Source organism: Carcharodon carcharias, chromosome 19 (assembly GCF_017639515.1).
Source record: "Carcharodon carcharias isolate sCarCar2 chromosome 19, sCarCar2.pri, whole genome shotgun sequence".
Classification (NCBI taxonomy): Eukaryota; Metazoa; Chordata; class Chondrichthyes; order Lamniformes; family Lamnidae; genus Carcharodon; species Carcharodon carcharias.
In genome coordinates, this window is record NC_054485.1 from 5621087 (window position 1) to 5693175 (window position 72089).

Below are 72089 nucleotides of genomic sequence, written 5' to 3' on the forward strand. Positions count from 1 at the left end.
CATAGCAAAGGATGGTGGTGAACTGCCCCCTTCACTTGGAGGTTTGTGGCCTCCAGGCCCCTTGCAGCTTTAAATCAGATGCTTGAACTTGGACTTCTTTAAGCCAGTCTGGAAGCCAGTCCAATCTCCCCCGATAAAGCAGAGACTCCTGCACCGGTGTTGAGTTTAAATTCCATCCGGTAGCCTTAAACTTCCAACTACATGGACCAAAGCTGTTTCTCGGCTTCTTTGATTTCTCCTAGGAAATCATCATGCTGGAAATGTGTATCTCTGATTTCCTGGCGGGGAATACATTCTAATTTGCTTCCCTTCAATGCTGCTTTTGATTTAGAGAACTATTTAAAAAGACCAGTCCTGCCACAGAGGAAGGATTTGGCTCTTATTACTGGGCAGTCTTTGCACTGGTGTTGTCCGTTGGTGCTGCATCTGACAGAAGAGTTCTTCCCCCAGCCCTTTCATGGTTTTATCAGACTTTTTCACAGGCTCTTCAGTGGGTGGTGCTCCCGGCCTATCGGCGGGCTTTTTTATCTGCTTTTCTTTGGGGTTTCTCGTGGGCTTTTTGGTGGGCGGGCCTCCCAAATTTGTGCCTATGTACTGGACTGACTCCTCCTGAGCCTTGGAATCACCCTGGATTACACCCCGATTTCAGTGTCACAATTCGGCCTGCCTCAAGATCCTTCTCTGAGGTCAAATTCCGAGGTGGTGCCTTGCCGTTCCAGGACGTGGTCACCCATGGCCCACACTGCATATAAAAGTGTACAGACCTGGTGTTTACGAGGTATCCCTTGTAACCCCGAAACAGTTTGCAACCTTTCAAACTGTCTCTCCCAGAGCTCCCTTCGCTGTTCTTACTGTGGATCTTCGATGTTTTGAAAAAGCCGGGGAAGGGGTAGTAGCTGCTCTGTTGCTAGTGTGTCTCTCACTGTCCCTCACCACAGTACTTTTCAGGTCTGAACTTCGTTGCTGCAAAGTCAATTTTTTTCTTTCACCAGCCATCACATGTTGGTCATCATCTGTGGCCGCGGGTTGCTCAATACTGGCCTCCAGCACTGCCACCATGCTTTGATGTTGTTTCCAAGCGCTAGTGATGTTTTACCAACACAATGCACTCTAATCCTACTGCACATTGATGAGGCTTTGCTTCCCTTTGACAGACATGAGATAGTCGGTATATTTTAACTTCAAACCTTTCATTAACAACTATTTACAAAGGCCTCAGGGTAAATACATGGTATTCAGAACACAGACTGCTCTGCATCTCACTCACTCTTGGTCATCTCAATGTCGCAGTTACATCACGAATATCACCATGGTCTCATTAACATATCCATTAACCCATTACTCTACAGTAATGCGATAATGACTGGCTATTACTTTAGTGACGTTGACGAATAAGCATTGACCAGGATATATAACTCCCCTGCTCAGCTTCGAAAGAGTGGCAGGTGATCCTTTATGTCCACCTGAGAGGGTGAATAGGGCCATGGTTTGACATGTCATCTGAAAAATGATTCCTTCAGTACGGAACTGGAATGTCAGTCTGGGTTTTTTTTCTGTGACTTCTTTTCCCCTGTATTCATTACAATGGAAAATGACTAACCACGTGGCTATACTGTGACAACTTACTGTTGTTACTAACAGGGACAATACTTGTCTCTCAATTATGGTGTTCAACTAAGTTTCTCAAAACTGAATTTGCAGGTGATTAAAATGTTTCTCGAATTATTTTATTTCAGTTCATCTTAAAACATGTTGCAAAATTTCTTTCCTCCTCTTTTTGGAGATTTGTGCATTTCTGCTTGGCTAAAATTACATAGAAGCACGGACAGAATTTATGTGTTTTCTTACTGCCTGTGATCAATGTGTTTTGTATGTGAGGTGTGTGAATTTTCTTACCCTCAGAGAGATTGTACTGATTTAAATTATTCCAGCAGCAAGCTTTTTTGTGAGTTTTAAAATAAAGAAGATTATCCCACACTTGCCCCAGGGATTTAACAATGTAACACCTCAATCACTCACCTCACACACACAATCACTCAACAAAGATTAGATACAGATGAAGAGAGAAAGCAATAAGATTAAAGTGTATAATTGTCGCAGTCTCTCTTTTGTGGCAGGTCTGTGCTTTCTTAGATGAGTTGATGCTTTTTATTAAAATGAAGGTCTTGTTAACAGAGGTTTCTCAGTAAGCTGTGAGGGTTCCTGTAGTTGAATTTCCAGGAGGTTGGTTCTCAGGTGAACTTGAAGTTGGAACAGGTTGGAGCGAGTCCTGCAACATTCAAGGTTTTGCTGTTTATTATCTTGGCTGTTTAGTTGAAATGTAGCTGGTTTGATGGCTGTTCTGGTGGACTCTAATGGAACTCTCCATCTCTATAAGCAGCTTTTGCCATTTTAAAAGCAGACAAGCTCATCCTGTGACTTGAACAAGTTCAAAATCCTTTCTCCAAAGTGAGTTGGTGTGTTGGTAACACATCCTTTCTTGTCATTTGAGAATATAAAATTCACCCGGTCTGGTTTGGATGAAGATCCCTCATAATAAAATGGAGGGCCAATGGAATCCCTTTCACATTCGTCCAACACACATTGAGATTCGATCGTTCTTTTGTCTATGGCGAAACAGAAAGATGAGCCGGCTGGAATGCTATAGTTCCATTGCTGATGGTCCATCCTTAAACAAAGGCATGTGTGAATTTCCTGGTTGACTGTGAATGTCCATACTCAATTAAGTATTTGCTTGAGACTCAGGAAAGTCTGGCTCAGAATGCAAAAGGTCACGTGATTTGCAGTGGCCCATTTTTACAGACTGCTTGTGTTCAAAATTTCAAAAAGTATTGTCTGAAAGTTCCCAATATACTGGAGCATGACAACAGACAGGCAGTCAGCTTTCAAAACATTGCTGATGTGTTCTATAACAAATTTAGAAATGCCTTTTGATATTTCCCTCACTTCTTCCAGTTTTTACTTCAATTTGCAACCATCCTCCAATGTTATACTCCTTAATCTTCACCAACAATCTCCTGTATGGTCTCTATACAAAAGCTGCTTCACCACGGGCAAAAGAAAGATCAAAACCCAATTCTGAAAGTCCACGTACACCACATTCACTGCATTTGGCCACACCTACCATATCTGTCAACTCCTTAAAGTACTCCTCCAGAAACAAGAATGAGATGAAGAGCAATGGTCCCTTAAGTGCCATGTTGAAAATCTTTTTAAATTAATCTTCAGTCATTATTTGACAAAATGCAGGCATCTAATATTTTAACTATAATCTTATGTATTATGAGAAGGAGATTCAATGACCTTGGTGGAGGATCTGTTATTTGTCTTATATACATGCTCCCTGGGGCAGAGTGAGTATTCAGATGGGGAAATTTCAAGCTATTGTGCATTATTATGTAGTACACTGTGACCTAGATGCAGGTTTAAATATACTGTGGCTATAGATTTATCATCTTTTATCTGGCCTCCAAGTTTGTCCCTTTGTGAAGCTGTTTATCTATATTGGAAAACAGGTTTCATAGATGTTTATAACCTTCTCGCTTCTCCCAAAGTCCAAGCATGTGCAGCAGTGAATAGATAGAAAATAAAAATTGAGCTACTGGTTGAATAAAAGTTAAACACAAATCTGAAATCAAAACTGAAAATGCTGTAAACACCGAGCAGACCTGACAGCATCTGCAGAGTGAAGAACAGAATTCATGGCTGGAATTCTCCCACCCCGCAGGAGAAAAGTCACAGATCCACCATCGGAAAAGCAAGCCACAATTATCCCGACAGTGGGTCGGTTACCCCGCTGGCGAGTGGCGCAAATGCCATTTGCATTCATTTGCATGTCATGAATGCTCGTTAAAACAGCTGCTCACCGGAATCTTGCCAGACCACCCAATCTTGCGTCACGCCAGCGAGAAATTACGTCGGCCCCAAGCCTGTTTGAAAAGGGATGGCGGGCAAAAGTCGGACCTCAGTGCGCTGGTAACTTCAAGGTGAGTGGTACGTGCCTGCCATAGCGCTGCACCGGTCTTATTACAAGGAACACCACCCTGGTGGGGCTGTAGGGTTGGTCTCCTCCTTCTCTTTGCTGTCATTGTCCCGAGGAAAACCATTGTGCTGTGGTACACATGCAGCACTTCAACCGGGGCTGGGCTGTGAGGTGAGGGTGGGGTTGACGAACGTAATGGGGGCAATGGGGAGGGAAGGCTGTGGAATGGCAGTGAGAGGGCTTCAATGCTGCCTTTGTCAGGGTCCTAATGCAAAGGAGGAGGTGAAGGAGGGCGAGGCGACTCTGCGCACAGCACCAGCAGGAGGGACGTGGTCAAGCGGAGCCACAGCACGAACAGGAGGGTCAGGAGGAGAGACCCAAACAACGTGGGCAACTCGCAGACCTAGGGTTTATCATCCAAGAGCCTCCTATTTACAAATGAGTGACAGGCAATGCCATGCACATCTGTGCTTGTCCCAAGATCTGGTACATCACATATGCCGCATTCTTTGTTAAGACCTGACACCATGTGGAGTTGGAGGGTATTCCCTGCCAGTGGCTTTGAAGGTGGCCACAGCGCTCAATTTCTTGGCCTCTGGTTCTTTCCAAGGATCAAAAGGGACCTGTGCAGCATCTCTCAGTCTGCAACACATCGATGCATGAAGGAGGTCACAGATGCCTTTTACAGGAGGGCCCATCATTATGTCAGGTTTGCTCTGGATGAAGATAGCCCAGCTGTGAGATTCACCGGCTTCACCACCATCTCACCCTTCCCTAGAGTGCAGGGTGCAATAGGCTGTACCCATGTGGCTATATGGGCTCCATGGCAACAGCCCCTAATGTTTATAAACCACAAGGGCTATCATTCCATCAACCGGTGTGTGATCACTGGAAGCACATACTGCACATTTGTGCCCAGTACCCTGGGAGTTGCCATGACTCCTACACCCTGAGTCACTCTCAGGTGCCTGAGATTTTGGAGGGGCCATTATAGCTGCAGGGATGGCTGCTTAGGGGATAAGGGGTATCCACTGGAACGCTGGCTGATGACACCAGTGCGTTGCCCCCAGAGTCACTCTGAGTGATACAACACTGCTCACAGCTCCACACGCTCCCTTATACAGCAGGCCATAGGGATTCTGAAGATTGGTTTCAGATGCTTTGACCACTCAGGTGGCTCACTCCAATACACACCCGACAGGGTTTCCAGCATCATCGCAGTGTGTTGCACCCCTCACAACCTGATAATGCAAAGTCGTGACCCCCTGCCAGAGGACGACTGGGAGGAGGATGAGAGCTCATCGGAGGATGAAGATCCGGAGGTCCAGGAACTTCAGGAGGCTGCTGAGGGTCAGTATGGGTGTGATCACAACATGAGAAAGGAAGACATGGGAGACATGCCCGTGATATGTTAATAGCTGACAGGTTCCAGGGAGAGTAAAGTCAAGTGAAGGAATGTGGCCATATCTCTCCTAGCTCTCAATGCCATTTTCTTTCAACTCAGGGGATGTCCACCCACTTGTCACGAGAACAAGTCCCGGATTCACACTTGCCTCATGAATCACCAGGCCATGATCTTTGCTTTAGACCATGGGGCCCTGTGAGTGAGCTCACTCTGGGAACTGAGAGTCCACTCAGGAACAAGATCAATGCGAGAGAAGACTTGAAGCCTTCACCTCCATCTAATGATGTAAACACTGCTGTGACTGAGATGTGGACATGCCTAGGGATCCCCTCCCCCCATGGATGTGTTTTCTTCTGCCACTACCACTGAGGAGACAGAAATTCCACTAGTTTATCAACATTGATGAGCTGCCTTCGCTCGGTGGTGTTTCTTGAGGAAGAAGGGTTAGAAATACTTACATCACACACTTCCAATAAAGATTTCAACACATCTCCCAGACCTCAAAGGTGCTGAGATTAGTTCAACTGAGGTTAACATCACAGGAATGTCAATCTCACAGTAGGATGCTATCACTGAGTGGGAGGAAGGATAAACCTCGAAATAAGAGGGTTCCAAAATCACATCTGAAATAAAAACAGAAAATGCTTGAGAAACTCAGCAGGTCTGACAGCATCCGTGGAGAGAGAAACAGAGTTAATGTTTTGAGCCCATATGACTCTTCTTCAGACCTAAGAAGAAGTAGAAATGAGATGGAATTTATACAAAAACAGAATTACCTGGAAAAACTCAGCAGGTCTGGCAGCATCGGCGGAGAAGAAAAGAGTTGACGTTTCGAGTCCTCATGACCCTTCGACAGAACTTGCGTTCGAGTCCAAGAAAGAGTTGAAATATAAGCTGGTTTAAGGTGTGTGTGTGGGGGGCGGAGAGATAGAGAGACAAAGAGGTGGGGGGGGTGGGGGTGTGTGGTTGTAGGGACAAACAAGCAGTGATAGAAGCAGATCATCAAAAGATGTCAACGACAATAGTACAATAGAACACATAGGTGTTAAAATTAAAGTTGGTGATATTATCTAAACGAATGTGCTAATTAAGAATGGATGGTAGGGCACTCAAGGTATAGCTCTAGTGGGGTTTTTTTATTATATATGATGGAAATAGGTGGGAAAAGGAAAATCTTTATAATTTATTGGAAAAAAAAAGGGAAGGGGGAAACAGAAAGGGGGTGGGGATGGGGGAGGGAGCTTACGACCTAAAGTTGTTGAATTCAATATTCAGTCCAGAAGGCTGTAAAGTCCCTAGTCGGAAGATGAGGTGTTGTTCCTCCAGTTTGCGTTGGGCTTTACTGGAACAATGCAGCAAGCCAAGGACAGACATGTGGGCAAGAGAGCAGGGTGGAGTGTTGAAATGGCAAGCGACAGGGAGGTTTGGGTCATTCTTGCGGACAGACCACAGGTGTTCTGCAAAGCGGTCGCCCAGTTTACGTTTGGTCACTCCAATGTAGAGGAGACCACATTGGGAGCAACGGATGCAGTAGACTAAGTTGGGGGAAATGCAAGTGAAATGCTGCTTCACTTGAAAGGAGTGTTTGGGTCCTTGGACGGTGAGGAGAGAGGAAGTGAAGGGGCAGGTGTTGCATTTTTTGCGTGGGCATGGGGTGGTGCCATAGGAGGGGGTTGAGGAGTAGGGGGTGATGGAGGAGTGGACCAGGGTGTCCCGGAGGGAGCGATCCCTACGGAATGCCGATAAGGGGGGTGAAGGGAAGATGTGTTGGAGGGGGCTGGAGCAGGTAAAGCAGGGTAGAAGGTCAGTGATAGGTGGGGGCTAAGGGGAGATTGACAAAGATGTCATGGACACAAGACAAAGGGAATGTTAATGGTAGTGGTGAAGACTAAGGAAGGTGCTGATGGTGCTGATAGTGGCATAAAGGTGAGAAAGCTGAATGTGTTAATGGCAGAAGAAGGGTCAGCCCTCTGTGAAAGAATAACATGGACGTGTCAGTGAGATGTTCCTCAGAAAATGAGCTCGTGCCTAATCTGTGCTCCACCGACGTGTGTGTCTCTGAGCTGACGGAGGGTGTGTGTGAGCGCCGGGATGGATCCTCCAGAACTTCCTCCTCGGATGATGTCTGGGGATTCACACAGGTGCTGGACTGGCTTGGGGGCCTCGATCTGCTGGTGCCCAGAAAATAGAAAATAGAGTTTCAGCTAATGAGCATGAGCTAGGTAAGACTGCATGTGACTCACTGTGAATGTCAGGATTTGATGGAGCTGTGATCCATACTGAGTTGGTGGGAGAGGCCGATCTCCACTTCCCCACAGGAGCGATCCCTGTCCTCCCCAGGCAGCTCGGCTGCAGTCCCCTCAAACTCAGTGAGGGTGATGATGTCTGTCGCCCCTCCCCTGGTCTGCACTGTCTCTCGTGCCTGCTGTGTGCCAGCTTGGCCTGTAAGAAGAGGAAAAGAAGGCAGGTGATGAGAAGGGATGGAGCAGAGGTTGGGTGAGATGCATGTCTCCTGTGTGTGATGACCCCTTCCCTGAAGGGCCAGGGGATGGAGTGCGAGTAACAATAGATGGGATGGTGGTGTTGTGAAAGTCTCGGTGAGAGAGGGAGTGTTGATATGTGTCTCCAGCTAATGGTGTGTGGGGTCACTGAAGAGAGCAGCCATTTGAGTGCGTGATACCAAGATGAGAGTTTGATATTGGAGGGAGTTGAAGGATGACTTACCCTGGTGGAGCAGATGAGATCACTCATCCTCTTCCTGCACTGGGTGGCACTTTGGACGCGGGTGCCAGCAGCGCTGACCTGCTCCGCGACGGGTATCCCAGACCAGAGAGGTGAGGCTATTGTGCTCCCTGCAGCCATCCCTGGGATAGAGCACTTGCCTGTGCGCCTGCACCCTCCTGACCAAGACCTGGTGGGCCTGGTGTGTAAAGCAGGTGCTGCCTTGTTTTTCAGGCCCTTGGGCTTCCTCTTCTGGCTGTCAGACATCTCTGCTGGGCTGGAGCCCGTAGGATTGTGCGTTGGACTGACCTTTAAAAATGGCGCCCGGACCTGTGAACCGACGGCGGCCGCATGAACCAACTCCCCATCTGCCAGGTGATTCGGACCATTACCTGTCTTTGCATAATTAATGAGGCTCCAAGCACAGAATCGGGCGTGAGTTCCTGTCATTCCAGTCGGTGGGGTGGGTGCGGCTGATACCACCCACCACCGCACTTAGTCTCACTGATGGAAAATTCTACCCAACATTTCGAGTTAAATATGACTCCTCTTCAGAACTGAAGAAAGATAGAAATGTGATGGGTTTTATGCCATTGAGAGGAGAAGGGGGGAGGAGGGGAGTGGGGGGGGAGAGGCAGGGGGAGGGGGAGAGGAAGAACAACAGGGAAGGTTTGGGTTAGGGTAGATGGTGGGAGAGGGTAAATGACAAAGATATCATGGAACAAACAGCAAAGGGAGATGTAATGGTTGTAGTAAAGAAACAAAGAATTGGTCCAGAGTGAGTGTGAATGGCAGACTAATGAACAGCTCTGTCTAAACACAAAAACATGAAAAATAAGATTCAAACCGGAAAATGGCAAAAAAAAAAATCAAAATTGGGGACAGAGTTCACGGTCTGAAATTGTTGAAACTCAATGTTGAGTCAAACGTCTGTAGAGTGCCTAATTGGAAGATAAGATTCTGTTCCTTAAGCTACTGGTTGAATGCCTTTCCTTTTCCTAGCCCCAGAATCTTATTGAAAATTGTAGCATTCCTACCACAAGCTGAGTTGAGATCACCTAACTCATCACAGGCATGGCATTAACTTGCACATTTTTATTCTACCTCATTTATTATCCCCTCTAATAACTGAGCCATTGAGGTGCACTTTAACTATCTTTAAAAAGTCGCTATGTATGATAGCATTCTTATGGTATTGGACCAGTAATCCAGAGGCTGGGCTAATAAATTGGAGATATGAGTTCAAATCCCACCACGGCAGTTGGACAATTTAATTTCCATTAATTACATCTGGAATAAAAATTAGGATCAATTATTGTGGCCATGAAACTACCAGCTTGTCATAAAAACCCATCTGCTTAATTGACGATGGAAGGAAATCCATCTGCCATCCTTACCCAGCCTGTCTTGTGTGTGGCTCCAGACTGACAGCAATGTGGTTTCCTCTTAACTGCCCTCTGAAAGGGGCTAGCAAGCACTCAGTTATATTCAAGGTGACAGCTCACCAGTTTCCTGGTAAATAAGTAAAAATATTGCCTTCTTATGTGACTGTGAGCTGCCAATTTGTTTCTGACACATAGCCATGTGGAGAAACTGGGATGGAATTTCTCAAAGCTGGTCTCAGAGTGCTTTGCACAACTTCAGTAAAACTCTTGGGAAATTTATTGAGCTTAGTACTTGTAGAATTATTCATAGACTCATAGACTCACGGACATTTACAGCACAGAAGGAGGCCATTCGGCTCATCATGTTCACACCAGTTAACAAAGAACTGACTACACTAATCCCATTTTTCCAGCGCTTGGCCCATTACCCTGGCGGCTATGGCAACGCAAGTGAATATCTAAATACTTCTTAAATGTTACGAGAGTTTCTGACTCAACCACCCTTTCAGGCAGTGAGTTCCAGATACCCTCTGGGTGAAAAAATTTCTCCTCAACTCCCCTCTTAGCCTTCTACCTCTTACCTTAAATCTATGCCCCCTGGTTATTGACCCATCTACTAATTGAAAAAGTGCCTTCCGCTCCACCCTATCTATGCCCCTCATAATGTTGTGCATTTCTTTCAGGTCCCTTCTCAACCTTTGTTGCTCCAAGGAAAACAACCCCAGCCAATTTTTCCTTATAACTCAGACCCTCCAGACCAGGCAGCATCCTGGCAAATCTCTCTGCACCCTCTCCAGTGCAATCACATCTTCCTATAATGTGTTGACCAAAGCTGCATGCAGTACTCCAGTTGTGGCCTAACCAGTATTGTATACAGTTCCAGCATAACATCCTTGCTCTTGATTCTATGCCTCAGCTAATAAAAGCAAGTATCCCAAATGCCTTCTTAACCACCTTAACTACCTGCCTGCTACCTTCAGGGATCTATGGATATGCACACCAAGGTCCCTTTGATCTTCAGTACATTCCAGGGTCCTACCATTGATAGTGTAATCAAGTATGACTGTCTCTTTAAGTATTCTGAGGCAGATTTTATGAAAGTTTGTGTATACATCACATTGTTGTGGCCTGTTTTATCAATGTTCAAAACAACTCAATGAAAAAAGCGAATAAGGCAGGACAAGCAGAAAAAGCTGTAACAACAATTCTCATTGATGTGTCCAATTGCACTTTGTCCCACTTGACATCTATATGATAACTTTGAGGGTATCTGCTTCACCCTGATGTCAGATCCAGATGTCATGGTTATTATGTCATAAACCAAAAAAAAGGGATCGAAGAAGACAAAAGCTTGGAAACCAGTGTCATAAATTATGAGACTGCACTCAGTAAGAACCCCAGAGCTGTTGAGACCTTTGCAGTGTGCTATCCCGACAGATGTGACATTCTGGTATAAACCTTCCACTTCCCACTTGGGTTAATTGCATCGGCTCCAATGCGTGTTTGCGCTGCTGGCATTTGGCAGTCAGATTAATTCATCGCCCTAGCCTTGGTGCTATAAACTGAATGGCACTGCATCAATCATGTCTCCACATGACAAAGGGGGAGAGGGTTTATTTTTCGAGCAGTTAGCAAGCATACATGTTGTGCTGCATATTTCATACAGGTTATTACTATTTCCACCTCTTCCCCTTCCAGCCTGACACCGGATTACGTGTCCAAAAAAAAAAAAAATCGCACGCACGCACAGTCTCTGGGGGTTTTGGTTGTTAGGTAAACACACTGGCATCACTTGCGAAATGTGATCAGCGCTGCGGTCATGTGACAGTCCCCCTTTAATAACTTGTTACAAGCGCTTGGATACATTTCGCTCACGTGGGCTCCGGGTTAATTTCCACGCAGGTTCGCAACCTGACAGCTTCGCTGCTGGGATTTGCCAAAACTTCAGCGGATTTTCCTGGTCCTTCTTAATTTTCGCTAACTTTTTTTTAATCCCCCCACCACCCGACTCTCTCTTTTTTGCTCTGTAATTGCAGGCGCGGTTCCCAAGAGAGGTTTGAGAAGATGAGGTGGGCAGAGATTGCGATGGGAGTTTCTCTGTTGGTGTTACTCTCTCGAGTTTGTGAGGGACAGGAAGAAGGTACAGAATTTCTGGATGGAGGTGACTCTGCAGCCCGCAATGCATTGGGATTGAGGGGGTGGGGGGAGACAAGTGCTTGCACTGGTCCTCGTTCTGTGTTCATGTTGATTTTTAAGCTAAATCTGGGGGATGGACAGAATTCTTAGCTCGAGGTCTGTTCACGCCGGCTTGGACTGTGTGTGTTTCTCCGGTCTCTTAACTAGGACAGTTTGGGATGCATAAAAGTAACGCACGCATCATTTAATGTGACCATACTTTGGCAAATAACGTGGTTTCTTTAAAAAATTATTCCTTGTAACCTAGTCACAGATGGTTTGGTATTTAGTGGCTGTTTCATTAACACCTGTGCAGTTTTGACTGGCATTGAATGACCCCGGGGGAGGTTTGAAATGCATCACGGAGAAGGTGGAATTTTCCATTGTTTTGCTCGTGCTGCCTCCAGTGTTAAGGTAATGCCACTATGCACTGGGGAATTTAGACAACATAACTCCCTTCTTCTTTCCGTGTTGGTTGTCGTCTGGCAGTTTTGAATGTTTTGATGTTTATTCCAAATAAATGGTCGGGCAGTCTCTGAGCTTTGACGGGCAAGGTTGATACACAGAAGTGTACAAGTAGCCATGAGAAACGATATATTTCTTTGCAGTAGGGTGATTGGTGTTGTATTTGGCCTTTCATGCCAACCGGAATTAAAGTTTAATGTTAGAAGTAGCCAGTCCATATCGCAACATTAAAACTTGATGCAAATTAAGACTCCCAAATGCTGCTTCAAATTCATTAAATATTATAAGTGTTTCGATTACAGCAAGATAGGTGTTCAGCATTGAGCTGAATTTTCACTGAGCTGAAGATCATCCCCTAAATTTATGGTAATGAGGAATCTTTTGACCATTTACTCAGCTACTATCTGGGTTGTCTCTGTAAAAGCCCAGAATCTGACATTTTAGGCAGCATACTATTTCTGACACCAGGAACTGCCGTGGTTCAAACCTCTCTGATGTTTTGGATTAAAGAACATCAGAAATATGAGTAGGTCACTTGAACCTAATACGCCATTCACAAAGACGATAGCTTAAGTACCTCCGATTCTACCTTCCTGCCCTGTCTCTTCCCATCTTTTCCCCCATCCCTCAACTTCTTTAGTATCCAAAATCCTATCAACCTCTGACTTAAATACGTACAATGACTGAGCATCCACACACCTCAGGTTAGAGAATTCCAAAGGTGAAACTGAATTTGACAGGATTCAGATACTGGATGCAGTAGCACGATATTGCTTCACCTTTTTACACAGGAAGATGTACACACGGAGAGGATTCTGTGTATGGCTGACGTGCTGCTGAAGCTCATTTTGGTCAACCCTGTTTGATTGAGATCTTTTAAACATGGTTTGACCAAGAAATGACATTGTACTTAAGAGGGAGTCAATTCCTTTGTCTATACAGTACATCCTGGCATCTGGTAGTTTGCATTGAAGATTATATGTATTTAATTCTCTGCTGGATTGGATTTCCTGCTGGTGCAGATGGAGCTACTTCCAATTCAGTTTGGAGAATTAGAGGACCTGAACTTTGGACCCAAAATTGACAAAACTCTCTCTCTCTCACTCTCCCATATATTAATGGAACTCCTTAATCTCAGCTCCAGTCTGTGGTGGGTTAACTTTTAAGTTCTTCTGTGACAGGTGGGCACCATAGGTATAGTGTGTCCTGCAGACGGTAACAGCATACTGACTTTTGCTTGGTTCCTTTTTGATTTTGTTCTTCTAAAGAAATACTTGTGTTTATGATGGTGCTTTTCATAACCACAGGATACTCCTAAAGCGATCCACTGCCAAGAAATACTTTTTGAAGTGTAGACGCTGTTGTAATGTAGGAAAAAGAAAATTTGCACACAGCGAGCACTTGCAAATACCAGTGTGATTATGACCACACAACCTGTTTCAATGATGCTGATTTGAGGGATTAAATATTGGCCAAGACACCAGGGAGAATTCCCCTGGGATTTTTACTTCCAGCTGTAGACACCGTTTAATGTTTCAGCCAAAGTATAGCACCTCTGACACTGTGGTGCTCCCTTAGTACTGCAGTGGAGTTCAGCCTAGATTCTGTACTTGGGTGTTGTGGTGCTTGAACTGATAGCATTCTGACCCGGACAAAGGTGCTACCCCCGGGCCGCAGCTTTTATTTTTATTCTTTCTTGGGATGTGGCTGTCAGTAATTGCCCTCGAGTTGCTTGCTAGGCTATTTTGGAGGGCAGTCAACCATGTTACTATGGGTCACATGTAGACCAGAGCAGGTAAGAATAGGAGATTTCCTTCTCCAAAGGGCATTAGTGAACCAGCTGGACTTTTACTATCTATGACTAGCCTTCAATGCCAGATTTATTAATTGAATTTAAATTAAATTCCATGGTGGGAATTGAACCCATGTCCCCAGAGCAACAGCCTGGGTTTCTGGATTATTAGTCCAGCGACATTACTATGCCATCATCTCCCCTGGTTTTAAGTTTCTTGAGGTTAATTGGACCATTTATTTGATTAAGCGAATGATACCATTAGAGGGGTACTGTTGGCACTGACTTCTGTAAGGTGACAAGTCCTTGTCACTTCTGTTTTATCCATTGAAAACTGACCCAAGTCCATAAAGAGTACCCAGCTGCTAAATTCAGTAGATTGGAGTGGAATCATCTTGAGCTCTTCATACCTGAGACTCTCCTGCTGACTGTAAAGAAGTAAAGACTTTCTCTGCATATTTGATACCCCAAGTATACTTCTTGCATTACAAGTTAGTCCTGAGGTTCTGTCCAGGCAGTGTGGCTGTCGTTTGTTTTTAAACAATAATGTGAGAGTGATCAGGTCATTTTGCTTTTGAGGTGACAGAGGAATGACTTGTTCAGTAAACCAGGAGAACTCACTACTCTTTAGCAGCATGACATCTTTGGCATCCAGTTTAACAGATGGACGAGGCTTTGGTTAATATCTAATCTGAAGGACAGTATCTCTAGCAATGCACTGCTCCATGTGTGTTCCTGGGGTGGGTTTTGAACCCACGATCTACCATTTGTTACCTCTAGATTTGTTTATTCCAACACTCGAAACCAAAACCTCTCCTCTTTCACCCTCCATAAACTTGAGGTCTTCCAGAATTCTGTTGCCCTTATCCTAACTTGCGCCAAAGTCCCAGTCACCCACCACTCCTAGGTGCTATATGAATGTTGGGGGGAGGGGGGGAATGGAGGCAGTTAGCCCAGTTGGCTAGACAGCTGTTTGGTTAACAGAATGGACCAACAGCGTAGGTCAGATCCCTGTTCTGGCTGAGTTAGACCAGGGGCCTGTCTCCTCGCTCTACCCCATGGTAACCCATGAAATAAGCTGTGGTTTGGTAATCCTCATAATTGCAGATGCTATCTAGAGAAGGGAGAGATATGTGTAAGTCGTGTGCTACCAGTTGCACCAAGCTGACACTTTGGGCTGAATTTTTAGGCCCCACTGAGGTGAGCACAGAAGGGGTTGGGCATAGAATTTCACACTGGCAGCCAGCATGCCCCTTGGGCCATGTTCCCAGAGGTCTTATGAGGTTGGCAGTGGCAGGGTTACCCACTCGAGTGACAAATAACCAATTAAGACTGGTTAAACGCCTACTGCCAAAGGGTGAGGTGTTGAAACAGTCTAATTGTCTGGTGGCAGAGCCAGGGAGATGGTGGTGTAGTGGTAATGTCACTAGACTAATAATCTAGAGGCCTTGGCTAATGCTTTGGGAACATTTGGGTTCAAATCTCACCATATTCAATTAATTAATAAATCTGGCATGTAAAGCCAGTCTCAGAAATGGTGACCATGAAACTATCATTGATTGTTTTAAAAACCCATCTGGTTCACTACATGTCCTTTTTAGGGGAGGAAATCTGCCATCTTTACCTGGTCTGGCCTACATGTGATTCCAAACCCACGTCCCATGAAGGAATAAGAGTGACCAGAGGCCCACTGCTCCAGGTTTTGAGTCTCCTCCTTGCCTGTCTGGTTTTGGTTGTGGGGCTCCTCCTCCACAATGGTGGCCTGGCTGCTAAGGCTGGTTTTAATCTTCAAACTTTTTTTTTAAAAAGTTTGCCTCCATCTTGGGTCACCCTCTCTCACTCGCCTGGAAAGGCAGCCTGTTGTTTCTGTGCTTGGGTGGGGGGGTTTGCTCCTATTGGCCCTCCGGCTTTGAGAGCCTGTCCACCGGCTTCAATTAGACAGTGAGCCTGCGCTCTGGCTGTTAATTATTCAACTTGGAGAAGGTAACAGCAATGTGACCCTGCCCATACCTAGGCTATAACATGCAGAGATTCTGTGACAGTCCCTCTTTGTACTGAGATTTTCAGACTGCTGGATGTTTGTTGTTTAGGAAATAGCATCATAAGCTTACCACCCCCAGCTGGGGAACTGCATGGTCCAGACGTAGCAGCTTAGTTTGTTATTGACAGAATTTAAATTTAGATTGGGTGATGCTGAAATTACTCAAATCTGCTAGTTCACAACGGAAGCAAAGTCCCATACTGATGTGTAATCTTGTTCTCAAGCTGTGCTAAGAGACAGAAGATTGAAAACAAAGCTGGACTGTAACAATGGGCAGTTTTGTGACAGTATGGTTTATTTTTTTCCCCCTGCTATGAAGGGTAAAACTGCTTTTTTTTTAATGGCACCAAAGCTTCTGGGAGATGGGTAAAAGACTTGGATCATAACGGTGCATGAAGTCATTGGTTTTTCCAGTTCTGCAGGATTGCTGTGACCTCAAGGCAGCAAATAACATTAACAGTGAAAATAAAAACTGCAAAATGCTAGAAATACTCAGGTCAGGCACTTTCTAGGGAGAGAAACTGATCAACGCATCAGGTTGGTGCCCTTGCACCTCAATTTTTTTCCCAGTTCTGATAACACCGGTTTGAAGCAAGTAGAGGCAGGGGAGAGGAGAGTCTGTGATAGGGTAGAAGGCAGGAGAGATTAAATTAGTGGAGGGATAATGGTGCAAGGCAGAAAGATTTGGCAACTCATCACCACCTTCTTGAGGGCAATTAGGGATGGGCAATAAATGCTGACCTGGCCAGCGACGCCTACATCCTGTCAATGAACTTTTTTTTTTAAAAGGGACAAATAAGAAACAAAAGATGGGTCTAGACCTGTAAATGGTCATGAGTCTGATGTTGCCAGCAGCTGCTGCCAGAAAAAATATACAGGGGCAGGGTTAAGATCTGAATTGAGTGTGGAAGGCAGTAAAGTATCTAACCCAAAAGATGAGGCTCAGTCCTTTGAATTTGTGTTGAGCTTCACTGGAACAATGTCTGAGGTCTGAGGAGTACCGTAGGAACCCTTTTTATTGACTTTAGTCTCGTGGAAGCTGGTCCTTAAGGGCTGTGTGGTTGCTGTAGGCTGAGGTTTTACTGAATGGGACTTGCGTGGAGTATTTTTTATTGGATCCGTCTTATTACTGCGTTAAGCTAACCTCATAAATTGACAAATGATTATTATTCTCAGATTTTATTTCCATATGGCATTAAGAAGGTATAACTACCAATAGGCTGAATATTCATTGTTTTAAACACTAGCACAACCCATTAGATTTAAAGTCATGCTTACTGTATGTTTTGCTTTTTTTAGAATGTGCAGAATTGGAGACATGTGAACACTGTATTGCTGGCGATGCGTCGCTGAATTTAACAGACTGTGTGTGGGCACGTTGTGAGTCAGGTAAGCGCTTTATATGTAATTCAACATGTGTGCAGTAACCTGGAGACCTCAACTTTATGGGAAGTCAATATTTCACCAACTTGGCCAGTTTTACTACACATCCAGAACAGTAAATATTTTTGGAACTCTCACGGGTTGGGTAGTTTGTTAGGACACCGCACCAATTTTATGGGTGTTACCAAGTAAATATGACCCAAGATAAATACTCTTAATGTTCAGGTATTATAATTTCAGATTTCTGTGGCCTCCTGACTACCAGTGTTCATTTATTAATGCTTCAAACTTGATCATGTCGATAAAACAAATCGTGTTAAAGCAATATTATGCCATACCATTTGTTATTGCTGTGTTTTGATGGGGTGGATTCTCAATAGGAAAATACTTCCCCCTCTGCTCGTGTCGCCAAAATATAAGACAAACACCACTCACCTGCTGAGAGCGAACTCTAATTATAGTGCTGCCTTTTCCCTGGAGAGATTCAACACCTTGGGCTCAGATGGATGACATCAGCTGTTGGCTCCTGCTCTCGCAGAATAGGGATTAGCAATCTTTGTTCCCAGTTACTGATCTGGAACCATTGATCATCCTTTAACTCTCTCTTGACCAAGTATTTGATAGAATTAGCTGGCAATAGCATTGGAGAATTATTGTTATCTCTGGATTGACATTTGGGAACAATGGGCTGATGTTGTTGCATCAGTATCCAATGTAAAATTGTCCTTTTTACTAGGTTAGACTGTTTTTTGTTTTGCTAATTTGAATGATTGCAGACAATACTTTGCATAGAACTCAAGAATAAAAGATTATTTCCCTGATTGCCTTTCCAATTTATAACCCACACATTTTCATTGTGCAACTGACCTCAGGTGGAAAGATTTAAATGTCTGACCTTTTTTCAATTATCTTTAAATAGCGACAGATTTTTTCCTTGTCTTCGGTTCCAAATATTGTCCTCTTCCCGTCGCCATTATGATGACATTTTTGACTTACATTTATATAATGCCCTTCACAACCACCACACATCCCAAAAAGCTTTATAGCCAATGACGTCCTTTTGAAGTGTTAAATGAAAACAGAAAATGCTGGGAAAACTCAGCAGGTCTGGCAACATCTGAAGAAGGGTCATATGGACTCTTGTTTCTCTCTCCACACTTGCTGCCAGAGCTGAGTTTTTCCAGCATTTTGTTTTTGTTTCAGATTTCCAGCATCCATAGTATTTTGATTTCGTTTTGCTATTGAAGTGTTGTGATGTAAGAAACACAGCAGCTAATTTATGCACAGCAAATGCAAACTCCCACAAACAACAATGTGATAATGACCTGATAATCTGTGCTGTTGGTTGAGGGATAAATATTGGTCCAGGACACTGGGGAGAACTTCCCAGCCTCAGTTTAATATCTCAGCCAAAAGACAGCATCTCCGACAGTGCAGCACTCCCTCAGTATTGCACTGGAATGTCAGCTTTTTGTTTTGTGCTCAAGTCCTGGATTGGGATTTGAACCTGGAATCTTGTGATTGAGGTGAGGGTGCTACCAACTGAACTATAGTTGCTGCAACACAGTTAGGTGTTTCGTCAGACTCCAGTTATGGGCTCTGTACCTTGGGAGATATATATTGGCCTGGGAGGGAGCACAGTGTTGATTAACCAGGATGAAACCTGGACTCCCAGGGTTAAACTAAGATGAGAGGTTTAACAACCTATGTTTATAATCTCTGGAATTTGGGTTCAGGGCTGATTTAGCTAAAGTTTTCAGATATTAAGGGGAACAGAACTGTAGATGGAGAGAAACTATTTCCAGTGGGTGGGAAGTCTAGGACTGGTGAGTATATTCTAAAAATTAGAACCAGACCCTTTTCAGGAGTGAACTAGGAAATGATCCCCACGTCTTGTGGGGTGATGGAGATCAAAGTTTGGAACTCTCTTCTGCAAGTGGCAATTGATACTAAATCTTCATTTTTAAATCTAAGACTAATCAGTTTCTGTTAAACCAGTGGTATTAAGGGATGGGGGCAAAGGCAGGTATGAATGAAGTTAGGTTGCAGCTCAGCCATGATCTAATTTGAATGAAGGAATAGGCTGTGGTTGGGGTCAGGTGGGGTGGGCGTGGAGGGGGGGAGGTGGGGGGGATGCTGGGGTGCGCAGTGCTTAAAAAGCTGCTTCCTGTTATATTCCAGTGAGTGAGTATCTCAAACCAGTTCTGGCTGGTGGATCTTCATTGTGGTTCTTGGAGTATATCATCTATTAGCTGAGGAGAGCTCTTTGCAACTCATGTTGCATGTTGCCTAGGTAAGTGAGTAACTTTAAATATTTAATAGAACTTGGCGTGAGTAATGGAGTACATCAGGTTCATATTTTAGTTTGGTACAGTGCTTGAGTTTGCAAAACAGCTGGGTACAGTAAGGTACTACATTTGCTAACAGGTTTCTAACACTGTAGTATAGAGCATGCCAGCTGTGCTGTCTGATCAATTCATTAGCTCCTAGCTTCCCTGGTCACCAGTGCACTTGTCAGCCATAAGAGACCAGGTGCCAATATGCTGCTGCTCATCTTTGTGTCATTGGGATACAAATAGGAAAATTGGCCATTGTTCAGTGACCCAACAAAAACTTGGTTCATTAAGAGGGAGGGAAAGCTGCTTTTTCATTTTTCTGTTTCTAAAACTCAAATTGTGATGACCGTTAAAAGTACATGTTTAGTTGACTTGATGAGCAATGTTTGTCTTAAAGCCATAAAACCTTCATTTGCAATCACTGAAATGGACTGTTCTGCGTCTTTCTGGTGGTTGCTGTGATACATAAATTTAGCGTTGCTACAGTTTCCCAGCACCTGCTCACTTTACTAAAATTAAGTGGAATCTATGATCACTTTGCAGCATTATCAAATACCTTGATATATAGTCCTTTTATTTTCATCCTGTTGGGCTATTGAAGATGAGACTGTATGGATTTAGTTGTAAAATTTGATTTTAACACATCTTTGGTTTAGTTTTAGTTATGAAACTATCAAATCCACATATCGTAGATTAAGAAGGTAAATCTTGTTTTTTTTACCTAGTCAGCTCCCATGACAGAACACAGTCTTAATTTATTTTGAAGTGGCCTTCCAAAAATGGAGAGCTGCTGAATTATTAAGTGGTCTAGTACCTCTGTCAGTAGCAACAAAGAGTTTCTGTTTATTATGTAAGGGGAAAATCCATTTAGTTCCAACAGTGTTTTTGATCATGACAGAGAATGATCTGATTGGCTGGAATTCTGGAACAGGAAATGCTGATAACACGCAAGAGGTCATTCAAAGGAAAAGACCATTTAATGCCTCATCTGTTAACTTGAGAATTTAATAAGCCCGTGTCTTTTTTTTAATACAGTTAGGGAAAGGCAGGAAAAATGTATTCTAAAACATAAATGAGCAGCCAAACACGAGTAGAATTGTGTGCCAAATTGTTATGGATTGTTTCTGTGCAGAAAAGGACATTAAGATGTTAAAGGAACAAAGGTGTGGAAAAGAGCCTGGGCAGTGGAGACATTCAAGAAATTGGAACAAATGAAAAATGTGGGGATTGGGTACGACTGACTGATTTGGAAATTGAGGATATACTGAAAGTCTGAAGTTACCAGCACCACTGCTCACGTGAGGACAGGCCTGAGAAAAGTGATCTAGAAGCTTGTTGAGTTTTTGTTTGGAATGGTGTAGGAGGAGGACAATGGAAGTCGGAGTGGCATTCAGGAGGCTGGTAGCTGAGGCTTGCACTGAAGACCAAGAACAGAGGGTGTTCAGCAAAGTTGTCACCTAATCCCCACTACAGAGGAGACCAATCAGCTTTAGGTTAGAGAAATTACATGGAAGGAGTGTTTAGAGCTCAGGACAATGTGAGAGGAGGAGAATGAACAGATGTGTTTCCTGTTTGCAGAGACTACATTGGAAATGGCCTTTTTGTAGGCCTATACTGAGCAAATTCTTTTCCAGCTCATTCTCTATTGGGACAAGAGTGTGAATGGTGCTTGTGGAATGGATAATATAGCTTATTAGTTGTATTTCTGTAAAGGAGTTTAAAATAAGGTCACTTAAATTCCTGGTAGTTATTCCATCTATTTGTATTTGCAAAATCTGGAATATTAGTGCACCTTGTTGTGACTCATAACTTCTATAGGGTGATGGTCACAGGTTGCCACTCTGCTCCTGGTTACCTTATCCTGAAATACTGCTGCATCTTTCTCGCCTGACCAGCTGAGAAAGGTGTAGTGCAGTGGGTTCCTGAAGCCTTGTCGAGGGCAGCTGAGTCAAAGGGAAGGAAGATGTGCACCCTTCTTTAATGGCACCAGGGCGAAGGGTGGGGGGGCGGGGGGGGTCAGGGGTTGCTGTGGGGGGTCGGGGATGGGGGAGCGTCCCGTCTGAGGGTGGTTTGATTAGGGGGTAGTCGACAGGTGAGGGTGTAGTTGGGGGTTCCCATGGGGTTGGGAGAACAGTTGGAACCATCCAAAGTTTGTGATTTGAATCGGAGTTTCTGATGGTTCCCAGTGCAGGGTAATTGCCCAACGGAAGTTTGAACATCTTGTACAGTTGCTGTGCAATCCTTACGTGGGGATTTCCTGGGGATGTTGGGGTCCTCCAAGTGCATCTTTGGGGGCCTGGGTACATTCCCTGGAGATCAGAAGTTATGGGCCCAAATCTGTATGTTCTGATGGCTGTAATATAAAATAATTTTGAAGCAAATGTTGAACAGAAGGCTCACCTACTGATAAACCAAACCATGGGCTCAGATTGGTATCACCAGTGGCAGCTATATTCTTGGTATCTCACATCTACAGATGTCCGTTCAGTATGAATGAGGACCATTGACTGCTTGAATCAGTACTTGAGCTAGACAATTAAGTGATTCAATTATCTGACTGACCTCAATTCCATGTCTTCTGATTTCATCCTGTAAGTTGCTTTTCAGTTTGCAGGCTGTAGTGACAGACCAGCGTTTAGAACAGGTGTGGTTGTCTTGTTAGATAACAGCAGGGTGGGCTGAAATGTATCTGCCTTTTATAATTTGCAAGTGTACTTTGGCAGCATTGCAGATTATTTCATTTGCCTTTTGCTATTGTTGGGATTTTGGGCTCTTGTTCTTTGTGTAGGACAGTGCCTTCCAAACCTTTCCGATGTGAACGTATTTTAATGCTTCACACTTGGTGTGACCCCCAGAGTGAAAGTTGGGGGGAGGGGTGTGGAGACTTGTTGAGTGGGGTGTTGCTCAAACACCAGGGATATAGGCACAGAACATCTAAGACAGCCTCCATTTTGGAGGCTGTGTTTTTGGGCCACCTCCACTGGCACAAAGCCCACACATTTCAGGGGGCCTGTAGTTGACCCACAAACTGTCAAATCATGAGCCTTCGCTGCACAGCTGCCATTGGTGTCTCAGAGCTCACGACCCATTTGCTCCTCCTGTGACCCCACTGGGGGTGTGACCACAGCTTGGGAACCCTTGGTATAGAACAAGACTGAGTCCATGTTGTATTGGTGGGGTTTGAGCAACTGTCTTGAACTGCTGAAATCCATATGATGTAGGTGAACCCACCATTCAGGAGGGAGTTCCAGGACTTTGACCCAGCTGTAATGATTCTAACCATCTCCTCTTGACATTGAATGGCATGACCATCATTGAATCTCCCACTACCATTGAGCAGAAACTGAACTGGGCTAGACATAAAGTACTGTGGCTACAGGAGCAAGTCAAAAGCTGGGAACTCTGCAGAGAGTAACTCACCTCTGTCCACCATCTACAAGGCACAAGTCAAGAAGTGAAGGAATGGTAATGTGATTCCAGTTCAGGATGGTGTGTGACTTGGAGGGGAGCTTGTAGATGGGGGTGTTCTCATGTGCCTGCTGCTGTTGCCCTTCTAGGTGGTTGAGGCAGGTTTGGAAGGTGTGTTGATAAGTTGCGTATCAGTGGCAGAGTGAATGAATGTTTAAGGTGATGGATGAGTTGCTGATCAAGTGGCCTGCTTTGTCCTGGATTGTGTTGAGCTGTCTGTGTTGTTGGAGCTGTACTCATCCAGACAAATGGAGAGTATTCCATCACATTTGACTTGTGCCTTGTAGATGGTTGACAGGCTTTGGGGAGTCTGGAGGTGAGTTACTCTCTGCAGAGTTCTCAGCTTCTGACCTCTTGTAGCTACAGTAATAATATGGCTGGTTCAGTTCAGTTTCTGCTTAATGGTAGTGGGTGATTTGGTGATGGTCATGCCACTGAATATCAAGGTGAGATGTGATGATCATTGCCTGGCACTTGTGTGGTACAAGCTTCTGTACAAATCTTGCTGTGTGGGCACTGACTGCTTCAGCTCAGTATTTTGAGGAGTCTCAAATGGTACTGAATGCTTGCAATCATCAGTGAACATCCCAACTTGTGATCTTATGATGGAGGGAATAGAGAGAAGGTCATTGAAGCAACTGAAGATGGTTGGGCCGAGGACACTACCCTGAGGAACTCCTGCAGTGATGCCCTGGAACTGAGATGATTGACCTCCAACAGCCACAACCACCTTCCTTTGAGCTAGGTATGACTCCAACCCGTGGACAGTTTCTCCACTGGTGCCCCCACCCCAAACACCCTTTGACTTCACTTTTGCCATGTTAGATTCTAATGTTTTGTTTTAACTTGTAAAACTGTTTAATACAGTCTGTGCTTAGGAGAAACCAAATGGCTCAAACATTGTGGTTTTATGCCATTTTGTGATTATTTCTGGGTAGCTAATTGATGTTTTCACTTCATCTTTATTTATCAAGCTAGTTCCTAATGTGCTTTATTCATGGTCTCAGCTTTCATGAGCTGGCCTGTAGTTGAAATGAATTAAAACTTAATATGCAAGATTTACAAGATAATCTGGGGTAATAGGATGAACATTTGAACCTCTTTGAACCATTTGTATGTAAACTCAACAAGGATATCATTGTCTACTCCAGATCTCTAAACCAGCAGAAGAATGACATGGGTCAGGCTAAATTATTTAGATTTATTGCAATAAGTACACTTTTTGTGGATAAATTGGAAAATAATTTATGGTACCTTCAATCAAACAAGCCAAAAAGGCTGCAAGTTATGATATAGCTGTATAAAGATGTTTAGACCATATCTGGAGTATTTAGTTCTGGGTACTATACCTCAGGAAAAATATATTAACTTAGGAGTAGGTGGAATGCAGGTTCATCAAGATAATACTGGGGCTTGGAACTAAAAGGGTTAAGTTATGATGCCAAATTGCATAGACTAGGTTTGTGTTCTCTTGAGCATAGAAGATTGAGGATCATAAGACATAGGAGCAGAAATTAGGCCATTCGGCTCATCGAGTCTGCTCCGCCAATCAATCATGGCTGATAAGTTTCTCAGACCCATTCTCCCGCCTTCTCCCCGTAATCTTTGATCCCCTTACCAGTCAAGAACCTATCTGTCTCGGTCTTAAATACACAGGAGTGATCTAATTGAGGTGTTTGACATGATTATAGGGTTTGATAGGTAGCGAGAGACTATTTCTCTGGAGAAGGCTAGAACAAGGGAGCATGACCTTAAATTTAGTGAGAATGTTTAGGGGTGATGGGCAGTAATTTCCCACAGGATATTGGAAGTCTAAAAAGATTCTCCTTCAAAATTAGAAGCCAGGGTCAATTGAAAACTCAAAATCAAGAATGTTTGTTTGGTAAAGGCATTAAAGGATATGCAGTTGAGCTACAGATCAATTATGATCTAGTTGAATGACAGATAAGACTTGTGGGGCTAATTGGCTGCCACCTCGTGTTAATCATTTCAAGACCCTTGGTTCTTTCCAGGATGCGTTAAACTGAATGTTAATGAGGCAAATTTATCTCGAAGCAGTGAAAGCCCCTCACCTCAATGACTCCGACATGCAGTTTCTAAAGGAACTTTTATGTCTAATCTAGGCAGCATGGTTTTACCTTGGAATAGGAGTTTGTCCCTAATTAAGTAAGCTCTTTTCCAAGACATGGATCTTCTCTCAAAGCATGCAAGTAAACAAGTTTGTAATTAATTGCCATTTCCAGGAAAATGGCGCATGCATTGTTGCCAGCCTTTGACACCTGATTGGATGATTCATCTTGTAACTGATTGACGTTACGTAATTAACCAGATCTACATTTTGATTTGCAATTGTATAAAGGACTACTGGGGATTCAAACCACCTCTGTATTCCAAGCTACAGAAGTAATAACCTATCTAGTCTAGTTTTTTTTTTTAAAAATCAGGTATTATCTTAAATATTTAAAGAGAAATTCAACTGTTTTCTCCCATTGTTTGGGTGGTAAAATGAGAAATAAGCTTACCAAAATCTGGCCATAAACCCTGTGCCAGATCTGCACTGAAATGCTGCCATGTTGTATCGGGTGACTTTTTATCGTCTCACTCAGCTGCCTGTTGTCTTTTTCCTCCAACCCTCACAATGTTCTTTCAATCCTCTGTTTTAAGACCCTTCTGAGATATTGATGTGTGGCAAGTGTTTTGATTTCATTTTATTTATGGATCTGTCCAGCAAATTGCAGCAAGAACAGGCAGCAGCGATGTAGTAAAATAACACGAATCCTTGTCTTAATTCTGGTTACTCTTTGTAGGTTGTGGTTTGCTCTTGACCGATTTTTCCGGCTTTTTTGCTTCCAAGTCTTGGATGGGCTTTAGCCTGATGGGATGAGCTGGAGTCAAATCTTGGATATGGTGCTTTGTCTGCCTTGGGCTGGGAAGAGGAAGAAACCAGTGAGGAAAATGGGCCTGTTCTCTGGGATTTAGAAGAATGAGAGGTTATCTCATTCAAATGTGGAGGAGGAACAAAAACTCTTAAAGGGCTGAACAAGGTAAATGTTGAGGCTACCTCCAAATGACCAACTGTATGACTCCTATAGGTTCTCCAGCCAAGAGAAAATAGCCTCAAAAGTTTCTCTTCATCTCTGATACCAGAAAATGGAACAAATCTTTTATGTTAGAAACTACTGAATTGCTTTTAAAACCTAACCTGCTTAGTGAATTTTCAGGGCCTTTTTATTAGGGAAGGAAGTGATTTTATCACCCCTGTGTATTGGTAAAATTCCTTTATACCTGAGTGTGCTGATAACTCAACTTTTCCACCACCTGTCCTGAACCAGTACCACCATCCCAAACAATGGATATGGTCCACTGAAATAAATGTCTGTCTTTTCTGTATTATGGATGGCGGCTGCATCTTTCTGGGTGAGGGTAATTACTGTAGTGAACTTTGAACAAAAATACATTGTTTTGATGCGACTCAGTAAGCCAGATTCTGATGCAAAATTAGTAACACCAGGCAGCTCAGATTGACATATCAAACTCTTTCTCATTTCACTGAATCCTCTTTTTTTTCTCTCTCTCTCTCTCTCCTGTCTTGAATCAATGGTTTGCACATCTTTACATGAAAAATAGACACACCGTGCACTTGCTGTCTTCCCCAAATCATTTTTGATTTTCTCCACCCCCACTCACTTCTCTGCCTGTGTTCAACTAATGTTGCATTCATTTACCTCATTCTCAAAGTGCGCAAATATTGAGTTGTTGTTGACTCCCTGCAACCAAGGTGGTGACGATGCTTAAACACAAAGTAAAATGCAGTTTGGTCGAACATAGAAATTGGCAAACACAATCAAATGCTAGCTTTGCCTTTAAGATATTTAGGAATATTCCGTCCTGAATTCAGTGTAAACAGCTGAATTATCTTATTTCAGTTAATTTTATGAAACTGTCTAGATCAGGGGAGAACCATAACTGACCACTTTGGTCTGCATTTATCTGTCATGTGTTAACTGTTTTTCCTGAAAGCTTTCTGCATTATGAAAGAGAGGAAGCAACATCCCACACATGTGCACCATTCCCTATGGTCTTTCAGCCAATGTGGATACAAAAGGGTTGCACTGTCGTTTCATCACTATGAAGAAAAGAGGGAAGAGAGTGCATGTTGTGGCATCCTCGGGTGTGGGAGATCAGTCCGTCTTGCAAACCTGCCAGTTGGTTTTGTCGCTGAAGTGACCATCAGATGTAGGAGGTTGGACAGACAACAATATAAAACAGCTAGGATAAAAGTGAAATACTGCAGATGCTGGAAATCTGGAATAAAAACAGAAAATGCTGGAAAAGCTCAGCAGGTCTGGCAGCATATGTGGAGAGAGAAACAGTTAACGTTTCGAGTCCGTATGACTCTTCAGGGCTAAATAGAAGTAGAAATGTGGTGAAACTTATACTGTTTGGGAGGTTGGGGGGGGTGGTGCCTGCCCCTTACACAGTATAAATTTCATCACATCACATTTCTATTATGCTCTGAAGAGGGGTCATACGGACTCGAAACGTTAACTGTTTCTCTCTCCACAGATGCTGTCGGACCTGCTGAGTTTTTCCAGCATTTTTCTGTTTTTAGTTAACATAAAACAGCTTATTTTCCTGGGCTTCCATATAATTTCAGATCGGTACAGAATACGAGGAGGCCATTTGACCTATTGAGTCTGTGCTGGCTCTTTTGAAGAGCAATCCAGTTAGTCTCATTCCCACGCTCTAAACCCCATACCCCTAGAATCTTATTTTCCAGTATTTAAAAGAATTCAAAAGGGAATTGGATAATTTTTGAAGCCAAGTATTGAACCATCTGTATCCACTGTCCTAACCGTGCATTCCAAATCCTAACCACTTGTGCATTTTTTTTTTAAAAGGTTTCTCCATATCACCCCTGCTTTACTTTCATGAGATGGCAAGGCCAGCATTTGTTGCCATCCCTAATTGCCCTTGAAGTGGGTGGCTTGCTGGGCCATTTTCAGAGGCCATTGAAAAGTCAACCAGGTTGCTGTGGGTCTGGAGTCGCATTTAGGTCAGACCAGGTCAGGATGGTAGATTTCCTTCCCTAAAGTAGAACCAGGTGGGTTTTTTTACTATCAGTTTCATGGTCACCGTCACAGACTAGCTTTATATTCCAGATTTATTAAATTTAAACTCCTCCAGCTGCCATGGTGGGATTTGTACCCATAATCTCCCGGATTACTAGTCCAGTGACATTATCGCTCTGCCACTATCAGATTGCCAATCTGTGACCTCTAGGTATCGGACGTTTGAATATCAAGCTAACCTCCTGAAGATTGTCCTTGTCAGAAGACGCTTTACAGCAAACTCTAGCGGTCTGGAAAATGTTCAAGCAAATGGTTTTTCATTGAACGCAAGGTCTTAGTTCTGATTGCACATAACTATATGTCCCAGGAAGCAGTTGGTTCCTTGTTAACAGACTGATAGAACATGCTAATAAAACCGGTTCTGCCATAATCATCACATAATCTAATGGTTGCAGTTTTAATGGTGATGTTAATGCTTGATTAAATTTGCTTGATTAATTTGAGCTTTTAGAAGTTTATCTATTTGCAAAATGTGCTGGATGAGTCTTAAATTTTTGCTCAGCATAGATCTTTGTTTTTGTTTCCTGTCTCTGTTCTTTTAAATTAGAGTTGATTCCGATTGCTGTGAAATGTCTTTATAAACCTAAGGAATTGTAATTTTTAGAAAGCGACCTATTTTCTGAAAGAGTTTTGACAGTTTCACATTTTCCAATTATCACCTGTTTCTAGTAACTGAGTGGTTACAATGTGTAAAATGATGCCTTGTGTGTTCAAATAGTTTATAACATCAGCAGTGCAGACCTAATACAGTTGCAGTAACATCACCTTACACGTAACACAATCTTCAGATTGGTTAGTTATCCAACTGTATCAGATGACAGTTGCCAGGTAACCCAGTGTATGGAAGTAATGCACTGTAAAATTTAGTAGATTCTTTGTGGGACATTTACCTGACTTAAAAATAAGTCTGTATACTTGAACTGACGTTTGTCTGTGGGGGATAAACACTAAATAACCTTTTGTGTGTGCACATGGTTGAAGTGCCATAGTTGAAGCAAAAACAGATCTTGCATTTTTATAGAGCCTTTCACAACCTCTTGAGTGCCTTATAGCCAAGGGCTACTTTTGAAATGTTGTCACTGCTTTAAAGTAGGAAATACTGCCAATTTCTGCACAAATTCCTATGATCAGCAATGTGATAATGACTAGATAATCTCTTTGTGATGTTGTGTGAAGGATATTTTGGCCAGGACATCAGGGATAAGTGCCCTACTCTTCAAAACAGTATCAAAGAAGGTTTGATGTCCACCTGAGGGCAGATGGAACCTCACTTTAACATTATATCCTAAAGATGGCTGGTCTAACAGCACACCACTTCCTCTCTCGCACTGGAGTGTCAGCCTAGATTTATGTGCTCTAGTCCTGGAATGGGAGTTGAACCCACAAACTACTTAACTGTGTGGCAAATGTGCTACCAACTGAGGCCTGCTGATACCAGTAGCAGAATGGTTCTATTTATTTTTTACGTATGTTGCAAATTACCTGTATGCAATTTTCAAATTGTTCAGATCAGTAATTTGGGGGAAGGTAAACCTTTATGAGAATTGCCTTGATTTGATTTGAAAACCTTGACTTGCAATTTAAATATTAGTTTCCCTTCTTCCTACTCCTTCTGTCAATTTTAATCTTTAACTCATGTTTTATAGCAATCCCCCACGCAAGGCTTAGTGTTGACTCAAATTTTGTGTCTGAGACCTTTTGTAAAGCTGATTGGCTTTTCAGTCAGCATACATAGTAAACAGGGAAACCATTGTTCAGTAACTTAATCACATTGCTTTACATCCATGTCTATAAGCTTTGCATGCAGCAGTTGACAATTAACATGTGCAACCAAAATGGCTTGTGTCAAAGACTTTATTCGAAGTTACTATTCCACAGAAGCAAACAAACTGCTGTTAACTTGGTATCTTTTTTATAATGCTCCAAACTTTGTACCAAGAATAACAGCCAGGTTAATAGCACTGTCAGTATAGACTAAATCTAGCATCTGCACACGTGCAGTTAAACATGGAAATCAGAAGTTGCTGTCTACTTTGCTCTGCTCCTGCAAATTGCACACGCAGTACCTTGCCAATAGGCTGCATTAAACGTGTGAAGGGTATGAAGTTTCAGTACTTGCCCAATAGATACCCACTAGACACGGCAAATAAAGTTGGACCTTAAGTGTTGGAGGTTAAATGTAAATGAGTTTTTAATGGCATGATAAGTCTTGATTGCTACCAAGTAACTTCTGGCACAACAAATTAAGTGCGGAGTCTCACTCCTTTAGGTTTTAATTACTGTTGGAGATTCATTAAAATATATTTTTAAAACTTAAAATTACTGTCTGTATTAACCTCCTCCAGCTCAACAAACCTGATTTCTGTGTTCCTCCAATTAAGGTTTCCAAGATGTGGAGGGGAATTGGAGGTGGGGATAGAGGGATTTGAAAACCAGGATGAAAGTTTTAAAATTGAGGCGTATGCTCTCAGTTGAGCAGTGTAGGTCAGTGAGCACAAGAGGTGATGGGTGAACAGGACCTGGTGCGAGTTAGGATACTGGCAGCAGAATATTCGCTAAGCTAAAGTGGGACACCAGCCAGAAGAGCATTAGTCATCTACTCCAGATGTAACTTAAAAACTAAAGGTGACAGCAACAGATGAGCTGAAACAGATTTGGAGTCGAGCTGTCGTGGAGGTGGATGTAGGAATTGCTGCTACAGCTGACTGACCAATATAAAACTCTGACCTGATCCATTTTGAGTCTTCAGACCATTGTTGTTGGCAGCAGCTGCCAACTTGGGTGGCACTTAATCAGGCTTGTCACATCTCACCTGATATAAATTTAAAGGTCTGGATGGTCAACTGAGATTTTCCCCCTGGATCGGTCTGTTTCCAGGCTCCTGAGAATCTGAAGGAGGGATTTCCACAGAAGGCTAATGAACAGGATGCACACACTGAGCTCTCTTTGAGGTTAATGGGTCTCATGTCTTCACAATGAACTCTTAGGAACTATGTCTTGATGGGGGAGCATATTTAGCTCCTATCTATATATATATATATATATATATATATCTTGGTAAGGGGATATCTTTTGTAGCAGTCGCTTTTAAAGCATTGGATGTATCTCCTGTTAATCATTTGTGTGTTCATCCTGAAAGTAGCAGTAAATACAGTTTGTAGCAATTATGGGCGTTTCTAAATATTTAAGGGGCACCTTTGTATCTGGGATTGGGCACCCCCTCCCTGCCTCCAGGTAAGGTAGTAAAATTAGTGTCTCTCTTTCAGAAACCTTGTGTGTATCAAAGACGTCTGATAATCTCACAGACTGCACTATACATGACGAGCCTTCAATGTGTAAAGGTAAGGAGAAAAAGTTGCTGCTTTTACACACAGCTGGAGAGCCTCCGCTTGTCCTGCAAATGTGAATGTCCCACAGCTAACTACAAGCAGAATGTAAAACTGCTCATGTTAACTGTTTGTCATGTTTCCCCCAAAAACATCAGCGTTCGGGTTGACACCTGCCTTGCGACCGATTCTATGGAGCAAGCACACAGAAAGTAGTGCTTTGTTCAGACAAGCCCAGAAGTCACCCCATACACTTTGGGTTCTGGTTGACAAGAGTTTGAAATCAGGATGTTTTGCACATTAAATTACAAGGAAACCATTATTTGTGTACTAATGAGAAATCTGTCTGCTGCCTGCTTTCAATTTGTGTGAATTCTCTAATGATTCAATGGCTCGCAACTGGAATAATATAGAATGATCTTGGAATTTTACCTGTAGGCTTTACACCCCGTCTTTGAAAGAAAAGTGCATTGGGCTTCCATATTTTGGTTCGTGGTTGATATACTTACAGTTTTAGATAATCACATAGTGAGTCATCACCCTTCTTCTTTGTATGTTGTTTAATTGAGGTACAGGTTCCAAAGGCAGCTTGGGTTTTGTAGGATGTTCTTTCTTGCGCATTGTGTTGGGGGACTGACTGACTGGATCCCAGCTGCCTGTTCTCTATTCCTAGGGGCTGCACAAGGTACGCTGTGCTGTTTGGATTCGTCAGCAATCCCTCCTATCGGGGAGGAATCTTCCATGGGGTGGCTGAATGGGCTGAGATTTCGGCATTGGCTGTGGGCTTTCATTTGGCTTTGGGGCTTTAAAGGAAATTTGCCAACAGGAGAAGGGCCTTCCTGTACTACCCTCCTGTATCTTTTTGTCTATAAGTCAGCCTCCATCGCGAATGTACTCAATGAGCATCCGCTAACCTCTAAGTAAAAATCTAGGTGGCGACAGGAAGTTTCTGCCTGCCTCCTCTTTTTATTTTATCCCCTGTTAAGTCGGTATTTTGTTTTCTGCCTCTTCTCTCCCGGTCATTCTTTTTTTTTTGGGGGGGGAGGGGGGTGCGCATAGACCGCGGGGGGGAGGTGTGGGAACAACTTTAGGATTGAGTTTTCAGCCCAACAACTGCTTCTTATGTCGTGCCTTTGTCATAACAAAATGTCTTGAGACATCTTACTATCAAAGGAAGTTTGCCACTGAGCTGCATTAGGTGATATTAGGGCAGGCGACCAATACGTTGGGCAGAGGCTGGTTTTAAGGAGCATCTTAAAGGGAGGGAGAGCAACCGAGGTTTAGGGTGGGAGCTTCAGACCTTGGGGCGTTGGCAGCTGACGCAATGGCCACCGATGTTGGAGTGATTTTAAAATTGGAGATGTGCAAGATGGTCAGAATTGGAGTTCAGATGTCTTGTTTTGTGTGGTGGGACTTGAGGTGACCAGGCAATGGAGGGATTTGGGGACAAAAGTGTTTTTTTTTTAACTGGGAGCCAATGAAGGTCAGCAAGCACTGGCATGGTGGGTGAACAGGACTTGATATAAGTTAGGGGGACAGGCCTCCAGCCTGTGGATAGAAGAAAATGGGAGGCTGACCATGTCTGTATCGGAGCAGACTATCCAGAGGTGAAGAAGGAATGGGGTCAGAGTCCAGTGATGTTCCAGAGGTGGTGATCTTAATGCTGCAGATATGTGGTCTGAAGTTCACTTTGGGGTCAAAGGCTGTGACCAGCCTGGTTCAGCCTCAGACAGTTATTTGGAGGGGTAATGGAATTGATGGCTAGTGACAAAAACTTCAGTCTTCCCAATATTTAATTGGAGGAAATTTCTGCATTACTGAAGTGATAATTTGGTGACAGTGGAGGATGTTACTCTACGATGCTTTAAAGATTAAATAGCCTCTTCCACCCAGGATAGGCTTAAAAAGCACTAATGTAGCTTGGGTGTGCGATTCAGGTGTCACCCTCCAGCTCAATATTGAGAGCACACCAAACTAATTTTTTAAAAGACTAGCTATTTCATCTCAGACTAATAAATTTACAGCTAATGTAACTCGCCTCATTTTACATAATCAGAATGGCTTGTACAATTTCCAATGTAAAACTCTAACATCAGTTTGACTGGAGAAATGAAATGACTTCAATTTGCAGAGAATTACCCCTATGATTTTTAAGGCTTGTCGATTTAAAGCAACTAATTATCTTCAAAAGATGATGAATTCTGGAGTGAAGGTTGAGCCCTAAAATATGATTGTATTTCTCTCTCCTCCCTTACAGTAAGACTTCCACCACCTGATGCATACCTCGTCTTTAAAAGAGATGGGTTTTTTCTCTCAATTCCCTCAATGTATTAATTGCAAAAGCCCCTGCTCTGTATCTATGAATCACTTTACAATTTTGCCCCTCCCCGTTGAATTAATCTCCATTAAACTCCTTCCTGACATGTCCTCCATTCTTCTGACAATTTTAGCCACCTCTTTGCATTCTTCTCAACCCCCACCTCAGCTCTGGCTGAGGCAGCAGAGTTCCTGGAACAATCTTTTAAATCCTTCTCATTTATTCCTCTCTACAAAAACTCCTGGAAAGCTAGTTCCTTCAGAAGCCTGCTAACCTCTTCTGTTTGGCTATGTTTTCTGGCACCACCATTAACCCTTGTTCCACCATTTGTTCTTTGTCTGGTTCTTACCCTCTGGTGCTGTGGACCCCTTTATTATATTGTTGGTATCTAGTGTTCCACTGAACAGTTGCTTTTCTGGCTTTTCTGCTTTTAGCTTTGGCAACATGTCTCTCTATTCAGCAATATTCCACTTAAAGTCAAATAGTTTGACTCCGAGTGGTTTACTCAACTTTACGATAGCACATTATGTTTCAGATTTTGATTTCAGTGCATTTAGTGTAAACTATGAGCATAGCAAGGAGACATCTCTGCTAGTTGAGAACATTTGTGAACTACCTTTCGGGGATTTATTTCAGGACTGGTGGGATTGGGAGTTTGTCAAATCTTGTTTATCGCACAAAAATGCATTCTACAGCAAGGGTTCAAGTTTTTGATTTGGTTTGGAGTTTAGAAAAGCATCAAAATGAGGATTGTCATCACTACAGTGAGTTGTCCCCTTCAGATCATCTCCACATTGTTTAAGAGTATAAGAAATAGGAGCAGGAGTAGGCTTCTTGAACCTGCTCCACCATTCAACAAGCTCATGGTGGATCTGATTGTGGCCTTAACTCTTGTTTCCCTCCTGCCTGTCGTCTATGGGTCTCGACTCCCTTTTGCCTAACCCAGCCTTCAATATATTCAATGCGGCGCGCTAGGGTAGAAAATTACCCTCTGGGAGAAGAAATTCCTCCTCATTCAGTCTTTAAGGGGGAGAGGGGGGCCTTTATTTTGAATCTGCCCCAGTTTTAGATTCCCCCACGAAGGGAGACATCCTCTCTGCTGTCAAGCCCCTTCAGAAAGCTTCAATAAGGTCACCCCCTCATTTTTCTACTCTCCAAGTATAGAGCCAACCTGCTCAATCTCTCTCTTTGCTCCCCCTGCGCATCTCCACACCCCCACCACCCCCACCCTCCCTCACATCAGGAATCAATCTCGCATTTTCCCACATTATGCTCTTGTCTAATAAATTTTTGTCCATTCACTTTACCTATCTATGTCCCTTTGCAGAGTGTTCTCCTCACAACATGCTTTCTACTTATTTGTATATTCAACAAGCTTGTAGCTTTAGCAAATCTGGCTATAATACACTTTGTCCCTTCATCCAAGTCGTTGATATGGATTGTAAATAGTTGAGGCCCCAGCACTCATCTCTACATGGCATTTTACTAATTAGTTTGCCAACCTGAAAGTGACCCATTTTTCCACCCCCACCCTTTCTTAGTATATTAACAAATATTGAGGATTGGCTAACTATCGCCCCAGCACCATAAACTCTTATCTTTTGTAGTGACCTTTTTATGTGGCACCTTTATCGCATGTCCTTTGGAAATTCAAATACACTACATCTACTGGTTCCCTTTAATCCACCCTGCTCGTTACATCCTCAAAGAACTCCAATAAATTTGTCAAACAGTCTCTTTTCTTTCACAAAACCATGTTGACTCTTATGTTTTTAATGTCCTGCTGCTACCATCTTAATCAATTCCAGCATTTTACCAATGACTGACGATAGACTGCTTGGCCTATACTTTCCTACTTTGTCTCCTTCCTTTCTTGCATACAGGCTTGTGGTTTTCCTACTGTTGCAGAAACACCCCTGATCCCCTATCAATATTGCTCTTCAACTCTTTCATGACAAAAGATAAGTAGGAAAGTAAGATGTGAAGAGGACATAAGGATGCTACAAAGAGATATAGACAGGTTAAGTAAGTGAGCAAAGGTATGGCAAATGGGAGTATGATGTGGAAAAATGCAAAATTGTCCATTTTTGCCAGGAAGAATAAAAGAGAAGCATATTATCTAAATGGTGAGAGATTGCAGAGCTCTGAGATGCAGAGGGATCTGGGTGTCTTAGTGCATGAATCACAAAAGGTTAGTATGCAGGTACAGCAAGTAATTAGGAAAGTAAATAGAATGTTATTGTTTAATGTAAGAGTAGGGAGGTTATGCTTCAGTTATAAGAGGACATTGGTAAGACCACATCTGGAGTATTGTGTACAGTATTGGTCTCCTCCTTTTGAGGATGTAAACGCATTGGAAGAAGTTCAGAAAAGGTTTAGACTAATACCAGGAATGGGCGGGTTGTCTTATGAGGAAAGGTTGGACAGGCTGGGCTTGTATCCACTGGAGTTTAGATGAGCAAAAGGTGACTTGATTGAAACATAAAATCCTGAGGGGACTTGACAGAGTGGATGTGGAAAGGATGCTTTCTCTTGTGAGGGAATCTAGAACTTGGGGTTACTATTTAAAAATCAGGGGTTGCCCATTTAAGACAGAGATGAGAAATTTTGAGGGTTGTGAGTCTTTTGAACACTTCCTCCAAAAGGCAGTGGAGGTAGCATTTTGAATATATTTAAGGCAGAGGTAAGTAGGTTTGTGATGAGCAACGGATGCAAGGTTATTGGGGGTAGGTGGGGACGTGAAGTTGAGGTTACAATCAGCTCAGCCATGATCTTGAATGGCAGAGCAGGCATGAAGGGCTGAGTGGCCTACTCCTGCTCCTAATTCATCTGTTTGCATGAACCTTTCCAGAATCTGAGGAATTTCAGAAGATTACAACCAATGCGTCCATTGTCTCTGTAGCCACTCCTTTCAAGACCCTTGGGTGTAAGTCATCAGGCCCAGGGAACTTGTCAACCCTTACCCCTATTAGTTTTCCTAGTATATTTTTCTCCAATGTTCATGATTGTTTTAAGTTCCTTCCTTTAACCCCTTTACTTTCTACTATTCTTGAGATGCTTTTCTGAAAAGGGACGCAAAATACTTGTTCAAAGTCTCTGCCATTTCCTTATTTCTTGTTATTCATTCCCCAGTCTGATCCTCTTAAGTTTCTTTAGTTTCTCTTTTTTTTCTCTTGATATATTTGTAGATGCTCTTACAGTCTGTTTTCTGTATTTCTTGCTGGTTTATTCACATTCTAAATTCTCCCTCTTTTTGTTAGTCATCCTTTGGTTTCTAAAATGTTCTCAATCCTTTGGCCTGCCACTAATCCTTGCAGCATTGTATGCCTATCCTTTCAATTTGATGTCACCCTTAGTGTCCAGTGCTGTGAAATTTATTTTCTTTGCCAATTTTAGGATCGGAACAACTGACTGGGCCTCCATGCACATTCCACTGGTGTCGAGGTACTGGTTGGTTGTTGCGAGTGGCTGTGCAGAATGGGCTAGAATTCCTCCTTGTAATCTGCTCTGACAATCTTACAATGGTTACAGCACAGCAGGATGCCATTCAGCCCACTGAGCCTATGCCATTTTCTGCAAGGGCAATTAGCTGGTTCTGCTCCCCTACCCCTTCCTTGTAACCCTGCAAATCTTTTTCCCACCCTTTGGGTGTATGTCCAATTCCCTTTCAAAAGCCACAGTTGAATCTGATTCCACCCACCCCCTTTAGGCTGTGCATTCCAGTTCGTAACCACTCTCTCTCCTTTAAAATTTTCCTCATGTCACCTTTTGATTCTTTTGCTGATCATTTTAAATCTGGTTCTTCAAGTTCTTGACCCTACAGTCAATGGAAACAGTTTTGGTCTACTCTCTAGTTATCGTACTAAATTTGTTAAAAGAAATAGCTGTGGAGCATTGTGGTGATGCTGTACCATTGGAATGAATACTCAATCTTAATATAGTGTTATGTTGGCTTTTTGAGACCATAAAATGGTGATGAAATCAGACTGTGACACCACAGATTGCTTTTGTATGTTTAGTTACTGGTAGAGGCCTAGGAGCGGATTATGGTGAAGACCCTAAAGAGGGGCTAAAAATGAGAGGTTTGCAGGAGAATAGTACAAGGCTCGTGAGTGCCAAATAGTTTCTTGCTAGACTAGTGTGGCAAACTAAAACTTTTGAAAGGAGAAATAGCTGGCGAAAGTGTTTACTTTTAGAAAAAGTGGTTTCCATTTAAAATATCTTTTCACTGATCTAGAATATTCCTGCAAATGTAACTTGTTCTGTCTCCTCAGTTCTACAATTATCTTCTCTTCCTCCTCCTGTCTTCAACACCACTAGCACTGCGACTGTATCCTCTACAACAGGTAAAATGAAACAGTAACTATTCAGCTTCAACAGTCATGTGGATAAATTCTATTTGTTAGATATTTTTATTTGGAAAGAATGAACTTAAGTTTAGGGCAGACATTTTTGCCAGTCCTGGAGCTCTACACCAACCATCCTGGAAGGACAAATTATCTATCTGTTTTGCTCCTTCCATTGGGACAAGCGTTAGGAGTGCTCATCTGCTACACAGCAGCACACAACTCGTCACTTGGCCATGAAAACAATTACTCCATGAGGCCACCACCTGTAACTGCAAGCACTTATATTCTATACTCAAGTTCTGTCGAAGGGTCATGAGGACTCGAAACATCAACTCTTTTCTTCTCCGCCGATGCTGCCAGACCTGCTGAGTTTTTCCAGGTAATTCTGTTTTTGTTTTTGTTTTGGATTTCCAGCATCCGCAGTTTTTTTGTTTTTAGCACTTATATTCTGTTGGGGAAGGTTAAAAATGACCCACATGTGCTTTCGCCACGTTAGCCCATGTTAAGCTGAGGTTGGGGGGTGGGGGGTGGGGGGGGTGGTGGTGAGAGGTGAGACAGCAAAAGTGTTGAGTATTTTTCAAATTGCGCTGACACCTTTTACAAAGTGCAGGTATGCAGCAGGGTTTTGAGATAGTATGGCAATTGCTTCAAGAATTCTGCATACTTGGGCCAAAACGTGTTCTTCATCTCAAACTCCAGACACCCTAATACTTTATTAATCAGTTATTTTAAGGATGATGTTTAGAACCATGGTGAGAGGAGACTTGTGGCCTAATATGCTACAACTTGTTTTCATTTAGACTGGGGGGAGCATCAACTTCAGTCAAACACTTAACTGAAACTGAACCTCTTCCTTCTGTTTTGCTCCTGCTCCTGCAATATTTGCTTGAACATATTCTAAGATGAATGAAAGTTTCCTTCTATAATAAGGACCAAAATTTTGATTGTGTGCTGGTGCATCCTTTCTTGGATAGGTGACCAAGAACTTGCCTACAAATATGCTTTCAGTATTTCATCCCTCCATCTTAAGAATTCACAGCTCCTTTTAACTCCTTTTCAGTATGATTCATTTGCCATAGTGTTAAACTGCAGACTGCAAGAGCTGATGTAAGTTCATCAACTCTCCGGTTTGATACACTTAAGGTACCACCACTTGTGCTATGCTAACTTGGTTAGGAATATGTAGTCCAGGATACCAGGGTGGACCTCATTTAACCTGGTGATTTAATATGAAGTAATTGTACCTGTGAATGATTGAAGAATTGTAATGCAACTTTCCTTTTTCAACCATGTACAGAGCACAAGGTACATGTGTGTTTCTACAGTTTTCGAGCAAAATTTAGCTTGGATAAGTGGCTTATGTATCTCCAGTTGTGGAAATAATAGAAAAGTGTACTAATAATTAGGGAGAAGTTTGAGTTTTTTTTTACTCCCTGTTCTTTCTTCCCCCTGCCCTTCAACATCAGCTGAGGAAGTTTCCACCACATCTGTAGGTAAGCATTCACTAACACTTAGTGACGTGTTCTGTTTCTGAAGTCGTTCCTACATTCAATGCTTAGTATTAGTAACTCTCCATATGAAATCTTGTCTTTTGTATTTTTCTGTTGTACTGTAAATGTAGTTTTGAAGTATTTAATAGGATATTTTAACTTGAAAGAATTGTAATCCTTTCACTCCATTTTTTTCTGCCTGTCCTGGTTGCATAGTTGAAGAGACTAACCTTTTATAGCTAGAGATGGGTGAAAAAGATGGATTGTTTGCATTATCTTGCAATGCAAATCCAGTTCTTGGTCAGGTCTTAATGTGAGTTTTTATGTATTTCCAAAAATAAGTTTTATTGCATTTGACAGAATTGTTTGTTCTTAATAAAAAAAACTGTAGTTTTTGTCTCCATTCAAATGCAAATATGTAATAAATAGCCAGAGAGAATTTGTACTCTTCTCAGCCTGTGAATGACTAGGCTTCCCAAAAAGTTGCAAATTTATAATAAGCCCAATGCTCATTTTGTAGAAGCTTTGTTCAGGCTTCTACAACTGTCCTGTAACATGAAGGTGTCCAGTCTGGAGACCTCTTTATCCAATGTCTGCCGTATCTACTAATCCATAGTGAATTGACCACATAGTTTTGCAGTTAGTTTACATTTTCTATGTATATGAATACAGGTGCGACAAAGCTTCTCTGGGCTGAACACATTCAGAGGGGCTTCCACAATCCTCCCAGGACAGCACTCGCAACTTTAATACAAATATGTATTTGCCTGTGGATTGTACAGGATCCAAAACAGGATTCTTTATTGGTCCTCATCTCATGAATAAAATCAATAATGCTTTTTGTTTTAAAAGCTGCTTCTGCAGGCCCTTTCCCCTTCTACAAACCTGATGGGGGTGGTCTGTTCTGGTACAGAATGTACTGTATTCAGTTAGCATGTTCCAGGGATTAAGCCATATTTGCATAGTAGCAAAGGACTTGCTGACTCAGTTTACCACAGCAGCCATGGTCTCAAATGTTATACCCTCACGATCTGTTACTGTTCAGTTTAGCAGATTGAAGCGTTAATTACCCTCCTCTTGAAAGAGTTCAAAATAATCCTGCCAAACACTACACGTTCCTAACCAATTTTCAGTTTTAACTTGTGTTTTAAAAGATGTTTTCCACTCAATCTTGCTAAATTTTGTGAAGACCTGAGACATTCAAAATAAATCCTCCAGGATCTGGATCTTTTTAAATTAGGTAACCTTATTTGTTGGCAGTAATTGAAGATGGCACACTTAATAATTAAGGAACTATTGCTACATATTGAGTCACACTTCATTCAGTAGAAAATTAAAATAGTTTGGCTTAAAATGAATTGAGAATCATTTCAAGTGTGTCTGCTTAAGCAGCAAATCTAATTGTTGAATCTTGTTGTTATCCTAGTGCTGTTGGGGTAATAAACTATTTGATCAAAATAGTCTTTAAAATCAATTAATCTTATATCTCAATTACAAATAGTTCCTTATTTACAGTTGAGGCTATCTATCTCTCTCTCTCTCCCTCTCTCTCTCACAAGTTGCTGGTTAAGAGAGTTTGATTGCAACCATACATGTTCTGGAAACCCTTCTAGAGGATAGTGTTTTTTGAATGTGCATTCTGCGCCCCCTTGGATTCCTTTTCCAGGCTGAGATTAACAGTTGTCCTGGTCCCATATTTGACTGACCTTTCCTCCAAATTCCCAGTTCTTGTTCCCTGCTTCCCACCACCGCCGTAAGGGAGAGAGAGAGCCTATCGTGTAAAGATCTGCAGGCATGATGAGTCCATGTTGTGCATGCAGCTGCACGATGTTTTACCAGGTGGCCTGATTAGAGAACACGTTCGTAAAACTGTAATCAAGGTGACTGTTTAAATTGGGAAATGTGCTCTGCAAAACTAAATGCACAAATCGTAAGTTGAAAACGTGCCACTAAAAACACCTTGTGTTCCTGCAGAGACACTGGGGCTATGGGTAGGTGTGCTCAAACACTTGGATTCCCTGACTCATAGGTGCAGATTTGGGAAGTGGTCACATAGAACAATTTTCATTAATTTGCATGCATCAGTTTGCTACATGGACAGATTGAGTGTTCTATACTAGGACTTATTAACCAGTGAAGTCAAGGTGGTTAAAAGCAGCCCTTTCCATGTTCCCCGTTACAATAGTCTATGGTGTCGATTGCACAGGATACCAACTAATGTGGAAGGGGGTGTATTCTAATGTGCACAGAAATAAGATGGCCAAAACATTTTCAGTAAATCCAGCTCAGCTTCAAACTGAGTTATAAATGGCCTTTGGTATCTGGGATACATCAATTAATTTACCTTTTTAATATTCAAGGATTTGCATCGCCAGCAAAATGGATTGTAGTTTCCAGACATTAATCACATCCTGCCACCCAAAGCTATTGTAGTAGTTGCTTAATCATTATATTTTCTAATCTAATGTTTGTTCTGCAGAATAAGTAGTGATAGTGCTTATAGTGCAAGCAGGATGTTGTATTGTGGAATTTGATACAAGGTATTACTACAATCTAGTTTTCTAGTTTATAATTTAATCTCTGGGATGCAGTTTTTTTTTTGCACTATCTGCACTTATCCTGCTGTGGACTCTGCCTTTTAGTGCAATGTTAGATACCTTTTAAAGAAATGTTGCTTTTAGTCCCCATTGCTCTTTTAGAAATTCGTGTCACGCAAGGAACTCTGATTAGCTTTCAGTGGACCTTTTTCCTTTTTGAATCTTGTCATCTTTAATATGTGTAACTATTTTTACATGTTGCTTTGTTGGATGAGCCTACAGGAGGGGGGGAAGGTCCTTGGAGGGGAGTTGTTCAGTGTTGATTTTTGAAATAAACATTAGAAGTAGCCCAGGGCAATCCATATCTCCTCAATAAAAACAGTCGAAGGGTCATGAGGACTCGAAACGTCAACTCTTTTCTTCTCCGCCGATGCTGCCAGACCTGCTGAGTTTTTCCAGGTAATTCTGTTTTTGTTTTCCATATCTCCTCTGTTCATTCAGGTTGTTGGGACCTATTGCTTGTTGTTTACTTGGCTGCTGTGTGAGTACTATTAGGAAGAGAGTTTTTTTGGGCTGTGCTAACATGGGTGTATTTTTCTGATGTATGTGTAACACATGGATTTAAATGATATCGGAAGGGGGTTTTTTTCCTGTTAATGCACAAATTAATCAGTGATTTAACTTAAACAGGACCGCAGGGTGAACGTTGTGTTCTGCATGGAAAAAGACTCCCCATGTGGACTTGCTGCAAGCAGCCACGTTGAAGAGTTGATTTACACCTGCCCAACAGGACAGTAACAAAATGCTCAGCTCTTACTACAGTGACATCTGAGGTTTTTATGAATTGGGCGGGGGGGGGGGTTAAATTGATGAACTGTTACAAATTCATGGATCTCTTGGGCGTTTTCCTTTCTTACAGAAACTGCAGCCACCACTGAGATTCCAACAACAACCCCCGTGTATTCGCCCTCCAGCTTTGATCCAGCCAGCTTCATCGGAGGGATTGTCTTAGTTCTGGGAGCCGAGGCAGCGTTTTTCTTTGCAGTCAAATTCTTCAAGGCACGAGATGGGACCTACCAAACTCTGTAAGAACTGACCCTGCTCTTGAATGCGGTGTGCTGATCATTGCTATCTTGCTGTGCTGTGGACTTCATTTCACCAACGCCCCCCCTCCCCCCACAACCTCTGCTTTACAAATAATTTTAGTGCTAATGTTGCATGTGCATCCTCTCGAGTGCTTTGTTCGCTAACATCCAAAGCTTTAATGAGGTAACTTTCCTTTCCCATTCGTTACATAATGTACAGAAAAGGCAAGATAAATTGGTCTTATAAAACCTATTGATAGGTCCCAGAAAAGTCAAGCGATTGTTCAGTGAAGATTTATAAAAAAAAAAAAATAAAATTTCCTCCTGAAGTCTCTTACTTTCCCAGCATTCCTTTATTTAATAACAAGAACATGTAATACTTTATACACTCAGGGAGGATTCAGGGTAAAACTCTTGGAATGGATCAGAAATTGTGTGTTGTTAGAGGTGGTAAGAGCAGAGTGGGGTGATTTACCTTTAAGTTTCTAATTTACTTCAATAACTTGGACTCAGAAGCAACTTTGTCGGTTTCACAGATCAAGTTAAACTAGGAGGGCCAGTGGGATATGAGATTGTCCAATTAATTTTATACTTCATAAAATGCTAAGGATGTAAATATGTAGATAAGTGACTAGTGTAATTTAATAGGTGGCATAATTATTCCTGTGAAAGTGTTTAAAAACAGCCTCTAGTGAAGTTCAGTGAGCAATGGAGTTTTAGTGAATGCAGTAGCATTTACAGCAGAGAAGCAGTTGGCACAGCAGAGTAAGCTTTGTACTAAACAGTACAGCACTAGTCTAACAATGTTCTAATCAGACTGCGCCTTGTATATAGCGCCTGGTTTTGGTCAATGGTGCAATAGAAAGACATTGAAACCCTGGTTGAGGTTAAGATGAGGTATGAGAACAATTCCTGGTGCACAAGGATTCAATGAGGAAAGCCTGGAGACATTTTCTTTGCAGCCTTGAAAGGTCACTTCATCTTAAATAAGATGGCAAACAGGAGTATAGGAAAGGGAAGAATGGAATGATGCTTCAAACCAAATCCTGAGAGTAAACCAAAGAACAGCTTCAAACTGATGAAACACGAATTTGGAACAGATAGCAAGTGTTTTGCGTGAAGTGAAGGGTAATGGAGCCCCTCTGAAATGAAAAGTGAAATGCTTGAGTGCTGTGGCGAGGAAACTGAGCTCAAGTTGGATAGATGAGCTGAGATGTGTCAAATGCCCTTCATTATTATCTTTGCCTGCGTAGGGTGTAGACCTTGTGGTGCAGTGTGTTCTAACACACTGATCTGTAGGTCAAGTGGCCTCCCCCAATGTATTTCCATAGTTTTAGATTGGGACCTTTTGCAGTCTTAGTAATGATCGATAGTCTGAGTGGGAACCTTGTGTCTCGGCTCCCTGGTGTGTGCTGTCACTTCAGTGCACCGTGTTATCGAGCTACACCTTGGAGTTTTGCACTCAATCCAACAAATCTTCCAGTGTAAAGGTAATCTCAACAAAATAAGTCAGTTGAGACCAATTTCCAGAAGATTCTGCATTTGTACCTGCACCACTAACCCTCGAGTATTGACCTTTTTGGGGGTGGGGGGGGCTGGGAGATTGGCAGGAGTCTATAGGTATAAGCAGCTGTTGGTACTTTTTCCAAATGCTGGCTTCATCTGTGAACCTTTTGCATGTTTGTTTCTGGTTTTCTCCCTCAGTTAATCTTTGGCCTCATCTTTCCTGAAGGCCATATCCAAATGTTTGCAAGTTTCCCTCTGATCTGTCTAGAAACCCATTGAAGTAGCTATTTTTTTTCTTTGAGATGCCAAGATGATGAGCATCAGCATGAAGCCTAATCCTGGCCAACATCAAGGGGTAGTGAATGGTGATGGGAGTTCTGACTTGCCACTCTTTCTTCCTGGTCTGTCCAAGTTAAGTGCCGTGGATTACCACTGCTTTGGCTGTCAACTCTTGATGGAACATGAATAAGAGCTGGCACTTTACCCTACTATATACTCATAAACCCTCAGTAGTTTATACAAGGCTCAAAAACAAAAATCATTGGGCTTCTGCTCACGTAGAAACAGGAGGTTCAAACCACTTCCACTATGGCTGGTCTCTACAACTCCAGTTACCCATCTTTGCTCAGTAACCTTGATACCCTCAAAGTGACCTCAAAAATCTTAAAAGCCTGTGTGAATTGAAATTTAAGAGTGGGGTCAGTGGAAAGGGTTCTGGATGTCTGCCTTTTTTGCTGCTTGAAATGTTACCTGATTCACTTGTGTTCCTTCAGGTGAGGAGGAAATAAATATGAGTGATTTGCAACATCCAGCTCTAACTTGTTCGGTAAACCTTATTATTATAAACTGGCAGAGGAAGGCAATGTAAGTGGTTCTTATTTGAGCTCCCCTCTCAAGCAATAAAATATCGTTTAATTGGTGACCAGGCTAGCATTTATAGCCAGATGTTTGTAATAATAAGGTACTGCTGTAGTTTTGTGTGCTGGCTTGCATTGTCTGTGTGCTTCATTTATCTTTTTTTGTTTCGTCTTAACCCTTTACATGCTGCAAGTAGTGAGGAGGCACAGTAGATTGTGTAAGAAATGGCTGCAACATCTCTCTTCTACAAAGGAAGTAATAGTTTGCCCTGTGCATGAACAGCAAAAATAAAATTTCATTTGCTTTTAAAGTCCTAACGTGCACTTCAGTGCATTTTTTATTTGTGTGGTGTGCATTTGTTTAAATTCTGTTTACAATGATTCACCATTTAATTTTGAGGCTTTAATGTATGCAGGGACAGGTCTTGCTTTAAAAAGACACTTGGTATTTTCATGCATACTGCTAATAGCACAAATTTAAGCTTGGTAATAGGGTGATGCCCAGTAAATGTATATTTTAATTTGCATTTATTCCTGTTGATAGCTTGGTTTAGCTGCTAATGGCATAGAGAATTTTCCTTCAAGTAGTCAACATGGTTTGTTAGATTTGCAATGTTTGCTGGGCTACTGAAAAAAAATGAAACTTTGATTGAACATTCAATGTGGTTTCTCACTTTCCCTGTGTTTTTTTTGGGTTCCTCTGCATAGTTAATTGGCTAGAGATGGGTTCGTAACTTGCTCTTAGGGCATCTCCAAATGTAATTCTAACCATTAGCTGGAAGGTGTCAGGATATCTTGACTCTTGGGTGTATTTTGTTCACTTTCTCTCTCTTGCACCGCCCCCCCCCCCCCCCCCCCCCCCGCCCCGCCAGTCCACAATGAAGTACCCAGCTTTCCCTGCTAGCCCGACTGTGAATGGGCTCCATATATCAGGGTTAGTAATAACTGCCTACAGAAATTGGCCAAATGCCATTGGGTCATAGTTTTATGTTGCTGTAAATGTCAATTTCATCTATGGTGGCATAACCTTTTTATTGAATGGCAAATCACAGTAAATGAATTAAGCCTCTGTTACCCAAAGAAAGCCTTGGAGCTTTTTACTTTAAATTGTTAGAGAAAACTGAATAAACCCATGGCAATCATAGCTCCATTATGGTCTGCCAGTTAAGATTAATGAGCAAGTCTGAAATCTTCAGTTTTAAAATGCTTTGCTAATTGGGATTGCAGTACAGTGTCTAAAAGAAAACTACTTGTATGTAGGGATGTGATTTTTTTTTTAAAAATGAGGGCAAGCTGTCTCTCCCATCATCTCCCAGAACATGCAGCTAGAGCTCAGATGTCGGTACTGCACCAGTGCTGCGCTGACTCAGCTGCTGTGTGGCTGGGCATAGTCAGTCCCTAGGTAAATGTCTCACCTCTGCTTCTCGCTTTCCTGGTTCAATATGCACGGTTGAAGATGGTAAATCAAATAGGGTCTCTCACCACAGACCTGTTGGTGTAGTGTCTCTTTTTTTAATAAAAAAAAATACACCGTTTTCAAATTCTGAACTTGCCATGATGAGCATAACATTGTTGATTTTGACCTACTTGTAAAGTGGTGCATGTTAGAGACAATAGTGATCAGGAGCTTGACCTTTTGATTTGCATTTCATGCAAATTATTCAATTGTAATTTAAAGAGACAGCAACTTTAATGTCATTACTCAGCTGACTGGGTGTTCAAACCTGTAGTGTGATATTTGTTTAGGTAATCATGGCATTTTCAAATGTAATAGCTTGTAAGAATTAAAGTTTGTAAGTTGACTTATCTTCAGGTATTTCTAGGACTGAAATCCTTAATATTGTGATTTTATTTTTCTGAAAGTATTAGTCACATTGCTACCCTGCACTGATCTAACGAGTGTTAGTCATTAGCCTTGTACAGCATCATGTTCTCTGTATTCCAAACAGGCCAGGGTAAGGATTTTCCAACTGTGTAATTGGGGAGTAGGAACTTCTTGATTCCTGAGTTCAAATTTAATCTGCAAAAGAGAAGGGGGAAAAAGGTCAGATACCAAATTTCCAGTGTGATTCCATTTTGATAATTTTAAATAGTGGAAGGTCTCTTGTCCTATGTGGCCAGTTTCTGGAAGCAAACCCCATAGTTAATATTGTTGCTGCATTCATTAGAGGTATAGTAATTTCAGTATTAAACCAATGTGCGTAAATCCTGATGTGTCAATGTTACATTTTAAAAGCAGCCTAACTGTGCCTTTCTTTACAGTGACATTGCCTCTTAAAGCTTAGTAATACCTGGTTCAGTGAGACATCTAGGTGGTAAATAGCAGCTAGTTAAACTAGTTACTTTGAAACAAAGTACTGGTATTTGTGAATCAAAATGGTACAGTAAGTACTGTTTCTGCTAGTACACTTGAAGGCTGCTTAGAAGGAGGCTATTTGGTCCTTGGGATTCTTTTTGACGAGCATTCCAGACTGTCCCACTCCCTGTTCTTTCCTCATCCTTGCATTTTTTTTTTTCTCCAAGTACATAGACAATTCCCTTTTTTGGACTCCACTGCCATATCAGGCAATGCATTCCAAAGGCTAATTGCCTATTGCATGAAGTTTTTCCTTCTATTGCCTTGTGTTCTTCTGACCATCACAAACGTATCTCCCAGAACGGCCATAAGACGTAGGAGCAGAAGTAGGCCATGCGGTTCATCGAGTCTGCTCTGCCATTCAATTAGATCATGGTTAACCCGATAATCCTCAATCCCACTTTCCTGCCTCTCCCCATAAGCCTTGATTCCCTTGCTGATTAAAAATCCGTCTATCTTGGCCTTGAATATACTTTTCGACCCAGCCTCTACAGCCCTCTGTGGTGAAGAATTCACAGATTCACTACCCTCAGAAGAAATTCCCCCATCTGTCTTAAATGGCTGATCACTTACTCTGAGATTATGCCCTCTGGTCCTAGACTCTCCCGCAAGGGGAAACCACCTCTCTGCATCTACCCTGTAAAGCCCCCTAAGAATCTTATGTTTCAATAAGATCACCTCTCATTCTTCTAAACTTCACAGACTGAGTTTTCAAAAGTGTTGCTAAATGTTTTAAAATTGCCAAGACATCTTTCTGCTAGTTGATTTGAAGGTAGTATTCTTGCCTCCAGTTCTGATTTTGGCCCACTTTCTTGTTCTGCCTTTGTGCCATTTTTGTCTCATTAGACATGGGCATCCATGACAAAGCCAGCAATTGTTACCCATCCCTAATTGTCCCTGAAGATCTACAAATGCTCATTCAGCTATGTCCACTGTTGAGGTCCCTCAATATTTCAGCTGTTACCGTCTCACTTTGTCTTCAGACTTCTGTATGTACATCCTTATGGTGTTTTCACTACCTTCTAATCCCTCTGTTCTTCTCCTTCTTGCTTTCTCCTGCTTCATTGTTCATTTCAATATAAAGCACTCTGAAGACAATACATTTTAGCTTAATATTGAGGTTGAACTCCCCTTACAAGGGGCATAGCATTGAGTTACTGTCAGTTCAACACATTCCAAACAGTTTTGGACCCCCACTTTCGTGTAAGCTTAAATAATCCCCATCTGCTTTGGCTTTGACACAGTCTGATTTATCTGTAGCATTTCACATTTGGAAACTGGGGATCAGCAGTTGACACTAGTTTGGAGTTGCAGCACCAGCTATTGGTTGCAATATAGTTATAGTGGGGAACAGTCGGAGGTAGGGTTGTGCAACAAGAAATTGACCCATATAATAAGGACTAGTGTATGTTTATATATCCAAAGTCTAGTTTATAATGGCAAAAGATGCTGTCTCTTATTTCAGATGTGTTGTGTGTAATGTTAAGGCATTTAACTGCTGCGATGCCACTTTATTGGTGAATTAAAACAAATCTCTGTTCTGTTGGAATAGGATATAATCACAAGGATGGAAGAAATGGGCTTGAAGTGGCCAAAAAAATCTGCGCACAGTTTCCCTGCAAACACTATTAAATGAAGCTCTCTTCACTAATGCCACATTTATATTGCATTTCAGTGGAGGTGATTTAAGATTGTTTGCCTTTGACATGGTGGATTTAATTGGCTGCAAATGCTAGAGTACATAGAGAACTCTTGTTCTGTGCTGTGACCCTCAAGAGTACTGTATTGAGAATATATTGTACAAGGAGATTTAATGAAAAGATCTGGTTAATTGTTTGGCTCTTTTTTTTGGACCAGACTGCACAAAATGGTCTTTTTTTTCAGTAAAAGATCTTGGTGCAGACTGTTTGTTTTTGCTTTGAGATTTTTTGGTTCAAGATCCAAATTTTTAAGGCTTAGTTTTAACAATTTAGTGAAATTTTAGTTTCACAACTAATGTACTGGTTTATGAAACTTTTGCACAAGGTTCTGATGAGCAGAGTAAAGACAGCGAGATTTGTGTTCCACTAGTGTTAACAGCAGTGCAATTACGAACTATTTGGAAGACGATGGGTGTACTATGCTTCAATAGGCCAGCACGCCCCATTAATGTTTCCGGTACACACAACAGTACATTGGGACCTCCTGCTTGTTTAACATGTCAGATACATTTTATTTAAATTGCAATGATACTGCTGATGTCAGTTCCAATCATGGCCACCCACCCCCACCTCCTGTCGCTGATTATCTTTCGAGGAAAATATTTGTTCTGCTTTCAAAACTTGAGGTGAAGCTGCCTACTTTTTGCTCCTTCACTGCGAACTGGGTGTGCTAAAGCTGCATGATGCTTTTAATATTTTAAGACAAAAATCCCCAAATCAGTTGAAAAGTTTAAAAACAACCTGCCTCTAATTCTCTTCCATTTACTAATGTCACTACCAAGTGTGACTACTTTGAAGATCACTGTCTGCTCTTAGATGTGGCAAACGAGGTGCTATAATTGGACAGCAATCTCGTTCCAGACATACCTAAATTTGTTTACGGATGGACCTAAGCTTAACTAATAGGGATGTTTATTTAGGTTGTATTATACAAATTGATTTTTATTTAACCCTTTCCACTGGATACATTCTGATATGTTTTAAAAATCAGATCTAAAAAGATTTTGTGCTCAAAGTAGTGACTTTGATTACTGACTGTAATTAAACCCAACTGGATTGATCTTTGTTTTAGGGAGTAACGTACAATGAAGGTCCTGTGTAAGATGGTGCTGTTTGAGGCTTTGCATGATGCTGGCAGCCTACTTTCAGCTCAGTAGTGCCCTGTAGTTGGCTTCTGAAAGCAGATTTCCATTTCATGACTGAAACTCTCTGCATTAGATTTATTTGAAGACAACATTGGACCTCCTTTTTAATCAAATCTTCGACTTTTCCACGATATGATCTGGGCAAAGTTTGAATTCTGCTGCAAATCCGGTTTATTCTGCACTGCAGAGTCCGCTTAAATTAGCTTTACGAGTATAAGTGCATGGTCTGCTTCGAATCTGTTAATGGCAGTCTCCAATTCCCCATGGGGATTGAACCACCAATAGAAACTTGGAGCTCTGGATGGGAGCCAGCTAGTTCTGTGCAATTGCACTCATGAAAGCTGTGACATCATTTCTTAGGCTTGTGGGTGACATTTCACCGTTACTAATGGGAGCTGGTTTCATTTTTAGACACCTTTTGCTGCTAATCTCTTTCAATATCAACAATTTATATAGTTTAATGTAATGAAACGTCCCAAGACACTTCACAGCAGCAGTATAAAGTATGACACCGAGCCACACGGGATATTAGATCAGAGGATCAAAAGCTTGGTTAAAGAGGTAGGTTAAAGGAGGAAAGTGAGGTAGAGAAGTGAATTATGTAGAAAGTGAATACCAGAGCTTTGGGGCGTAGGCAACTTGAGAGTGGGGTGGCCAACGGATATCAAATATACTCCTGAAGGTTACGTCATGGGACTTGCCCCCATGTTCCAGCTGTTAGTTAGCCAGCACATCCATCTTTGACGCACTGCCCTCCTGTGTGAAATGGAAAGCAAAAATACTCATTCCAGTTGGGTGATGCTTGACTGTCGGCCAAATGGCCCTTTTCCCTGTTTTCGATATTTCTATCTAGCCTTACTGAAGGGGTAGCCACCAAAGGTGAAATCATTAAAATCAGGGACGTACAAGAGGCCAGTGTTGGAGCCCAGCTATCACGAAGGATTGTGGCACTGGGGGGAGATTGAGAGATTGGGGGTAGGGGCAGGGTTGGGGGGGGAGGGGGGTGGGGGGGGGAGGGGGGTGGGGGGGGGTGGGGGGTGGGGGGGGGTGTGGTTGGTGGGTGGCAGCTGCCTAGGGAGTTGAAAAGAAGGATGAGCATGTTAAACTCTGTTGCTTAACCAGTGTAGGTGCAGCGAGCGTGGGAGTGGTGGGGGAAAGGGACTTGGTGCACGTAAGACAGCAAGAGTTTTGGATGACCTGAATTTTACGATGGATGGAATGTGGGGGACCGGCTGTCTCAGCTTTGATGTGCATCATATCACGTATCTTAGAAAGCCCATGGCCGGATCCAGTAATTATGGTGCTGGGGCAGGGCGATCCACAAAATAAAACTTTGGGACAATAACGAGATTTGAATCTGCCCCCCCCCCCCACCCCGGTCAACCTCCCATTTCTCACCTTCCATAAACCTGTGGTCACCCAAAGCTCTTATCATGATTCGTGACTCCCAGTGCTTTCCCGTCACCCCCTGTGCTCTTTGATCTAAGTTGGCCTTTCTTCCGGCCAACACTTTTTTTTAAAAAAAAAACAAACCCCCCCCATCCTTACTTCCAAATTCCTCCATGGCCTCGATCCCCCCCCCCCACACCCCCCTCCCCCCACACACACCCCGCCCCCGCCCCCCCCCCCCCCCCCCCCCCCCCCCCACCACCACCATCCCTAATCTCCCTGTGGGCTTTCTGCTCTCCTCCGATTCTGATCTCTTGCACATCCCAAGATTTTTTTTAATTGCTCCAAGCTTTTGTTCACTTGCCCTGATCTCAGTGTTACACTTTTGTTAAAATGCTCCCGTGCAACTCCTTGGAATGCTTCATGATGGTAAGGGTGTCACATAGCCGCAAGTTGTTGACGTTTACTTAGCCTTCGTTCTTTTTGAAACTCCCATTACATTTTTTTTTTTCAGTTTTCTGCATTCATTTGCCGTCACTTCAAATTCAGTCCATGAATATGCCACTTGTTTGCAATTCAAACAACTTTCACTTTTTTTTTTGCATTAAGCTGTTCCAATGGCCCTGGGGGGATCTCTCTCCTCCTGTGCTAATCCCTATTTTCCATGATTTGTGAACAAAATCTGAAGGACTGGTTTTAATTACAAGTTTTCCCCCATTTCCAACTCCGTGACGACTAAAATGACCTTTCCCTATTTCACTGTGCAATCAAGCGAACAAGCTGGCAAAAGAAGGCACTTGCTTTTTAATTTCCTCCTTTCAGGTCTTCTGCTGGATGCAAGAGGCTTCGCGGCCGATTGATTACTTTTTGAAATGTTGTTGCTTGTTTTGTAGGCAGAATGGTTAAGATGTGTTTGGATGCAAATATCTTCTTGCATTTGATGTGGTCTTTTTGGAGGGGAAAGGTGTACCTGTTAACAGCTGCTTAGGACTTCCCGAGCTACCGATTGTCAAACGTGGATCAGGTTGCACAAAAAAACCAGGTGTAAAGATTGTATTTCACTTGAAAGTTGATGACGTGATGCACATTTGGCCTCATTTTCAAACCTTTTTGTCATCTTACTGCAAATTTACCGTTACAGGAAAAAAAATAGTCCAAGCTATTTATAAAGGTGAAATGTTTCTGTATTGTTTTCGTGCTAAATCTCTATGGGTTGTTTCAAAATGACGGGCTGAACAAAATTGATCATATCCGAACTTGCTGTAAATCTTTGCTTCTGGTAAACAGATGTTTTTGGTGCTTTTCCCTCCCCACTAATTGACCAGAATGTGTATTTTTAAACACCAGCATTTTGGTCATAAGCTTAGCTTTTTCTTTTTTATTATCCATTCATGGAGTGTTGGTGTCGCTGGCTGGGCCAGCATTTATTGCCCGTCCCTAGTTGCCCTTGAAAGTGGTAGTGAGCTGCATTTCTGGGTTTTCTTTTTCTGCAGTGGGTGGAGGATTGGAGATTTGCCACTTGAAATTCTCTGGAGTAATTCCGTATGATATTTTGTTCTAAAACGAAAACAGAAAATGTTGGAAAAACTCAGCAGGTCTGGCAACCTCTGTGGAGAGAGAGAGAAAGAGTTAACGTTTCAAATCTCTATGACTCTTCAGTTGCTCTCTCCACAGATGCTGCCAGATCTGCTGAGCTTTTCCAGCATTTTGTTTATCTCAGATTTCCTGCATCTGCAGTATTTTGCTTTCACCATGAGATTTGTTCTGTCTAGCAGCGTTCGATGTTGCCGTTCTTTCTCATTGGCAGATTTAAGTGCTGGAATTTTGGCTTCAGACTCCATATTACTTTCATATTTCATTGCATGTTTTTCAGCTAAGAAAAATACAATTTGGAGACATCAACAAATCCCTTCCCAAATGGACAGGATACTCCCTCAAGGTGGGAAAGGGGAGATTTTTAAGGAGGAAAATGTATAAGGGTGCCATTTGTTACTTAGGGAAGCTTTCCTATTTGTGGTTACAGCTACTGAGGCCCTTAAATGAATACAAGTTGAGTCGTGTACTTGGCACAGTTTTAGAAATTTCAGTAGCAAGTTTCTTAAAACCTCAAGGGTTAATTGTGTCTTTCTGGCACCGGCCATTTGGATGTGCTTGAGGTTAATGGTACTTTTGTGCTCTAAGCACCTACATTGCCTTTACCTCCTGAGTACAGTAGAAATTACAATTATTTTTATTGTGTTGCAAGTGAAGTTCAAGCAGGATGACTAAAATTTGCAGTTTAAACACTTAAGCTAAAATTCCTTCCCTTCATTCAAGGACAAAAGCCAATTGTTTTCTGCACCTGAGCTTGTTGCTCTTGCAAGATTCATCCAAATGAGACACAATGCTATCATTTAACTTTCATGGGAGGGTATGCTCAAATCAAGACTTGATTATTACTAGAACTGTTAAGTTGGCACTATGCAGAATCATCAGTGTATTTTCCCACAAACATGAGAAGCACTGAGATTCCAGAATAAAGCTGCTGCGCCCAGAGTGTCTCCACTAGACCCCAGTCAGATCGGACTCCGGATTTGCATTAGTCTAACTAAATGCTTACTTTGCGTCGGTCTTCGTGGAAGATGATACAGAAAATCTCCCAGAAATGCTGGGCAGCCAGGGGACTTGTGACATTGAGGAACTAAAAGAAATTAGTATTAGTAAAGAGGGAGTACTTGAAAAGTTATCTGGACTGAAAGCTGATAAATCACCTGGACCGGATGAACTTCATCCCAGAGTGTTGAAGGAGGTGGTTAGAGAGATAGTGGATGCATTGGTGGTTATCTTTCAAAATTCTAAAGGTTCTGGAAAGGTTCCTGCAGACTGGAAAGTAGCAAATGGAACCCCACGATTTAAGAGCGGGAGAGAGAAAACAATTACAGACCTGTTAGTTTGATATCCATAGTAAGGAAAATGTTAGAGTCTATTTTAAAGGATGTGATAACTGGACATGGAAAAGAATGGTAAAATTGGGCAGAGTTGATGTGGATTTATGAAAGGGAAATCATGCTGGTTAAACTTGAGTTTTTTTGAGGATGTTACTTGTAGCATTGGTTCTCCTTTCTCAGTGGATGTGGTTTATTTGGATTTCTAGAAGGCTTTTGATGTCCCACAAAGGAGGTCACTAAATAAAATTAGTGCATGGGATTCAGGAAACATCTTAGAATTGGTTATCAGACAAAGAGAGTAGGAATAAAAGTATCATTCCCATGATGGCAGACTGTTATTAGTGGGGTACCACAAGGATTTCTGCTAGGTCCACAACCTGTACCAATGATTTGGATGTGGAGATCAACTGTAATATTTCCAAATTTGTTGATGACACCAAACTGGGTGGGAATGTAAGTTGAGGATGCAAGGAGGCTTCAAGAGGTCTTGGACAGGCCAAGTGAATGGGCCAGAAAATGGCAGATGGAATTAAGTGTGAAGTTATTCACTGCGTAGAAAAAAAACAAGGTGGCAAAGTATTTCTTAAATGGTGATAAGTTGAGAGGTGTGGATGTCCAAAGGGGACCTGGGTGTCCTTGTTCATGAGTCACTAAAAGTCATGCAGATGCAGCAAGTAATTAGGAAGGCAAATGGTATGTTGGCTTTCATTGCAAGGGGATTTGAGTACAAGAGTAAAAATGTCTTGCAGTTGTATAGATCCTTGGTGTGAGATCTCACCTGGAGTATCGTGCACAGTTTTGGTCCCCCTATCTAAGGAAAGATAAACATGCCGCAGGAGTGCAATGGGGGTTCACCAGATTAATCCCTGGGATGGCAGGTTTGTCTTATGAAGAGATTGGGTCTTTATTCCCTAGTTTTGAAGAATGAAGGGTAACCTCATTGAAACTTACAAAAGTCTTACATGGTGGATGTAGGTGAGATGTTTCCCCCTGGCTGAGTCTAAAACCAGGGGCATAATCTCAGGATAAGGGATAGGCCAATTTAAGAATTTCTTCACTTGGTAGTGAATCTTTGGACTTCTCTACCCCAGAGGGTTGTGGAAGCTGTGTAGTTAGCAGACTTAAATTACCTTTCACTGCACGAGACTGGGCCTGATTTGAACCTGGTGTGCAAACACACTGCACCACCTAATAATCAATACTGTAAGTTGCCATGTTGGAATCCAGGGTGACAATGGGCAAGAAGTGCAAAGTTAGTGTGAAAAGTTGAGGGGGAAGTCACTTAATGCAGTAGCAAATAGCAAGTGCTCTTGAAATTTGGGATGTGACCTGTTGTCCTTCACCTGCTGAGCATATTACAGGAATGTTAAATATCAACTTTTCTTGTTCAGTCCTTGCATAGTCAATGGACCATGGAGATGTGACAATTTATGTGTGCTCCTTAGGTTATCAGTATCATTTCAAATAGCAACATCTACACCATAATATTTTGTCCATGTAGGTTAAAAACTTAGCATTTGTCATCTTCCAGTGTGGAGTGCATATATATGCCTTTGGAGCCTTGATTGATAAAGTGGCATGAAAATAATATTTTATAAAGTAATGTAGACTGTTGCCTACATTGATGTTTTTTAAGACTCCCTGCTATTTTTCTCCCTTTTCACTGCCCAATACTGAATGGAAGATCTGCTAGTCAACCAATGACTTTTGTCTATTATGGGCATTTTAAATATTGTTACCAAGTTGGCTGTACTGTTGACATCACAAACAACTTTCTTACAGTTTAGTTGGTCCTGTAAACAGCTTTCATTCCCTTTAATGACATGATGTTTAAGGTGCCTTGTGTTGAGTAGGCTCATTGTCGTGTTTCTGTTCTGGCTGCAAATTGCTTCTTAAAGGACACTTTATTTTTGATTTTTGTTCCATAGCTTTGATAAAGGTCATGTCCAGTTGTGCAAAGTATTGATTTCTTACTGTTGCCTAAAGCATTCTTGACTTGTGTGGCTTTCACGCTTGTGAAAAGAACTGCCATAATTTGTCACCAGTCAGGTAGCTGATATTTATTTCCGTGAATGAATGGTCAGTTTTTTTTTGAGATGCATTTCTTTCTGTTAACTGGTTTTTGTACAAATGACTTTAGAAAAAATGCTTGGATTGCAATTGCACTGTGATCACTTGTGCATTATACAATGCTGTGTATTTTTCCACTTGGTATGTGGTTACATACCATAATACTGCTGTGATTGTGTGGGGAAAATAAAATAAAGATTTGACTTGTTGAAATAAAGTAGTATGTGTATTTTTTTAAAATATGAGCTCAATACACTGCCCATTTAACATGATTTTTGAAGATGCTTGATAGTGGAGGTAGAGTCATCTAATCCTTATTTTTTGTCACCTCTTGTAAAAGCATGAAAGGGAAAATGGAATTTTAAATTGAATGTCATGCACACCCTTATTGAGAGCTGTTAAAGTTGAGAACAATTCCTGATTCCTTGTAAACTGCAGTTGCACAGAATTAACAACTGAAGGTTTAATAAATCCTGAGGATTGCCCTCCTGGATTTTTCTCCCTTATTTTTGTGTAAAAAAAAAAAAATATTTTTCAGATTTGTAGAATTTTTTTTATTTCATGAGATGTGGGCTTTGCTCACTGGGATTGCCCATCCCTAGTTGCCCTTAAGGTGGTGGTGAGCTGTAGTGCATGTGGTGTAGGTACACCAATAGTGCTGTTAGGAAATGAGTTCCAGGATTTTGACCCAGCAACAGTGGAGGAATGGTGATATATTCCCAAGTCAGGATGGTGTGTGACTTGGAGGGGAACTTCCAGATGGTGGTGTTCCCATCTATCTGCTACCCTTGTGCTTCTAGATGGCAGAGGTCATGGGTTTGGAAGGTGCTGTTGAAGGAGCCTTGGTGAATTCTTGCACTGCATCTTGTAGATGCACAGCTGCAGTGTGTACTGTCGGTAGTGGAGGGAGTGAATGTTTGTGGATGTGGTGCTAATCAAGTGGGCTGCTTTTTTCTGGATGGTGTCAAGTTTCTTGCATTGTGGGAGCTACACTCACCCAGGCAAGTGAGGAGTGCTCCATCACACTCCTGACTTGTGCCTTGTAGATAGTGGACAGGCTTTGGGGAGTTAGGAGGTGAATTACATGTCACATGATTCCTAGCCTCTGACCACAGTGCAGAAGGAGCCTGTCCAGGCTGCTCCAGCTCCTGCTACACCACCCTTTCCCCAAAGCCCTGAAAGATCTTTTTTCCTTTTGGGTGCTTATCCAGTTCTGTTTTTGAAAGATAGACGATTCCATGTCTGCCACCCTTTTTGGCAGTGCCTCTCTGATCATAACCACTCACTGCATTTTCTTTTATAACGGCGACATGCAATTTTTTCTTTTCCCGATCATAAATCTAGCTGTGTCCTTTAGTTCTCGATCTTTATTACTCACTCCCATATCAGAAACTCTGCTGCACTACTGTGTGGAATCAAAACAAATATTTAAGTTGGGCAACATCTGTGGAGAGGAATAGGGCTGACATTTCCTATCTGTGGCTTGTGATGGGGTGGAGGGCAGGTAGGAGAGGTTGACAAAATGTTTCTTGGTGCAAGGCCAAAGGAAATGGTGATGGGACAAGGAAAGAAACAAACCAAAGGTGGTGAGAATGGCAGGATAGCTGTTGTCCAAACACCTAGTAAAGGAAATAGGAGGGAAACGAGGGAAAAAATCCAAACCAGCAAAGAAACAAAGTGGGGAGCAGAGGTTATAATAAATTGTTGAACTCAGTGTTAGGCCCAGAGGGCTGTAAAAGTGTGGGGTCAAAAGGTAAGTATTCTGTTCATTGGTTTCAGTGGAATACTAGCAGGCCCAGAACAGAGGCCAGAATATGAGAGGTGAAGAGTAACAGGAAGCCCAGGGTCATGCTTATGGATTAAACAAAAGATTTCTGCAGGTATAGCGTCTGTTCAGTCTTCCAAAGGTTTAGATCACATGAGCAGTGTGTTTATATTCTGGGCCTGGCTTTGAGCTGAGCCCAGACTTCTGAGAGAATATCCCCATGCTGTGCAGGCTGTAAGACTTCCCTGCAAATAGGATCAATCATTTCACCCAGTCCCAAGTGAGCATAATCTCACAACAAAACTGGTCACAATTTGACCTTGTAACGTTTTGAAAGCAGCATAGCGTTCCGTTCAGTGCCTTGATTCAATCACTGAATTTGGATTGATCACTTTCCACTCCGAACTCCATCTTCAAACGTACAAAGCTCAATGTTCTTTATGCTGAAAATCACTTTTGATCATCGGTCTTTTTGAATACAAGTTAAATGTGGTCCAAATAATGGGGCACTCGAATTACCAATTTTCACATCCATCTTGTTACTTTATTACCTTTTTTATTGGGTCAGGATCAAGCAGCATATGTGGAGAGCGAAACTGTTAACATGTCATTCATCTTGAGGGACTGGGACCACTATATTTTTATAATATCCTCCTCAGGGTAGTGCCCTTGGCCCAACCAAATATATTTATTAATACTGGCTGCTTCATCAGTGACTTTCCTTCCATCATAAGGTCAGAAGTGGAGATGTGTAATAATCAGCAAACAATGTTCACCATTTGTGACTCCTCAGGCTGCTTCAGTATCTATGTCCTAATTGCAGCAAGACCGGGACAATATCCAGGCTTGGGCTGCAAAGTGACGAGTAACATTCGCACCACACAAGTCAGGCAATGATCATCTCCAACAAGAGAGAATCCAACCATCGCTCCTTGATGTTCAGTGGTATTACCAATGCTGAATCCCCCACTATCAACATCCTGGGGGTTACCAATGACTAGAAGCTGAACTGGGTTAGCTATATTAATACTGTGGCTACAAGAGCAGGTCAGAGGCTAGTAACTTACCTGACTCTCCAAAGCCTGTCCACCATCTACAAGGCACAAGTCAGGAGTGTGATGAATACTCCCCACTTGCCTGGATGAGTGCACACTTAAGCATTTATTAACACCATCCAGGACAGAGCAGTCTACTTGATTAGCACCACATCCACAAATATCCATTCCTTCCACTGGTGCACAGTAGCAGCAGTGTGTACCATCTACAATATGCACTGCAGGAATTCACCAAGGTTCGTTTTGACAGCACCTTCCAAACTCTCCACCACTACCAACTAGAAAGACAAGGGCAGCAAATAGGCCACCACTTGGGAGTTTCCCTCCAAATCACTCACTATCCTTACTTGAAAATATATCACCGTTCCTTCATTGTCGCTGGGTCAAAATCTTGCAACTCCCTTCTTGACAGCACTGTGGGTGTACCTATACCACATGGACTGTAGCAGTTCAAGAAGGTAGCTCCTCACCACCTTCTCAGGGGCAACTAGGGATGGGCAATAAATGCTGGCCCAACCAGCAAAGCCCACATCCCATGAATGAATAATAAAATGCTCATTGTTCTGTTTTAAAATTTTAGAAATAGCTAAGACCTATAAAATGACTGAGCCTGAGTTTCTGACCCCTGAATAAAAGAAGCAGCTTATCAGTTTCTGGAAAACTTCTACCTGATCTCTGAGGTGCCACTTATCTGAGGTCCACTAACAACCACTTGTGGCCTGTACAGCCCCGACTTCAAGGAGAGCCATACAAAGGCCATCTGCATTTAATAACCCAGCTGGCCAGAAGGGGGTGGATTGTCTGATAAGACACAGGTCCTGCAACCTTCGTTTCCTAATGGCTAAGATATTTAACAGTCATTGGAATCCAGGTGATGGATGCACATCCTTTGTCAAAGACCTGGTGGAGAGGTGGGAGTCATGTGACATGGGCCCCTAGCTTGTGAAATGAATAATATTGCCTTGTTGAACTGCATAGTTCTGTGCTAATTAGAAGCAGCTTTAGGCAAGGAGTTCTTGCCAGGTGAAATATCTGCACACCCCCCCCCCCCCCCCCCCCCCCCCCACCAATCTATGCTACTCCTGCTGGAAATTACATACCATGTACGAAGCCTGTGTCTGTCTTATTGTGAAGTCAACGCCACCAGAAAAGTGAATTATCCAGCATTGGTTTTCAACCCACTGACCTCTGTGAAGGAATACCTCATTGGACTTTGATTCTGGAACCCATGTGAAACAATATTTATTTTCTCTGTTGTACCTGTACTGTAAATGTATTCTTTATCTACCCCCCTCATTATCTGAATAGGAGGACGACGTTGCAAACCACCTTTGTGTTTTGTGTGTGCACAAATAAACTAACCCTTTAAATTCATCCTAGCTTGAGTTTGCTGTAGGGATATTACTAGAAAGTTGGATCATACCAAAACAGGGGTTTGGGAAAAACACCACCACTCATAGAGGGAAGCAAATCAAAACACCTTTCTGGTGGTGGTGAGAGGAGAAATTAGTGCCGTTTAAACTATACACCCCCGGCTGTGACAAGGTCAATAATCTGTTTTCAGACTGAATATTGTCTTCAACTTTGATCAGACCACCTAAGTTTCAGGAATTACTTTTATTTTTTAAAAAAAACTAAGATTTTCATCAGGACAAGTGCAGGAACACCAAATCTCAAAGGCAACCACAATTTATACTGCATGATTGGCTGAGGTGATGCCATGGAGAATGCACCAAGGAAGAGTTATCCACCAAGCTTAATTGAAAAAGGTGCAATGTCTGTATATGTTCTTTATCTTTGCAGAGGACAGCCCTGTGTATGAATTTATGTGGCTTCTAACAAGCTTCCAGGTGTATAGGCCGTACATCCTGCCGACTGGTGAATCATATCAAACCGCACATTTCTACAGTTCACAACAGGCAGAGGACTGACCAAACTCAACCAGCCCGTGCTTGCAAAGCTCAGAACATAAGTGTCCAACGTCAGATGTGATTGTGATTGGACAGTACTTACTGAAAAATTGCGAGTGTGCTAAGAATTACACTAACATTTAAGATTATCGGTTGGCTTGGTGGCAATGCCATTGGATTAATGGCTGATTTTTAGCTGCTGCTTATGTTACCAAGTACTGTTTTCTCAACTTGATCCAAACATTGACAAAAGTGTCTGCCCTTTACATCAAGGCGGCATTTGACAAAGTGTGGTATCAATGAGCCCTAGCAAAACTGAAGCCAGTGGGAATCATGGGAAAACCCTCCACTGGTTGGAGTCATGCCTAGCACAAAGGAAGATGGTTGTGGTTGTTGGAGGTCAAGCATTTCAATCCCAGGACATGGCTGCAGGAGTTCCTCAGTGTAGTGCCCTAGAGACCAACCATCTTCAGCTGTTTCATCAATGGTCTTCCTTCCATTGTAAGGCCAGAAGTGGGGATGTTTGTTGTTGATTGCACAAGATTCAGCATCATTTGTAACGACTCAAATACTAAAGCAGTCTGTGTCCATATGCAGCAAGATCTGGACAGTATTTGGGCTAAGTTGATAAATAGCAAGTAACATTCATGCAAGTGCTAGGCAATCAATGACCATTTCCAACAGGGGAGAATCTAACCATCTCCCCTTGACATTTAATGGCATTAGCATCATTGAATTCCACCACTATCAACATCCTGGGGTTAACATTGACAAGAAACTGAGTGGACCAGCCATATAAATACTGTAGGTACAAGAGCACGTCAGAGGCTGGGAAGTGGGAGAGTAACTCACCTCGTGACTCCCGAAAGCCTCTCCACCATCTACAAGGCACAAGTCAGGAGTATGATGGAATACTCTCCAATTTCCTGGATGAGTACAGCTCCAACAGCACTCAAGAAGCGCGACAGCATCCAGAACAAAGCAGCCTGCTTGATTAGCATGCCATCCACCACCTTAAACACTCAGTCCCTACACCAGAGATGCACAGTGGCAGCAGTGTGTGCCATCTACAAGAGGCATTGCAGCAACTCGCCAAGGCTTCTTCAACAGGACATTCTAAACCTGCAACCACTACCATCTCGAAGGACAAGGGCAGCAGATGGAGGGGAACTTCCAGGTGGTGGTGTTCCTACCTAAGTTTCATCAAGCCACTCACCACCCTGACTTGGAAATATATCGCCGTTCCTTCACTGTCACTGGGTCAAAATCCTGGAACTCTCTCCCTAACAGCACTGTGGGTGTACCTACATCAGATGGACTGCAGCTGCCCGAGAAGACAGCTCATCACCTCAAGGTGCAGTTAGGGATGGGCTATATAAATACTAGCCCAGCCAATGCCACCCACATGAGCAAATAAAAAAAAATCATTTTTTACGTTTTCCAACAATCCATCAGTGTGATTCCTTGCGTGTTTGCAAAAACAGCTACACCTATAAGCACTCTTTTTAAACGTATCCATCCTCTTTCCCTCAAATTCTCCATGTGGTGTTAAGTTCCACGTTACAATCTCTGGGTAAAGTTTATACCCCCTCCCCGGGTAAAGGCAATCACATCTGCGGACACTGGAAATCTGAAGCAAAAACAAAAAAAAGTGCTGGAAAAACCCCGCAGGTCTGGCAGCATCTGTGGAGCGAGGAGAAAAGAGTTAACGTTTCGAGTCTGAATGACTCATCAGGACTCTGAAGAAGAGTCATATTGGACTCGAAACGTTAACTCTGTCTCTCCACAGATGCTGCCAGACCTGCTGGGTTTTTCCAACAACCTTTTGTTTTTGTTTCATATCCCCAGTTGTTTAAGTAACCCTGCTTCTCAGATGCATCTCTAGTGCTTGGAGCACCGCCCCCCAGCAGTTCCTTCAAAGTTGAAGCCTCTGTAACAATGTCTGTTGCTCCAGCAACAGAGATACTGTTGTCACTTGGCCAGATGGCATGGCGCATGCGCAGGGGCGGGGTTTAACGCCATCGCGTGCCCTGTGATTGACAGACATGCCGACCAGTAGCGGAAGCGCATTTGCCTCAGGTTTTAACAGGCCACGCCGACCAATCAGAACCTAAGGGAAGGCGGGATTAGTTAACGGAGGTCCTGACCAATGGGAGAATTGTTGCCGGCGGCGACGACCCTCAAAGACCAATCAGCGAAGGGAGGCGGAATGAGCAGCCGGAGGAGGAGGAGGAGGAGTAGGAGGAGTGGTGGGGGGGGGGGGTGGGACGAACAGGTGATTGACAGGAGCCCCGACCAATGGGAGAGTGGTTGTTGTGGGGGACGGGTCCCAAAGACCAATCAGTGCAGGAGGACGGACGGGCGCATGGGGCGAGGGAGCGAGTGTGAAACGGCGGCGGGTGCAGCTGTTGCCCTGGGGATGGTAGGTGAGTGAGAAATGGAGGCTTGGGCTGGGCCGGGCCCTCGCCAACCAGGCCCCAGGCAGCTCCTTTGGGACATTAAACTGAGCTCTTATCTGTCCCCTCAGGCGGGAGGGGGAGGGATTTGTGGGGGGAGAGGGGGAGGGATTTGTGGGGGGGAGAGGGGGAGGGGATTTGTGGGGGGGGAGGGGGAGGGATTTGTGGGGGGGGAGGGCGATTTGTGGGGGGGGAGGGGGAGGGGATTTGTGGGGGGGGAGGGGGAGGGATTTGTGGGGGGGAGGCGATTTGTGGGGGGGGAGGGGGAGGCGATTTGTGGGGGAGGAGGGGGAGGGGATTTGTGGGGGGGAGGGGATTTGTGGGGGGGGAGGGGGAGGCGATTTGTGGGGGAGGAGGGGGAGGGGATTTGTGGGGGGGGAGGGGATTTGTGGGGGGGAGGGGGAGGGGATTTGTGGGGGGGAGGCGATTTGTGGGGGGGAGGGGGAGGCGATTTGTGGGGGAGGAGGGGGAGGGGATTTGTGGGGGGGGAGGGGATTTGTGGGGGGGAGGGGGAGGGGATTTGTGGGGGGGAGGCGATTTGTGGGGGAGAGAGGGGGAGGCGATTTGTGGGGGAGGAGGGGGAGGGGATTTGTGGGGGGGAGAGGGGGAGGGGATTTGTGGGGGGGGAGGGGATTTGTGGGGGGGGAGGGGATTTGTGGGGGGGAGGGGGAGGGGATTTGTGGGGGGGAGAGGGTGAGGGGATTTATGGGGGGGAGAGGGGGAGGGGATTTGTGGGGGGGGAGAGGGGGAGGCGATTTGTGGGGGAGGAGGGGGAGGGGATTTGTGGGGGGGAGAGGGGGAGGCGATTTGTGGGGAGGAGGGGGAGGGGGAGGGGATTTGTGGGGGGGAGACGGAGGGGATTTGTGGGGGGGAGAGGGGGAGGGGATTTGTGGGGGGGAGAGGGGGAGGGGATTTGTGGGGGGGAGAGGGGGAGGGGATTTGTGGGGGGGAGGGGGAGGGGATTTGTGGGGGGAAGGGGGAGGGGATTTGGGGGGGAGGGGATTTGGGGGGGAGGGGATTTGGGGGGGGGGAGGGGTGGAGAGAGGATTGTGAGGGGGGAGGTTCTCCTCAGTGACCTGGGGTCATTATTTATCTCTGAATTGACATCACAAAAACAGATAATCTGGTTGTTGTCACAGTGTTGTTTGTGGGAGCTTCCTGTGCGCAAATTGGTATCCTATTTCCAACAGTGAAAACACGTCAAAAGGACTTAATTAGTTGTGGAGCGCTTTGAGAGGACCTGTTTGAGTATGAAAGGTGCTGGAGAACTGCAATTTAAATAAAAATCTTCTGTACTCAGAGAGTGGTAGGGAAGGTGGAACTCACCGTCACAGGGGAATAATTGAGGTGAATACTATAGATGCATTGAAAGGAAGTGAGGGAGAAGAGAGTAGAGGGTTGTTAGGCCGATAGATGAGCAAAAATATGAGATGACTCAAGTGGACCATAAATGCCAACCTGGATTGGCCAGGCTGAATGGCCAGTTTCTGTGATTTAAAAAAAAATCAGGAAATATTCAGCGAATCAAGTAGGGATAATGTAACCTGAGAGAATGAGTCAGATTTGTTAAAAACAAAAACATTGCAGATGCTGGAAATCCAAAGTAGAAACCTCAATGGAGAGACAAATGGAGATAATGTTTCCAGCTTGATGACTTTTCAGCATTTTTAATTTAAAGTCAGTGACTGTCATCACAACCCAGAAAAGCTCCAGATGAGCAAACTTAAAGGAGAAGCGCAGGCATATTGAGATGCAGCCTTTCCAAACTAATCAAATGGTGCAGCAGGATCCCAGTAACAGCAATAAAGCAACCATTTGGCTCATTGGAGGAACTAACAACTGGGGCCTGATTTTAACTCTAAAAGTGATTGGGTTTTCAATGAGTTAAAATTGGGCACTCATGTATATGTGAATCACCTTGTATTAAAAATCTGCACATGCAAATGTCTATAACATTTCTGTTGTTACTATTTTTGGCCACATGTTAACATTTAATATTGAAAGTACTTCTCTGATTTGTTCTAATGGAAATTGCTAATGCAAACAGGTCCTGGTGAGCTCGTAGTTGCAGCTCGTGGACACTCCATGTCATTGTGCCTCTGCTCTTATCATCCAACCAGCTTACCGTTTTCTCTGTGACTGTTCCTCTAAAAACCAAGCATCCTGTTACACTTGGGAAAATTTTCCAAGTCATTGTTATCAATGCTTCAAGAGCTCTACTCTCTTAAAAAAAACTGCTCCATTTTGTCACGTCAGATACAAATAATTGTTTTAAAGTTTGTGAATGCCGATTGTTTCCTGTTTTTCTGGCCTTGGCAGGCACCAGTGATTATGCACTAATAGGCTGTAGAGTGTGCCTGTTTAAAGCCATTAAACCTGTGTTGCTTTAAAGGGGCAGATCCACAGCTTCATCTTTTCAGAGTATGATACTGTGTCATGCCATATCATCCTTCTGTCCCTAAAACATCTTATCATCGCTTGATTATTAGGAGATCTGCAAAGAGCCCTTATCTATTACATCATAAATTGAAGCTTCATTGTTTCCTGAACAGTATCCTTTCTTAGTCCTACCTATGTCATTGGTACCCACATGGACCATGACAACTGGACCTTTGCCCTCCCACTCCAAGTTCCTTTCTAGCCCTGAGGAGAGGTCCTTAAGCCTGGCACCAGGCAGGCAACATAGCATTCAGGAGACATGTTCTCGGCTGCAGAGAAATGTGTCTATTCCACCTAACTGTATTGTTATATACTAGTGGAACTACACTCCTTTTTGCTCCACTCACTTCAATGTCCCTCTGCACCACAGTTTGCTCATCCTCCTTGCAGTCCCTGCTCTCAAACACATAAGTTGCAAGAACATCGACCCTGTTGGGCAATTGCAAGAGCCTCCACAATTTCTACCCCTACTTCGATCAGCAATGTAGAATGCATCCCTTCTGGACCCCAGTTCTTATGCCTTGGCTCTTCAGAGCTCTGAAGAAGAGTCGTATTGATTTGAAACAGCTCTGTTTCTCTCTCCACAGATGCAGCCAGACCTGTTGAGTTTTTAGTTTTTATTTCTGATTTCTGGCATCCTCAGTATTTTGCTTTCATCTTAAGCCTTGGCTCTTGAGAACCTGTTCTGATGTTCTCTGGCCTAAGATCAATGCTGTTTATCCTTTTGGGGAATAGTGCACAGCAAAAATTGACAATGAGTATACTGGTGGGTTTCTCCATATGTTAGACACCTGACCAATTGAAATTATAGTTAATATTTTTTAAAATAGCAAATATTTTGGCATCAATCCTGGATAAAATAATAGTAATACTTTTGTAATCAAAGTTTTGTGGAAAAGAAATACAGAAATTCTATTGATTTATCAAATGTTTGTTTTCCATTTGCCACATTAAAATGGAACATGTCTAGAAAATCAGCTTTCCTTAATGAGATGGTTGGATCCCTGTAACCAATTGTTTTTAGTGATTTATGAGCACATGAAGATCATTAGCAGTTGTGTATTTTGTATGTATTTTCAACTTTCTCGCAGCATTAACTCTAAAACTTCTGACACTCCACTGAAGATGCTGATGTAAAGGAAAGTTTCAAATCCAAAATAATATTCTACCTCATCGTACACCATTCTTTATTGAATAACCTTGGTTGCAAATACCAAAACTTGTATTTAGAAAATCACCCCGTACACCATCTTTTGCTCTGTGGAATTCTTTCTGAGGCTGCCTATTTTAATATTGTCTGCTACTCCAATGTCCATGTTCCTGAATCCACATAATTGACGTGCATGGTGAACAGAAGCGAACCTAAGACAAGAACCTTGTAGGACTCCAATATCCGTTTCCAGTCACTTTGAGAAATGCCCCTTAACTCCTCCCTTTCTAACCTGGTTTTAACCCAAATTGTTAACCTTGATTTCAAACCCCTTAATTATCTCCAATAGTTACCTGTGTGATGCTTTGTTAAAAGCTTTCTGAAAAATCGTTACCTAAACAGCACACACGCTGAATTATCGTGCAACCAGGGAGATCCAGCAGCTTATTATAAAACTTCTGGAACTCCACCAAAGCGGATACCTGATGGGTGAATGAAAGTTAGACATTTTGACCTGGAGGTTATTAATGAACGATGGCTGATTATCATTTTATTTTTGACAATTAGATTTTTCTGGTAGTTTTGTATATTTAAAATCAGATTTTTTATTTTCATGTGGCTGATATGCACAATTTGCAAGAATGTGAAGGAACAGTAAGTTTCAGTTGTTATTTAGGATGTCAGTCTTTTCCTTTAAACAGATAATGAGTGAAGCATTGAGAAAAGAGCATTCGCAGAATTGCTTTGTAATCAAGTTGGACAATGGGGATTTGCTAAAAGAATAATATTTGAACGTCACACAATCGCTGTCAGCAAGTGATTCTTAGAATAGGAAAATAATATTTACTATTGGCAATTGTGATTGCTGAAGAGGAGCACAGTAGGAAAGCAAGATTTGCATTTATATAGTGCCTTTCATGAAGCACTTTACAACCAGTGAAGTATTTCTGGTCCCTTTTCTAGAGAAGGGAATGTGATGGTCAATGTGTACGCAGCAAGCTCCCACAAACAGCAGTGTGATTGATAATGGCCAGCTAATCAATTTTTGTGATGTTGATCGCAGGTTAAGTATTGGCCAGGACACTGGGGAGAACTCTCCTCTTCTTTGAAATAGTGCCATGGGATCCTTGAAGTCCACCTAAGCTGACACACAGGGCCTTGGTCTACCGTCTCATCCAAATGGTGGCATCTGTGACAGCGCAGCACTCCCTCAGTTGTGCTGGAGTGTTAGCTTTGAATTTTGTGCTCAAGTACTGGATTGGAACTCAAACCCACAACCAACTGGTGCAGAGATGAAAATGCTATTCACTAAGCCACAGCTGCCAATTATATAGACCAGTTGCATATATATGAGAGGATTTACTATGTGTTGTTTGCGATAAGTTGGATGATACTCAGCTTTATAAGCACACAAGTATTACAACATGTAGTGCATATCATATCTGCTGAGAGGTTGGACCTTTGTCTCTTTATATCCACATAAGCAAAAAGTAATTGCAGAAGGGTGAATGCTAGCGAGGGCATCAGGAGAACTCCATAATGCCCTAAAATCTTTTAAATCCTCCTGAAGAGATTGGCATGAGCTCAAAGGACATTGCATTGACAAAGCAACATTCCCTTAATGCTGAGATATCAGCCCAGAATACATACAAGGATTGCAAGGAAGTCGAATGTACAACCTTCTGACTCAGGCAGGAGCGTTGCTACTAAGCTAAACCTACAGCATAGGTTTGGAGACGTCAGCAGTAAAAGAAGCACAGGCTGACTGCATTCAGGTAGCGAGGGAGCAGAGGAGAAACTTATTATTCGTATTCCATTGAAACAAAAAGGCCTTCAGGAACACGATTAAATAATACCTGTCAAGATTGCATTTTAAACCATCAGAACTAATCATAGTAGAAGAAAATGCATTTCTGTACAAAAAATAAAGTTCAATTAAATGATCGGAGGTCCTTTTTTAACTTAAAAGAAAGCATAAACGTTTTTAGTTACACTATTGTCATGTGATCATGCATGACAAGAGGGTGAAGGAAAAGTTTTGTTGTGTAGCGCAGTTGCAATTAGATTTTACCAAATTATTTACTTATTTTGTATTTGGAGTGATACATACCTTTCAAAGGAAAGGGTGAGAAATGGGACCAGTGTTGGAAAGGTCAGGGCTGACACAGTCCTGTTAGAATTTGCTCATTAGAATAAGTTTTATGATAATTATACTTGATGTGATTAAAAGTGATTCAAGTGAATGATGGAAGTATCTGTTATGGGAAAGACTTGTTATAATAAACATAACATTTAATAAATAATATGGAAGATATGCGTCTCTAAATAATATCTATTTTGTCTACATAATGCATTTTTATATGGGTTGTGCACCCCTTATTTGGGCATCATTCTGTCCCATGCAATCATGCCTGCACCTTTGTACATCCACCACTGAATGGAATTGCATGAGTTAAAAAGCCTGTACCACCACTAACCCATTCTAAAAAAAATGTGCTTTGCCCTGATTTTCTGTGAGTAAAGTCAAAGGAAATCCATTTGTGTAATGTATTATATAGCTTTGCCAACATGCAGATATCGCATTGAAAACATCACACTGAACTACAGCTGCAGAAACAGTTTACAAATGCTGCGCACTTCTGAGCTGGAGCCTAAAGTTTCTGAGCATACTCCAATTTACAAAGTTTGCTACCCAAATCAGAATTGAACTCTCAGTGGTGTATGTTTGTTTGCTTCGCAATTAAATATTGTACTGTTCCTTTAAAGGAACTCAATGCCACATCACTGCTAGAATAATATAGCCTCATGTGTCAAGAAAACTTTAATCCGTGGTGTTTGACCTTGAAAATTCCCAACTGGAATCTGCCAAAGCCATCAAAATGACATGTCCTTAGAGTAACAACAACAACTTGCACTTGTAAAGCACCTTTACTGCAGTAAAACTTCCCAACGTACCTCACAGGAACGATTATCAAACTGAGTTTAACACCAAGCCACATGAGATACTAGGACAGTTGATTAAAAACATTGGCAAGGAGGTAGGATGTAAGGTGGATCTTAAAATAGAGAGATGAAGAGGGAATTCTAGAACTTAGGATTTAGGCAGCTGAAGACATGACCACCAGTGATGGAGCAAAGAATATCAGGGATATGCATGAGGCCAGAATTGGAGGAGAGTTGTAGGGCTGGAGGCAGTAATGAAGATGGAGAGGGGTGAGGCTGTGGATATCTTATAATTCAGTGAGCACGGGTGATGGATGAACAGGACTTGGTATCAGTTAGGGTATGGGCAACAGAGTTTTGAATGAGCTCAAGTCTACATAGAGTGCAAGGCTGGCCAGGAGAGCATTGGAATAGTAGAGTTTGGAATTAACAAAGGTGTGGATAGCAGATCCAGCAGCAGGTGAGCGGAGGGAAAACCAGAGGTTGTGATGTTATGATAAGAAATAGGAGCAGGAGTATGCCGCTCAGCCCATAGAGCTGCTGCACCTTTCAGTAAGATCGGGCTGATTGGATTGTGGCCTTAGCTCCACTTTCCTGCCTGTCTTGCATAACCCTTGACTCCTTTGTCGACCAAAAATCTGTCCACTGTGGAAGAGAATATGAATATCCTCTCAGTATCTACCCTGTCAAGCCCCCTCAGAATCTTATATGTTTCTAACAGATCACCTCTCATTCTTCTAAACTCCGGCTAGTATAGGCCTGATCTGCTCAACCGTTCCTCATAAAACAACCCCTTCATCCCAGGAATCAGCCTAGTGAACTTACTCTGAACTGCTTCCAGTGCAAGTATATCCCTCCTTGAGTAAGGAGACCAAAACTATACACACTACACTAATATTTCATTTTAATGTCCTTCCATTATTCAAAAAACTTGCAGCTAATAATATTTTTTCATATAAGACATGTCAGTATTGCAATATTACAGCAGCCTCATTGGAAACATGGCAGCATTGTAGGATATCAGGTATGATA

General features: G+C 42.6%; 1 protein-coding gene across 1 annotated transcript; it reads left to right on the forward strand.

Moving 5' to 3' along the window:
- Positions 1-11500: 11500 nt before the first annotated feature.
- cd164l2 (CD164 sialomucin-like 2) lies at positions 11501-49785 on the forward strand. Its single transcript, XM_041212074.1, has 6 exons — positions 11501-11633; positions 17266-17355; positions 31552-31626; positions 39744-39770; positions 43224-43389; positions 49661-49785. Exons 1-6 carry the CDS (start codon positions 11558-11560, stop codon positions 49665-49667), a joined length of 441 nt encoding a protein of 146 aa, XP_041068008.1. The 5' UTR covers positions 11501-11557; the 3' UTR covers positions 49668-49785.
- Positions 49786-72089: the final 22304 nt, after the last annotated feature.

Bases quoted from the DNA above. Each gene is read 5' to 3' on its own strand.
- cd164l2 (XM_041212074.1), top strand. From the start codon at position 11,558: ATGAGGTGGGCAGAGATTGCGATGGGAGTTTCTCTGTTGGTGTTACTC. The intron at 11,634-17,265 runs GTACAGAATTTC...TGCTTTTTTTAG, and splicing joins TTGTGAGGGACAGGAAGAAG to AATGTGCAGAATTGGAGACA. The intron at 17,356-31,551 runs GTAAGCGCTTTA...TCTCTCTTTCAG, and splicing joins GTGGGCACGTTGTGAGTCAG to AAACCTTGTGTGTATCAAAG.